The sequence below is a fragment of the Pelophylax lessonae genome, assembly GCF_965119305.1.
Source record: "Pelophylax lessonae genome assembly, chromosome: 3".
Classification (NCBI taxonomy): Eukaryota; Metazoa; Chordata; class Amphibia; order Anura; family Ranidae; genus Pelophylax; species Pelophylax lessonae.
This window is the reverse complement of record NC_138770.1, coordinates 316842701-316914789: the sequence shown is the minus strand read 5'-3', so window position 1 is coordinate 316914789 and position 72089 is coordinate 316842701. Positions and strand designations below refer to the sequence as shown.

Sequence of the window (72089 nt, the reverse complement as noted above, 5' to 3'; positions counted from 1 at the left end):
TCCTCTTTTGTCTTTGACCTTTCCATGTACATGGTTAGCAACTTGTGTAAGGACCTGAAGTCTTCCTGCTGTGTACTCAGTGACCCCATGTGAACACTCGGAGGGACTGCCCCCAGGTTTTCCTGGAAACTGGATACCACTTGGAGATGGACGTAGTATCACTATTTCTGGTAAAAAGACAAAAAAGGGATCTTTGCAGGAAAGTGCTGCATCTCCAACATCCTTCTGTCTGAAGCAACTGCGGTCAGAGGAACTAGTTTTACCACTGGGAACCGTAATGAAAATTAGGCTATTGAAGCAAAGGATGCCTGTACTAGTGCTTTCAGTTCAGCCTAAATCCCAAGAAGGGAACAAGGATTTTCTTGGTCGTTGTATATGGATTATGGCCTGCATGAAGCATTTGTTCAATGGCTCTTCCACCCAACTGCAGCTTGAAAAAAAGGATAGACAGAGACTTGTACTTTAATTGAGTTGTATGCCAAACTAACCTCAAGGGCGGATTGTAAAAATGTCCAGGATATTGGCTAGAGCTTGGGACACAAGAGAGAAAACTTTGCTGAGCAAACAGAACAAACTTCCTTCATAACCTCTAATATGTAGCGTTCATGGTCTTGTGGTCTTCACGAAGGCCTGAACCACCTCAGATGAGAATCCCTGCACCTCTAGTCCAGTCAATGCAATAGCCAGGCTATTAAGAGTCTCAATAAATCTTCATAATTCAAGGACACTGGAGGAATACAAAACACCAATGGATAAAATCCCATGACACTGTGAATCCACCCATCACTTCACTTTTGTGGTAGATGATACACCTAGGGTGTACTAAGCTGCGCTCACCTGAAAAGTGCAATTGTGCAATAAATAGTAAAATTCTCATATAAAGTGCATAAATGATAAAACTCATCAAATATAAGTAGAACTTATTTTGTGAAAATTGATACACAGAGATAAATATATAAATAGTGACAAAAGTTCCTTAAAAAAGTGCATATAGTAAAGTGCATCAAAAGTCAGTAAATGAATAATTCATGAGTATAGTCCCAAATATCAGCAAATAAATAAACAGATGAAATAGTGCAATCTCCAAGGGATAATTCTTCCTCATAAACACAGGTCTTCAATCCCTTCACCACATAGGCACCCAGTGCACAAATATGCTTACCAGAAAGCACCGACCCCTTAATTACAGGGGGTCAATGCAAGCAGAATGGTTCAATGTGACCAGACTTCAAAGTGAAAGACCAGGCCCTCCAAGGGTATCCACTCCACAAACGCCTGTATACCAAAGAGCTTCACACTCCTCCGCCACCTTACGCTCCTCAGCGATACGTGAATAAAGGAATGGCCAGGATAGTGAAGTACGTTCAAGCAGTTTATTAAAATTAAAGTGGACACACTTACATCAAAGACAGATAAACCGGCATTCAGCTCAGGATCCGAATTAGACACAGGCGGTACCGCTTCCGCGTTAACTGGTCCGTGACAATCGGTCCCGGAAATGGCAGTAATAACAGGGTGATTGCGTTCCAATGCTCCCTGGGCGGCTCTCCGTCCAGCAAAAATTTTGTTACAAAAAGTAACAGAAAAAAAGACAGGACATTTGGTGCCCCCTTGGTGGGCAATGTAGGCTACTCCTGTCTTGTTGTCAATCATCAACTTTACTCTGGCCCCTTGGAGGAAGATCCTGAAAGGCTTGCAATTCTAGCTAAAACTGCCTTACATTTAGGACAGTAAGAGTATCTGCATTCCACTACGCTCCAATGGTCTTGCACTTGTCTCCTCAGACTGGAGGCAGACATCAAAATTATTCCATCTCCTGGGCTAAGAGGCACACCACAAAAGAGGCACACTGGTGTCCAAAACTACAGTTCTTGCTAATCTGTTCAGGCACAAAGACCTGATCTACAGGCAGCCCATCCCATTGACTGAGGAAGGCAAATTGAAAAGCCCTCATGTGCCACCTGGCCCAAAGCAGCACTGGAATGGCCACTGTGAAATGTCCCAATGGGTACAATGCAGTCCCCCACTGACATAATTTTCACATTTTTGTCATTTTTGGAAAATCAGTCAGGCATGAAAAACTACTCCAAGATCCTTCATAGATTAAGAAGGGGTTAACTGCTTTTCCTGTTTGTTCACTAGTTGACTGAACTTGGAAAAGGATTTCTAGGAAAAGGTTGTGATGCTTTGCCAGCTCCTGGCTTACACCTGCAACAATCAAAACGTTGTCCAAGTAGTGGTAGAATTTTATCCCCAATAGAGGAATTTCTGCCATTACTGCCAACAAAATGTTCAAAAAGTTTCTTGGTGCTGTGCCAATTCTAAAAATGGCAAACACCTGAGCTGGAGATGACAGCCAGTCAAATACACATCTCAGATGTCTCTGGTGTTACGCACCAAATGGTACATGGAAGTATACGTCAGCCAGGTCGATTGACTCTAATCGGTCCTCATGCTGAACTACCGCATGACTGTTTGCACGGACTCCATCTTGAACCTTTTGTTTGTATGTACCCATTCAATTTCTTCAAACCCAGACAGTTGGGAAAGCTCCTTATGCATTGGGTACTAAGAAGGATGGGGAGAAACCCCCAGATTTGTTATTTTGGTGGCAGCAGCACTATGGACTTGTTGCAGTATAATGAAAGGATTTGGTGATTGTACTCCAAGCTGTCTTTGATGTTTGTTGTCCAAACCCTCCAAAAAGGAGGCTAAACTGGCTACCACTGGAAGACACTGGTTGGGTCCACCTTCAAAAAGTCATTCTAGATGTCTAGCAGCCTGAAGTGTTCAGGTGCTTTTTTAAATGTGTTTTTCTATATTACAGATGTGTTCCATACAGAAAAAATGCAATATGTTCTCCTTTAGTTAACTGTACTGGAGCACACTGCACTGGTGTGGCGTAGGCCAATGGAATCCATGGTAAACACCGTTCATGCATTTGACTCTGAATAAAAAAAACGCATTGGACTGAATCTTGTGTTAACCAAGTCCACTTTTCAAACCATAGGATCCCTAAAGGTATTGAAAGGCAAAGACACTTACGCACCAGACGCTAGCAGGCCCCATCCACTCCTGGAAGTGCGTGGCTTAAGCATTCGTCAGTCAGCTTCATTGGATAAAGCTTGGAGACCTTTACAGTAATTTGGTCTTATCAGATATTTCCCATTCTTCATCAATGAGCTTTTAACTCTGTCATTATGGGAAAAGAAGGCTCTTCTTTTTGACATTTGAAAATATCTGCACACTTTTCATGATGGTTGGGCCTGCGTCTTTCCTGTGGCATGGATATATGCCGCATATTTTCCGCTAGAGCCTTTAGGCTTTGAAATTTGTGCATCCACTTCCTTATCCATTGCCATTTGAGGCAATCCATGCAAATGAATTTCCCGTCACTGCAGCCTGCATGCAGAACCAACATGCATTCAGGGCTGGCAAGGCATTTTCTACTGCGTTGATTTAAATGCATGTGAGCCACTGCCACATGAGCTGCTTGAAGTACATGAAAGCTGCCCTGTGCGGGAATCCGAGGAATGCAGATTGTCCTGGTCAGGAGATGACCCGTAGCGGGTCTCATGTTTTCTGGGGGATTTGTGTATAGCGCTTCTGCTCCTCAAAAATAATGCAAGACACCATACTTTGCATTTCTTGAGTATTCCTTGAGCACTCTTTAAAAAATATGTCCCCACGCTGCCCCCTCCTACCTCTTGCTAGTCTTCTGTGCCACTGACAGGTGTGGTGAGCTTATGCAAAAAAGAAATATGGAACACAGCACAGCAGGGAAGCAACAAATCTTTACTGCGCAAGAGAAAACTGTCAGGACTGCAGAGAGAGGGAGAGAAACCAGTTCCTCTGCCGGTGTCGTGTCGAGGAATGCCCTCCGTCGGATAATGCCCGGGTCGGACTGCGCATGCTCCGTAAGTGACGTCACCCTGTCAGAACAGCTGGGGTTGGCGCCTGTGCAGTCCGTCGGGGGCACAATCCGACAAGAGACAGAGCGGGAAAGAATCTAATGTCAGATTCTGACTCGCTCTGTAGCGCGTGTGCAGTCCGTTGGGGGCATTTCTCGACGAGAGACAGAGCGGGGAAGAATCTAATGTCAGATTCTAACTCGCTCTGTACGATCAGTACACATGAGATTATTACACATATGAGATTATTACACATATGAGATTCTAACTCGCTCTGTACGATCATTACACATATGAGACTATTACACATATGAGATTATTACACATATGAGATTATAACTCGCTCTGTACGATCATTACACATATGAGATTATAACTCGCTCTGTACGATCATTACACATATGGGATTATAACTCGCTCTGTACGATCATTACACATATGAGATTATAACTCGCTCTGTACGATCATTACACATATGGGATTATAACTCGCTCTGTACGATCATTACACATATGAGATTATAACTCGCTCTGTACGATCATTACACATATGAGATTATAACACGCTCTGTACGATCATTACACATATGGGACACATTAAAGGGGCACTCTGAAATACTACGATCAGTACTCATATGGGACATATTAAAGGGGCACCCTGAAATACTACGATCAGTACTCATATGGGACACATTAAAGGGGCACCCTGAAATACTACGATCAGTACTCATATGGGACACATTAAAGGGGCACTCTGAAATACTAAAGGGGCACTCTGGAGGACTCTAACGGGGACACTGGATGTAAAGGGGGACTCTGACGGGGACACTGATGTAAAGGGGGACTCTGACGGGGACACTGATGTAAAGGGGGACTCTGACGGGGACACTGATGTAAAGGGGAACTCTGACGGGGACACTGGATATAAAGGGGGACTCTGACGGGGACACTGATGTAAAGGGGAACTCTGACGGGGACACTGATGTAAAGGGGGACTCTGACGGGGACACTGATGTAAAGGGGGACTCTGACTGGGACACTGATATAAAGGGGGACTCTGATAGGGAAGCACTAGATGTAAAGGAGCACTCTAATGGGGACACGGATGTAAAGTAGGACTCTGACAGGGACACACTGGATGTAAAGGAGGACTCTAACGGGGACACTGGATGTAAAGGGGGACTCTGACGGGGACACTGATGTAAAGGGGAACTCTGATGGGTCACTGATATAAAGGGGGACTCTGAAAGGGAAGCACTGGATGTAAAGGAGCACTCTAATAGGGACACGGATGTAAAGGAGGACTCTGACAGGGACACACTGGATGTAAAGGAGGACTCTGATGGAGGCACAGACACAGGCCAATTTACGGCGGGGGGACATGAACTGCATGACGGCGGGGACACAGGGTGGAGGACGGCAGGGACAGGGGCTGAATGACGGCGGGGACAGAGGCTGAATGACAGGGGGAAACAGGCTGCATGATGAGGGACACAATGATGAGGCACAAATGAGGAGGCACTCATTGGCATGATTTAGACACAGATGGGCATGAGACACAGGTGGGCATAAATAGGGCAGAGATGGGCATGGATGAGGCAGAGATGGGCATGGATGAGGTAGGGGCGGTGCCCATCGGTGTGTACAGCGTGCGAAGAGAGCTGAACCAGACATGCAGCGTTCTGTTGACAAATGATCGCTCTGTCATTGGATGGAGCGATCACATGGTAAATGGCCCCTGTCGTTGGCCCTTTAACACAATCCGTGGGAAGCGCGATTCGGATGTCTCTGTACGCCCTCCCAGAATAGGCCGACCAAGCTGTAGCCATCATTGGGCTATGCCCTGGTTGACAAGTAGTTAATCCCCATAGTCTTAGCTATCCGATATTACCCGTAAAGCGGGGCTTTGCATTACTTATGTTCTGCAATATTTGGCCAAACTCAATCACCATGCCAGTCTCTGTGAAAATTAGGCGTTGCCCCCAAAAAAATGTGTGTGGCTACTGGAGGTCCTCTAGTATAAGTTTGCCAAGTATGGTGCCCTGAACCCCCATGGTTTGGGCTCTACATTTATAGTAGCTTGGCCTGCTATGTTAATCTATTGCAGAGTCTTAGTCTGGAAATTTGAGGGGCTACAGCTTGGACCCCAAATGAGTCCGGGGGCCATATTTGGCACAGAGGTAGGGGGGTCCTTCCTTTACCACCCCAAACATTTTGGGGTTTGTTAGCTCAAAATTTCCTGATCAACTTTTTCTAGGGCCCCTTGAGAGTATGTGGCCCCCGGGCCATACGGCACAGCAGGGAGTGCTGGATACCGTAGGACTATTCTGCGGTGGTCAGCTAAAGTCTACCCCAATGCAGGTCCCTGTGAAAATAAAGCATTGGCCCCAAACAAATGTATGTGCCAAATTTGGTGCCCCTGAGCACCGTGCTTCGGCTACCACAGGGCCCTACATTTAAGCTAGCCTGGCCCATTATGTTAATCTATGGTGCAGCCGCGATCGGGAATTTGAGGGGCCACAGATCAGGCCCCAAATTAGTCCAGAGGCCCAGAGGTAGGGAAGGTCTTCCTTTACCACCTCTACATTTTTGAGGTCGCTAGCCTGAAGTTTTATGGTCAGCTTTTTAGGGGGCCCCTTGGCAGTGTGTGGCCCTCGGGCACTAATGTGGAGTGGGGATTGGTGAGTACTGCAGGAATCTCTGGACTCTTAGCTATTTAACAATATTTGCAGAGCCTGGCTCTGCAGTTCCTATGTCCTGCGGTGGTTGGGCAAATTCCACCCCCATGAAGGTCCTCGTGAAAATTAAGCATTGGCCCCAAAAAAATGTTGTGGCCCCTGGGGGTCCTCTAGTAACCCTATACCAAGTTTGGTGCCCCTGGGCAACATCGTTCCGCTACCGTGGGGCCCTAGATTTAGGCTAGTTTGGCCTAGCCTATGGTAATTTATGGCGCAGTAGGGAATTTTGGAGGGGCCACAGCGTGGGCCCCAAACATGTTCAGGGAACCTGGACTCTTTCAGGGCCTGGGCTGTGGCCCCTCAAATTCCCACCCCCATCAGAGTCATGGATTAACATAGCGGGCCAATGTACCATAAATTTAGTGCCCTGTGGTACCCAAATCACGGGGGGATATGGTCACCAAACTTGGTACAGGGATACTAGCTGACTCCCAGGGTCACACACATTTTTTTGTGGACGATGCCTAATTTTCACGAGGACTGGCATGGGCGTCAAATTTGCACAAATACTGTAGAACATAGGTACCAGTGAGCCCTGCTCCGCAGGTAACATTGGATAGCTAAGAATATTGAGATTAATATGGTTTCCAGCAGTCCCTTCTCCACGGTACTGCCCCAGGGCCACACACTCCCAAGAGGCCCCTGAAAAAGTTGACCAGAAAATTTCAGGCTAGCTACTCCAACATTTTCAGAGTGGTAAAGGAAGATCTCCCCTACCACTGTGCCAAATATGGTCCCCTGGACTTGTTTGGTGCCCGAGCTGGGGCCCTGCAACTGTGCCCACTCGAAGATTGCCATACTGCACCAAGCTGACCTAAATTATGGGCCTAGTGGTACCTGAACCCTGGTGGATAGGGGCCTCAAACGTGGCAGGGGCCACATGCTTTTTTCAGGACCAATGCTTAATTGTTACAGGGACCTGCATAGGGGTCGATTTGGCTAACCACTATGGAATACAGGAACTGCAGAGCAGCGCTATACAGATACTGCTGAATAGCTATGAGTCCCTCCTCGATCCAGTCCGTCCTCTCTGCGGCGGCGGGAAGGAGAGCGGCTTCTCCCTCGTCCTCCGAGCGGCGGTGACGGTGAGTGACTGACTCACGCACCGGCACCGCCCCCATTGTGACGTCAGGGATCGGATATCCTGGATGATGATTGGTCCAGGCTGGAGACTGGACCAATCACAGCCAGGATATCCGAAAGTGGGGGTGTCCAATCGCAAGGACTTGCGATCGGGTTACGCCCCTCATACAATAAATGTAACCATATTACTACTTGTCTTGCAATGCGCTCTTAAACCAAGTTACTCTCAATCCAAGGTTTTACTGTATACATTCATACTCTGAAACACAACTTAGTATTTATGTGTTTAGCTTACTTTCTTGTAGTTATTATCGTTTTGTTATATTTGTCATATAAATAAATAAAAAAAATAAATGCAGCAGTTCGTGAACACAGGTGTAAATGACATTTGCCTTCCCTGGTTCCTACCTCTCCCCTCATTAACATCACACTAAATTACATTTTTAACCACTTTAGCTCCGGAAGGCTTTACCCCCTTAATGACCAGGACATTTTTTGCGATACGGCACTGCTTTACTTTAACTAACAATTGCGCGGTCGTGTGACGCTGTACCCAAATAAAATTGATGTCCTTTTCCCCCCCCACAAATAGAGCTTTCTTTTGGTGGTGTCAACTCTGCAGTTGTTATTTTTTGTGCTATAAACAAAAAAAAGCGACAATTTTGAAAAAAAAATTAAATAAAAATATTTTTTACTTTTTGCTAAAAAACACAGCCAATAAAAAAAAAAAAAAAAAAAAAAAAAAAAAAAAAAAAATCGAAATTTTTCATCACTCCAGGCCAATATGTATTCTGCTACATAGTTTTGGTAAAACAGAAAAAATCCCAATGAGTGTATATTGATTGGTTTGCGCAAAAGTTATAGCTTCTACAAACGATACAATATATATATATTTTTTTTTTACTAGTAATGGTGGCAATCAGCAATTTTTAGCAGGACTGCGACATTGCGGCAGACAAATTGGACATCTGACACTTTTTGGGGACCAGTGACATTATTACAGTGATCAGTGCTAAAACAAAAAAGTGCTGTCACTGCACTAATGACACTTGCAGGGAACGGGTTGGTTAACATCAGGGGCGATCAAAGGGTTAAGTCTGTCCCTAGGGGGTGCTTGCTAACTGTGGGGGAGAGGGTTGCTCTGACTGGAGGAAGACAGATATCCATGTTCCTCTTAGCAGGAACACAAAATCTCTGTCTTCCTCCCTGTTAGAACGGCGATCTGCCTTGTTTACATAGGCAAATTGCCGTTTTGCCTCTCCCGGAGATGATCGCGGGTGGCCGACAGAGATCGGGTCCACCAGACCCGTAAGGCCATAGGAATTTAGAATATCCAGTGCGTCGCCCAGTCTGGCTGTTGATTGTAGTTCACACAGAACAAAAATAATAAAGAAAAAGTAAAAAATTCCATTAAAAAAGGAACAAAATGCCAGGACCGCAGATCTCTGAGGTCTTTGGATGTAAGGCTATTATTTCCCATTTGACTCTGCTGTAACGAGATGAATATTGAAGAATTTAAAGAATTAGCCCTCCTAGGGCTGGACAGAACAATCAAAGATTTTATATTAGATGAAGGAGACCCCATTTTAAATACGTATTAATGCCTAATGGCTTTTAATCATTTCTTGGCACTTTATTTGACATTTAGATTACTTGCAATTATACACTATTGATTTTACTGCTTTATTCTCTGTGTAGTTAGTTTTTGTTACCTCTACTACTAGAACTTTATGGAGGTTGATTCCTGGTGTGCATACTATAATAATACTTGTTTTCTTTCTGACCTTTATACATATTTTGGTTTCTCTTGTTGTTTTATGGAATACTTACAGTATAAACAATTTCTTCTGTGCTTCTCTCTCGGGTAGAAGCACAGAAGCTCCAAATACTGACGTTTAGTTGGCGTTCCGATTCACAGCAGAATGCGTTGTGGGAAAACCTGCGTCCGGGTGCATCCTCCAGTGTTCAAAACGCACTGCAGTTGCAATCTGCAACAGGTGTGTCAACGTTCAGTCAACGGCACCTCAAACGCAGGTTGCAAATGTACTGCATTTTCCTGCACCGGATCACATGGTATAGAAGTACTATGCGATACAATTGTGCATGCACTACTTTTGGTACGTTCCAACATGATTCAGTCCATTCAAATTGAGGAGGCTCAATTTTCACCACATATGCATCACACAGGAACGTGCAGTGCATTCCTGTGCATAGCCTGGTGTTAACTGATCAGGAATGTTATTTGTGTGGATGCTCATTACCTACAGGTCGTTGTTTCTGGAAATAAGATCTGTTTCGGCCTTTGGATTACTGTATATGATAGCTTCGACACATTTACTCTAATCAGCTTGCAATCAGGTTATTTCTGCAAACCTGTAGAAAGGAGAGTCCACATCTGGTAAAGTCCATGTTTGGCAACTTCAAGCCCCAGCAATTATTCTTGACAGTGGGAACTCATACTTTGCCACATAACTGGCTTTCCAGATTCCAGCAGATCAGCCAGGTATTTCCTAGGTGAACTGTCATTCTGGTGAACATGGCCATCCAGTTGAGCATCACCCTCCATTCAGCATCCAGGCTCCAAAAGAGCTCCTTCTTGAAGAATGGAAAAAGATAGATGGTGCAATATGTCAGCAACTTGCTGTCCTTAAAAATCATGGCGGTCATACAAAATAATGGATGTAGTAGTTTTTGTTGTGGGGTGTATTCATTTTTGCATCAACTAATTTGAGTAAAACTGAAGATTTTGTAATAAAGTTGTATTATTAACCTTACTTTCATGTAATGAGCTAAACAAATGTTTTATAAAACTTAGTTGTGTCAAAGTTTTAGAATGGTTCTTGTGCTCATTGAGATATTGATAAAAATCTTTCTGTTCAAAAGGGGTGTACTTATCTATGCTGAGCACTGTAAATCTATCTCAACTATATATATATATATATATATATATATATATATATATATATATATATATATATATATATATTTATATTATGTCACAGGTCATACACCATGGCAAGACTAAGCACAGCAATAAGACACAAGGTAGTTATACTGCATCAGCAAGGTCTCTCCCAGGCACAAATTTCAAAGCAGATTGGGGTTTTATGATGTGCTGTTCAAGCTCTTTTAACCACTTGCCGACCAGTCACTGGGACTGTACTGCAGCAAAATGGCTCGATTACGTCGCTGGACTCCTCCCCTTGTGGACGGCGCTCGCGCGCCGCCGGAGGCTAGCTCCCGCTGTTTTCAGTCACAGCGGGAGTCGGGCCAGGGGAGGAGCAGCGGCGATCGCCACTGCTTTTCCCCGATTGTCGGGGAATCGAGTTTGGAGATCCACCCGCTTGTGTAAACAAAGCGGGCGGATCTCCTAAGTGACAAACCGTGACAGATTGCAGGGTTCAGCATAGCTCCAGTGGTAAAGTGGTTAAAGAAGCACAAGAAATGGACAACATTGAGGACTGTAGATGCAGTGGTCAGCCAAGGAAAGTTAATGCAGCAGATAAAACATGCATCATACCGTACTTCCTTTACTTATACATTGGAAGATGTCCAGCAGTGCTGTCACCACAGAACTGTTGGAAACCAGTGGGACTCAGGTACACCACTCTACTGTACTGTCTGAAGAAGGCTGACCAGAAGTTATCTTCATGGAAGAATTGCTACCAAAATGCCATACCTTCTACTCGTAAACAAGGCTAAGCGACTCATCTATGTCTGAAAACTTAGGAACTAGGGTGCAGAAAAATCGCAGCAGGTGTTCTGGACTGATGAGTCAAAAGTTTAAATATTTGGATGTAGCAGGAGGCAGTTTGTTGATCGCTAAAGGGCTGGAGAGTGGTATAATAATGAGTGTCTGCAGGCAAGGGTGAAGGCTCCTTGCATTTCTGCAAATGTAGTTGGAGATTTAATCAGGATCAATGGTGAGAAATACAGGAAGCTTATTATCCATCTTGATAAAACACCAGGGAGGCGTGTAATTGGCCCCAAACTTATTCTGCAGCGGGACAAAGACCCCAAACATACAGCCAATGCTATTAAGAACTATCTTCAGTGTAAGTGCCGGTTCACACTAATGCGATCACAGACATCGCATATGATTCGGAGCGCACTACTCCTAAAATCACATGAGATGTCTGTGCGGTGCGAGTTCAGCCATACAGATTATACCCTTTTTTGGTCTGCAGCAGAATCGGATCGCATAGTGGTTCACACCAGTGCGATCCGATTCCTGTGCAAACTGTCAGATTGCACTGCGATCTGACCTGGGGGTGTCGTTAACTTTGAATTGACACCCCCAGCGTATCACATATCGCAGTGTGAACTGCCTGTGCTGCGGATGCGGGAACACAGAATATATTTGCAGTGTTCCCCCATTCCCCCATCGCAATAGTGTGAACCGGCACTAAAGGAGTCCTGGAAGTGATGGTTTGGCCCCCACAGAGTCCTAATCTCATCATTAAGTCCCTCTGGGAATACATGAAGAGACAAAAGAATTTGAGGTAACCTACATCCACAGAAGATCTGTAGTTAGTTCTCAAGCTGTTTAAAACAACCTACCTGCCGAGTTCCTTCAAAAAGTGTAAGTGTACCTAGAAGAACTGATGCTGTTTTGAAGACAAAGTGTATTCACACCAAATATTGATTTGGAGTTCTCTTCACTTTCCTTCCATTTTGTTAATTGATAAAAATAAACTATTGAAGAGGGAACTAAACCACATACCTTTTTCGGTCAAGAAGACTGCCAGCTTACCCTCTGTTTGATCTGCAACTGCCACGATGGGTGCTGCATATGTGATCAGTTATGACACCAGCCATTGGTTTGATAGTTTGGTTGAAAATACAAGCAAATGTGACAGTTCGCATTCCTGGCATGCCGTTAATAAAACTGCTTTTTGAAACCGTTAAATTGATTGTTTACTTCCGCTTTAACACTTCTATTTTTGAAATCATTAATTTATTTTTTTTTTACCTAAAACTTTTGCACAGTAATGTGTATGTAGAAAAAAAAAATATACAGATATATATATCTCACAACCTCACCTTAGTAGCAGGGTTTGGCTTTTCCTCTCAAAGTTTTAAGTCTCCTATTTTCTGTTAATGAATTTCAACCTACAAATGAATTTGAGGATGATAAGCACCTGCTTCGTATAACTGGTCAATCATGAACCTGACTCTAATGCCCCGTACACACGTGCAGATTGTCGGCCGAAAAGATTCGGCCGACGACCGATCGCCCGATTGTAGGCTTGTTAGTATGATGCTTCCGACAGCCGACAGCGCACTTTCGACCGAACAGAATCTGTCGTGCAAGCATTAAAATTTTTCTATGCCGACACCAGAACGGCCGATTGTTCGCCAGTCAGTACAGATTTCGGCCGACAGACAGCAGATTTGCAAGACTGGTCATGCTCAGAAAAGAAAAAACACAGGGAAAGTTAACCATCACATGACATCACTTCTGCAGTCGGCTGTTGTTGGCCGACAAAATTCGTGTGCAGTCTTTTTCACTTTTCAACAGACAGCCCTCGGACAAAAGACGGCCGATCGTTCGGCCGACGATCGGTACGTGTGTACAAGGCATTATCCTAAAAAATCCCTGACTTTGTGCAAGTGTAAGAATTTATGCTGGTTTGAAGCCAAAGGGTAGTCACACCAAATATTGATTTGTTTTATATTTTTCTTCTGTTTGCCCACTTTGCAGTTTGCAAATGTTAAAAACATGTACTTACCTTACAGCATTTCTTCACACTTGCACGGTATACATACACACCGCACGTTTGCATTTTTAAACTCCATTCTGGTTTAGAGCACATAATACAGCACACTTTACAAATGTGAAATCACACACCACCACCTAGCTATAGCTCAAGCAAGTGCAGGAACAGCAGCAATTATTTTCTAGAATAGAGTTTCTCAACCTTTTCCCAGTCATAGAGCTGGGAAAAAGTCTCTATGCGGCCCAGTTTAAGGCCTGGTTCACATTACTGAACACATTCCTGAAATGCAGATATCTTAATGGCACTGCCACACGCTGGCAAAGGCAGTACCTTTTCAGAGCAGTAGATATTTAAAAAAAAAAACACAGGGTTGAGGACATGTTTGCCTTTGTTTCTGCAAGTAGGGAAGCCTATTGAAATGAATAGGCTGCCCTACACGCAGCACATAGCCATAGATGCGAACCATGGGCCCGTTCAGACATGAGGTTGGGGGACATTAAAACCACACTGTTGAGCTGCAGTTTTCAACCCCCCAACTGCTCCCCTTTTAGCTGCAGTGGCAACAGGCAGGGATGTGCACATGCATTGGCTGGAAGTATACCTCCAGGTGAATGCGGCTGCACTGCTACCACCACGCAACCACGTGCAATGTATGGCGATTCTGCATTATAGGGTTACAACAGGCAGTGAGGCAACATATCGCCTCTTCACCAACTGCCTCAGAAAAGTGGTTTAGGGCATGGATCGCTATTCAGAGAAGGGGCAGTCCTTGCTGCTATCATGAGCAAACCCTCAAAAGACATGTATACATACATACACAGCCTTTAAAAACTGCAGTATTGTACCTGCCCTAGCACTTCACTGCTGGTCATGCCCTATAGGAGGAGACGGAGAGCTTGGGACTCAGGAAGTTGTCTCCACCTTCCACTGTCCTGACCGAGCTCATGATACACTGATGTACAGTTTGGCAGAGAAGCTGGGATGATCAGACAGCCTCTCTCTATCCAGATGCTGGGGCACCCCTGACATCGCTTGGTTGAGAATGGCAGGTCTATTCTAGAACAGCCTATATGACCCTTATCAGAGAATTGTTTTCATATGGAACTCCCACCGCCTTTACCTGCATTTAGAGAATTGTTTTTAGAGTTAAAAGAAAATTATGGTCACAGCATACACTTTCATTTTATAACATGAGTATTGTAATACCTATACAAAAAATATACATTGCTCAAAAAAAATTAAAAAACACTTTAAATAAAAACACATCAGATCTCAATGGGGAAAAATATCATGCTGGATATCTATACTGATATGGACTAGGTAATGTGTTAGGAACAAAAGAATGCCACATCATTTGATTGAAATTAAAATAATCAACCTACAGAGTGCTGAATTAATAGATATCCAGACATCCCAACCTGCTGGCCTGGTCACTGGTGCTGGTACTGGCCTGGTCACTGGTGCTGGTACTGGCCTGGTCACTGGTGCTGGTACTGGCCTGGTCACTGGTGCTGGTACTGGCCTGGTCACTGGTGCTGGTAATGGCCTGGTCACTGGTGCTGGCCTCTTCACTGGTGCTGGTACTGGCCTGGTCGCTGGTACTGGCCTGGTCACTGGTGCTGGTACTGACCTGGTCACTGGTGCTGGTACTGGTACTAGCCTGGTCACTGGTGCTGGCCTCTTCACTGGTCACTGGTGCTGGTACTGGCCTGGTCACTGGTGCTGGTACTGGCCTGGTCACTGGTAATGGTGCTGGTACTGGTCACTGGTGCTGGCGTCTTCACTGGTGCTGGTACTGGCCTGGTCACTGGTGCCGGTACTGGCCTGGTCACTGGTGCCGGTACTGGCCTGGTCACTGGTGCCGGTACTGGCCTGGTCACTGGTGCCGGTACTGACCTGATCACTGGTGCCGGTACTGGCCTGATCACTGGTGCCGGTACTGGCCTGATCACTGGTGCCGGTACTGGCCTGATCACTGGTGCTGGCCTGGTCACTGGTGCTGGTACTGGCCTGGTCACTGGTGCTGGTACTGGCCTGGTCAATGGTGCTGGTACTGGTCACTGGTGCTGGTACTGGCCTGGTCACTGGTGCTGGTCACTGGTGCTGGTACTGGTCACTGGTGCTGGTACTGGCCTGGTCACTGGTGCTGGCTCTCTGGTGCTGCTCTCAGGTTAGGTCACGTGTCTGTCACAGAGTGGGGTGTCACGATGATTGGTCCCGGAGTAGACGATGTGGCTGTAGTAGAGAGCAAAGCCGCTGCTTGCTCTCTGCAGCTCCTCCCACAGGCGGAGTGCATGACTCATATCACTCCGCCTGTGAGCCGGATCTACTTCGGCTCCGACATGATTTCAATGTGCAGGCTTGCTGACAGCTGACAGCTGACACACTCTCTGCCTGCATCGATGAGTCATCTCATCTGACTCACTGTGACTCACACACAGCCGGGATATTGCCCTGAGCTTGCGGGTGTCCGTGAGCTCAGGGCGGAAAGCGGGAGTCTCCCGCGACTTGCGGGAGACTTGAGATGTCTGGATATCCCAAAAATCAATGTGAAAAAATGATGCAGCCGGCTAGTCCATTTTACTGAAATTTCATTGCAGCAACTCAAAATGGTACTCAGTAGTTTGTATGGCCCCCACGTGCTTATATGCATACCTGACAACTTTGTAGCATGCTCCTAATGAGACAACGAATGGTGTCCTGGGGTATTTCCTCCCAGATCTGGATCAGGGCATCACTGAGCTCCTGAACAGACTGAGGTGCAACCTGGCAGAATCGGAAACATAATGTCCCAGAGGTGTTCTATTGGATTTAGTTCAGGCGAGCCTGGGGGCCATTCAATGGTATTGATTCCTTCATCCTCCAGGAACTGGCTGCATACTCTTGCCACATGAGGCCGAGCATTGTCGTGCACCAGAACCTACTGCACCAGCTCAGGGTCTGACAATGGGTCAGAGGATTTTCATACAGATACCTAATGGCAGTCAAGTTACATTGTCTAGCCCAGGGATCCTCAAACTACGGCCCTCCAGCTGTTGCCAAACTACACGTCCCATGAGGCATTGTAAAACTCTGACATTCACAGACATGACTAGGCATGATGGGAATTGTAGTTCCTGAACAACTGGAGGACCATAGTTTGAAGACCCCTGGTCTAGCCTGTAGAGGTCTGTATATCCCTCCATGGATATGCCCCCCCAGACCATCACTGATCTACCAACCAAACCGGTAATACTGAACGATGTTACAGGCAGCATAACGTTCTCCATGGCTTCTACAGACCCTTTCACATCTGTCACATATGCTCAGGGTGATCCTGCGTATATAAAACCGCTTGCATATTAGCACTCCCACACTACAAGCCATACACTGAAAACATGATCTTAGAGTGGGCCTTTAAATGTCTGCCCACAAATGGTTGGCGTATTAAAAAAACTGAATTTTTGTAAAATCTTACCTGTAAAATTCCTCTCTGAGTCCTCCGACAGTCGCCGCCACCTCTAAGTCATCACAGTTGGGTATTGACTTCCCATCCGCAGGAGTAGCTAGGCATATAATAGACTTAGTCAAAAGACAAAAGGCATTAGCATATACACACCCATGGGGGCTGTCCCATCTGGTCAATACCCCCCCTGCATCACCACTCCCAACTCAGTTTGGTAGCATAGCAGTAGGTAATAAGAACCCCAAAAGAGGGGCGGGGCGGCGACTGTCGGAGGACTCAGAGAAAGGAATTTTACAGGTAAGATTTTACAAAAATTCCGTTTTCTCTTACGTCCTCCGACAGTCGCCGCCACCTCTAAGTCATCACTGTTGGGATGTCCCAAAGCAGTATAGACATGAGGGGTGGGAGACGCAACCGTAGAAAAGGCAACGCAGTACCCACATCAGAGAAAGGACTCTTACATGCACTGTAAGTGAACCAACTGGGCAACAGAAAAAAACAATGCTCAACAGGAGCAACAGCCCAGGAAAGCAAATGCCAACAGCCAGGGACCCAGAAAAAAACAAGGGTCCATCACGGCACTGCCGCACTGAGAACTTTGCGGCCAAAGGAAGCATCAACCGATGCCCGAACGTCTACTTTGTAGAATTTGGAAAAAGTGTGCACTGACAACCAAGTCGCAGCCTTGCACACCTGGGCCACGAGGCCCGATGCCAATAGGCCCAGGAAGCACTCACAGATCTGGTAGAGTGCGCCTTAACAGGGAAGGGTGGGACCCGTTCCTTCAAGGCGTAAGCCTGTTCAATGGTCTGTCTGATCCATTTGGCAATAGTGGCCGCAGAAGCAGCCATGCCCTTCCGAGGTCCCTCAGGAAGGACAAAGAGGGAATCCGTCTTCCGAAAGGACTCCGTAGGATGACAGGTAAACCCTGATCGCCCTGACAACATCCAAGGAATGCAGAGCAACCTCCTTAGGATGCTTGGGCTTCGTACAAAATGAAGGCAGGACAATGTCCTCATTAATGTGGAACTCAGAGACCACCTTAGGAAGAAAGGAGGGATGCGGACGCAAAACCACCTTATCCCGGTGAATCACCAAGTACGGAGAACGGCAAGATAGCGCTGCCAGTTCAGACACCCTGCGAGCCGAAGTGATCGCCACCAAAAAGGCAACCTTCTTAGACAGCAGAGGCAATATTTCCCGAATGTTTTCAAAGGGAGCACGCTGTAAGACGGACAGAACCAAGTTCAAGTCCCATGGAGGTAAAGGCTCCTTCCTGGGAGGAGCCAAATGTCGCACACCTTGAATGAAGGTGCGAACCAGAGAGTGAGACGCCACAGGGCGTTGAAAAAGAATAGCCAGTGCGGACACCTGGCCTTTGATCGTGGCCAGCGCCAGGCGCTGGTCCACCCCAGACTGGAGGAAGGCCAACACTCTGGACACAGAGTACGAGCGAGGGGAGAACTCCCTGGACTCACACCAGGCAAAATAAGCCTTCCAGGTACGGTAATAGATTTTACCGGAGGAGGTCTTTCTAGCCTTGACAAGGGTAGGGATGACCTCAGAAGAGAGACCCCCGTCCTTCAGGACCTGGGTTTCAACAGCCAGGCAGTTAAAGGCAGCGACTGTAAAGCAGGATGGAAGATCGGACCCTGAGACAGGAGATCTTCCCGCAGAGGCAGACGCCACGGAGGCGCCACTGCCAGGTGAACAACGTCGGCGTACCAGGACCAGCCCAGCGTGGCCAGTCCGGAGCCACCAGAATCACCAGGTGCGGTTCCGAGACCAATCTGCGGAGGAACCGGGCTAGTAACTGAATCAGAGGAAAGGCTTACATCAGACGATACTGATGCCAAGGGGCTACCAACGCATCCGAGGCGTCCGCCAACGGATCGCGCGTTCTTGCCACGAATCTTTCCACCTTTTGATTTAGCCGGGATGCGAACAGATCCACGTCCGGGGATCCCCACTTCGCACACAGCATTTGAAAGACCTCCGGGTGTAGGGACCATTCCCCCCTGGTCCAGGGTCTGGCGGCTCAGATAGTCGGCCTGCCAATTCTCCACACCCGGAATGTGAACTGCCGAGATCGCCGGGACATGAGCCTCGGCCCAAGACAGAATGTCGGTCACCTCCCGGGCCGCCCGAGCACTCCTGGTGCCCCCTTGGTGGTTGATGCCACCGCGGTAGCATTGTCCGTCTGTACCCGGACAGGACGGCCCCGTAGATGGCCCGACCACTGGAAGAGACAGAGTTTTATCGCTCGCAATTCCAGCACATTTATCGGGAGGGAGGATTCTTCCTGCGACCAAGTGCCCTGGGCAGACAGGTTGCCCAGAACTCCACCCCAGCCCGACAGGCTGGCATCCGTGGTAATCACCGTCCACACCAACGGATGGAAGGACTTGCCTTCCGCCACCGACGGAGACTGGAGCCACCATAGAAGAGCCAATCTGGTCTGACGACTCAAGGAGACGCCCAGATCCAGGGACTGAGGCAGTCTGTCCCACCTGGCCAGGACCTCTGCTTGGAGAGCCCGCGTGTGGAACTGAGCAAAGAGTATCGCCTCGAAGGCTGACACCATCAACCCCAGAGACCTCATACAGGTTCTGAGTGACGAGGACGGGTTGTCCCTGAGGTACCTGATCTCGTCCCGCAAAGTCCGGAGCTTGTCCTCCTGCAAGAACACCTTTGCCTGAGCAGAGTCCAGAATCATTCCGAGGTAGGGAAGACGAAGCGATGGAGACAACGTCGATTTCTGAACGTTGATGGTCCATCCGAACTCCTGGAGCGTCTGCACCGTGGTGGACAGATCGCGCACTAGGTCCTGGCTGGCACGTGATCTCAGAAGTAGATCGTCCAGGTAACCCAAGACCGCAATGCCCTGAGCCCTCAGTAGGCCCAGAACCGGCGCCAACACTTTGGTAAACACCCTTGGTGCCGAAGCGAGACCGAAAGGTAACGCCACAAACTGGTAGTGGTCCTCTGCGATAGCAAACCGAAGGTACCGCTGATGACCCTCGAAAATGGGGATGTGCATGTACGCATCCTTCAGATCTATCGAGGCCAGGAATTCCCCTGGACTCAGGGAGGCCACCACCGAACGGAGAGACTCCATACGGAACTTCCAAACACGCACAAAGCGGTTCAGTGCTTTTAGGTCCAGAATAGGACGCACTTTGCCCTCCTTTCTGGGCACAGTGAACAGATTGGAATAAAACCCCCGAAACCTGTCCCGATGAGGCACCGGGACAATCACTCCGCTTGATGCAAGTCCTGCAGACGCCCCGGACCGGCGCAAAAGGATAAAGCAATTTGAACCGACTAGGTACCAGGAATGGACGTTTTAACGTGCGCCACATTTCATTAACAGTGTAATGAAATTCAGCCGGGCAGGGGAAAACCTGCGCAGACTTGCGGGTCCTGTGCATCCCAAATGAGGACACAACGCCTGGAGGACAGGGCTCATCCTCTAAATGCAAAGTTTCCTTAACGGAAACAATTAACTCATCCATGGTCGCCCGTTCTTCAGGTGACCCTGGGGAGGAGGTATCAACCCCCTCCATTTCAGCCTCCCCCTCGGACCCCGGGGGGTCCAGGGATGAGCGGGACCCTGAAAAGGGCACGCTCAAAGCAGCAGCCATATCCCCATCTGAATCAGAAGAGAGAGACAATCTGGGCCTCTTTTTTGCAGCACGTTCAGACATCAGCATTTCCATATTAGACACCAAAGTCGCCACTACAGCAGCTAAATCGGGTCGCAGCGGGGCCACAGGAGAACTGGGGACCCCCACTAAAGCGGGGGGGAACTTGCTTTCCTGAGAATCCATTGCTCAAAGTTCACAGAAAAAAAACAGTGCAATAAATGTGTACTGCCCTTTTAAATCGCTGCGGAATGCGCAGCCCACCGCTACAGTGACAAAGACCCCAAAAGGAGAGAGAAAACTGAGCCAGAAGCGATAATACAGAGGAAAATTGAGAGCGATAACCTGCAGAGCCCGCAGAGTGTTGCCACCGATTCCTGCTGCCTGTGAAAAGGAAGTGCTGCTGAAGTAGGCTGAACTTAAAGACTTTCAGACTCAGGGAAAATGGCTACCCCATAGGATTGCATTGGAGGCTCCAAGAAAATGGCCGCCGAACATGCGGTTGGACCGATCGTTCTACACCCACTAAAATGGCGGCGGATGGCGCCAAAACAGCATGCAGTATCGCCCACAGAGAGGCTGACCATGCTTGCCCAAATCAAAGATGGTGGACCGCGCGAAATCACTCCGCTGTGGTCGCCACACAACGTCTGCACCCCCAACATTGCACCGAAGTGACACAGGGAAGGGAACCCCCACACATACAGAAACTGCACAAGCGATCCCCGCAGGGACCGCATCAGGGAGTCACACAGGCACAGATATGGGGGACACACAGCAACACAGGGCTGCCACCCCAGACAGAGGCCCCACACAAGTACTTACCTGTACCAGATGGCGTGGGGTGCCTCTATGCACGGAAAACCAATGTCCTCACCTGACAGGGAGTGCCGTGAGCCAGGGACATGACACTGGAGCACCGATGTGTCCTGTGAGGTAGCCACCTCACGGCTGCATCCCTGCAGCGAACAGGGATGGGTTGTTCGTAATGCCAGGGCGAACCATAGCGGAACGCTCGATGGCGGGCTGGGGGTCCATCTGACCCTTCTGCCCTGGAGAACCAGGGCGGTCAGTCCGAATCCCAGCACCGCATGATCCATCTTCATCCGAAGAGAAGACTAACACTAGAAGCTGACAAATAAACAGCTAGTAAAGTAAGAGAAAAAAACTGACATTTTCAAAGAAAATCAAATAAAAGATTAGTAAGGCTGAGACTGGAGCCCCAGCACAAGGTAAGCCTGACTACTCCTGACGCTAGGCAGATTAAAACTGAGTTGGGAGTGGTAATGCGGGGGGGGGGGGTATTGACCAGATGGGACAGCCCCCATGGGTGTGTATATGGTAATGCCTTTTGTCTTTTGACTAAGTCTATATGCCTAGCTACTCCTGCGGATGGGAAGTCAATACCCAACAGTGATGACTTAGGAGGTGGCGGCGACTGTCGGAGGACGCAAGAGAAATAAAGATTTTGTGAGTCTGACTCCAAAAAAAGGGGGGGTGTGGTTAAAAGTGAAGATGGTAAACAGGGTGTACCTAGATTTCATTTTGAAAATTATTAATTTTTTTTTTTTTTTAAATATTACATGCTATACTTGCCTCCTCTAAGCAGTTTATTTTGCACAGAGCAGCCCGGATCCTCCTCCCTCGTTCCTGGCTCCTCCCTCCTATTGAGTTGCCCCCACAGCAAGCAGCTTGCTATGGGGACACCTGAGCTGAGCTGCAGCTCCATGTGTCCATTCAGACACGGAGCTGCTATTTCAGCCCTGCCCCCTCTCTTTCTCCTGATTGGTTCAATGACTTTGACAGCCGTGGGAGCCAATGGGTCCGCGGCTGTATCTCTGCCAATCAGGAAGGAGAGTCCCAGGACGGCCAAGGGACTCGCGGACATCGCTGGACAGCGAGGGGGCATAGGTAAGTATTAGGGGTTGTTGGGGGGGGGGGGCCTGTTACACATAGAAAGCTTTTCATCTTAATGCATTTAAACTTTCCTGATTTTTAAACTCCTTTAAACCACTTCCTGCCCGCCCTATAGGCGATTGACAGCGGGAAGGTGGTTGCATTATCCTGGCAGAGCGGCGATGCGGCGTGTCACTCTGACAAACCGCATCTCCGATCTCGGTAAAGAGCCTACTGACGTAGGCTCTTTACCATGTGACCAGCTGTGTCCAATCACAGCTGGTCACATAGTACACAGGAAGAGCCATTGATTGGCTTTCCTTAGTTCATGCCTGACAGGCACGAGTAGAGGAGAGCTGATCTGCGGCTCTCCTGACAGGGAGGGGGTCTGCACTGGTAATCAGAGCATTGATTACCAGTACAGACCCTTGGGGGGGGGGGGGTGCCACTAGAACCACCAGGGATGCCCACCCACGACCCCAGGGATGCCCTCCCCATCAGTGCTGCCCATAAGTACCCATCATTGCCGCCCACCACACCAGTGCCCATTATTGCCCACCAGTGCTGCCTATCAGTGCCCACTATTGCCCACCGATACTGCATATCAGTGCTACCTATCAGTGCCACATATCAGTGCCCAGCAGTGCTGCATCATCAGTGCTCATTAGTGCAGGTAAAAACATATTTAGTTACAAAATTGTTTTTTTTTTTTTTCTTCAAACTTTTCGGTCTTTGTTTAGCAAAAAAGAAAAAACCTTACGGTGATCAAATACCACCAAAAGAAAGCTCAATTTGTGGGAAAAAAAATAACATAAATTTGGTTTAGGTACAGTGTTACCATGACCGCGCAATTGTCATTCAAAATGCAAAAGCACAAAAAGCTGAAAATTGGCCTGGGCAGGAAGGGGGTGAAAGTGCCCAGTATTGAAGTGGTTAAAGTGGTGAGTGCAGTGATCTGATGAATGCAACAGTGTCTCTTAAACTGCTGGTTGGTGGAAGTCAGAATGCCAAATCTTTACTGTATGTGGCAATAAATTCCCCCAACCCTGCTTTCAGTGGTCCCTTTCATTAAAATTAATAGGAGCTCAGTCACAAACATTGGTGTTCAGTGCATTATTTAAACTGTCAATCCCACCATCCTTCTTTCCAGCTATTCCGCATTTTTATTATCACCACCACTAGATTCCTCAAACTCTCCTAATCAATAATAGGAATACCTGACAGAGTAAAACTAACCTATATTTAGCTTGCTTTGCAAAATGATCCACAGTTCCAAGATGACGTAAAATTCTGTCTTATTCATCCACTTAAAAGCAATAGAACCAATAAACATGTCAAACGTTACACGCAGAGAGAGGTTGTAACGCTTTAAAATGCAGGTTTTTCAACAGGGAGTCTGTGAAAGGTCCCCAAAGGTTGCAGTTGATTTCAATGGTGACTTCAGTGTGCGGACATCGGCAGACTGAGCCAGCAGTATGAGATATGGATAGCAGCTCCACTATCCTGGGAACAGAGCCCTTTAGAGCAAAAGCTACGGTGTTCAAATTTTCAAAAGCTTTCAACTGCCGGGAAGTAAAAAGTATTTAGTTCACTCACCTTAATATATTAGAGATGAAAACGTTACAGTAAACAATGATGCACACTTGGACACATACTAAATGTGCGATGCTAACTTTTACTGGTCTTTTTAAAACGTGGCACGCTAGGCCAGACCACTCTGGTGAAAACAGAGCTACTGTTTTTCGGCAGCCTAATATCAAAACAGATTCAAGTACATATATTTAAAAAATGTATTGTTTTCAATATATATAACTGCATTTACTAGTATCTATTGTTTTCAATATATATAACTGCATTTACTAGTATCTCATAACTCTGTCGAGTTCAGCTTTGACATGCCCGTGCTTTTTAAAAAAAAAAAAAAAGTCAAAGTGCCAGGGATATCATATTGATCCTGGTTTAAAAGGGAAGTATATGTGTGATATATATATATATATATATATATATATATATATATATATATATATATATATATATATATAAAACAAAAAGAAAACTCACCTAGGTGGATGCGGCGTTGAGACACAAATCCATCTGGCTCGACAAATATAAAACAAAAAACAGTAAAGAAAACCCAACCATACAATCCCATATACACAATCCTATACTCAAGAGTTGATCCAGAGGAAGGCGCAAAAACCCCAGCAAAGCATGATCCAATTTGCTACAGCAGGGGAAAAAAAATCCTTTCTGATCCCCCGAGAGGTAATCGGATATTCCTTGGATCAACTTTACATATAAATATTAGTACCCGTTTATATTATGTACACCTAGGAAAGAATCCAGGACTTTTTTAAAGCAAGAGCTAGCCAGAACCACCTCTGCGGGAGTGTATTCCACATTTTCACAGCTCTTAATTTGAAGAAACCTTTCCGTATTTGGAGATGAAATCTGTTTTCCTCTAGATGTAAAGAGTGCCCCCTTGTCCTCTGTGTTGACCTTAAAGTGACTAACTCAACACCAAGTTCACTATATGGACCCCTTATGTATTTATACATGTTGATCTCATCTCCCCTTAATCTCCTCTTCTCAAGAGAGAATAAATTCCGTTCCTCATAGCTGAGCTCCTCCATGCCTCTTATCAGTTTGGTTGCCCTTATCTGTACTTTCTCCAGTTCCCTGATATCTTTTTTGAGAACTGGTGCCCAAAACTGAATTGCATATTCCAGATGAGGTCTCGCTAATGATTTGTACGGGGCAAAATTATATCTCTCTCTCTGGAGTCCATGCCTCCAGAGAGGTAAGAAAGGACTTTGCTTGCTTTGGAAACCGCAGCTTGGCATTGCATGCTATTATTCAACTTATAATCTACCAAAACACCCAGATCCTTCTCTGCTATGGATTCCCCCAGTTCTACTCCGCCTAGTATGTATGCTGCATGCATATTTTTAGCCCCCAAGTGCATAACTTTACATTTATCAACATTAAACCTCATTTGCCACATAGTTGCCCAATGAAACAGTGCATTGAGGTCAGCTTGTAAGTTGGAGACATCCTGTAAAGAAGTTATTCCACTGCAAAGCTTGGTGTCATCTGAAAAGACTGAAATGGTACTTTTAATCCCAGACCCTATATCATTTATAAAGATATTAAAAAGTAAGGGTCCCAACACTGAACCTTGGGGCACACCTCTGATAACTTTAGACCATTCGGAGTAAGAATCATTAACCACTACTCTCTGACTTCTATCTTTTCGCCATATTTCTATCCATTTACAAACCGATCTTTCCAAGCCAGTTTACCTTACACATTAGCCGTGTGTGGGGAACTGTCAAACGCTTTTGCAAAATCCCAAGTATAGTACGTCCACAGCCACCCCTCTGTCCAAGGTCTTAACTTACCTCCTCATGAAAAGAAATCAGGTTCGACAATTTCTGTCTTTCATGAATCCATGCTGTCCGTTGCTTAAAATATTTTTTTTTCCAGCAAGAACTCGATGTGGTCTTTTATTAAACTCTCCAGTATCTGTCCCTGCCGCGTCTGCACTGAGAACTGAGCAAACACCGCTCAGTTCTCCCCTCTATTCAGAGCAGAAAGCCATGACTGTCAGTCACTGGCTCTCTGCTCTGCTCCTTCAGTGCTCACTGGAACACAGGGAGAGGAGGGAGCAGCTGGCTCAGTTTCCCAGCAGTGCAGCTTTACAGGCGGACTGGGGCCTTTTGCCCACGGTCGTCTGAAAACAGGTCTGCAGAATGAACTGCACACTACTGTGATCCATATGATTATTAGGTCCAAAAAAAGCTATGGCCTTACTTCAACTACACACACAGATATATATATATATATATATATATATATATCTCAGAGACCCTAGAGAATAAAATTTACATTGTTACAATACTTTAGGTCACACCGTATCTGTGCAGCGGTGTTACAAACGCAATTTTTTGGGGAAAAAAACACACTTTTTTTTAATTTAAAAAAAAAAAAATAAAACAGTGCAGGTTAGCTCCATTTTTTTGTGCAATGTGAAAGATGGTGTTATGCCGAGTAAATAGATACCAAACATGTCATGCTTTAAAATTGCGTAAGCTCGTGGAATGGCGACAAACTTGGGTACTTAAAAATCTCCATAGGCAACGCTTGAAAATTTTTTACAGGTTACCTGTTTAGAGTAACGATTGCAGCAATACCTCATGTGTTGTTTGAACACCGTTTACATACGTGGGTGCGACTTGCATATGCATTCGCTTCTGAGCGCAAGCTAAGAAGGACGGGGGAACTTTACATTTTTTTTTCTAATTTTATTTTTACATTGTCCCTTTTAAAAAAATGTTTTGATCACTTTTATTTCTATTACAAGAAATGTAAACATCTCTTGTAATCGAAATAAGCATGACAGGTCCTCTTTATTGTGAGATCTGGGGTCAAAAAGACCTCAGATCTCACATTTGAACTTAAAAAAGCTAAAAAAAAAAAAAAAAAAAATAATAATTTTACATTTGCCTAGAAAAAAAAATGAGGCAGAAGTGATGTCGTTCTGGTCCTCCAAGGGCATAGTCGAGTGGGGGCCATCTTGCTCTTACTCAACTCCCTGCCCATCACTACAATAGATCGTATAGTGATCTAGATCGGGGTTTGCACCTCTCCCGTTGCCCATAAAAGTGATCCCGTGGGGAATCCGCCACCAGGATCACTTCTCAGATTCCGGCTAGCTGTATATAAAAAAAAAAAAATACCAGGGTTATGGCAGCACCACCGGTATTTAACGTCAATGTACACTGCGGGCGGTCCGGAAGCGGTTAAAGAAACAGACAGTCCCTATATTTCTATCCTCACCTGTTCTATTAAAAGTGGCCCACAGTGAATAAATAAAGCATTTTATTGCATTTTTATCTGTCAATATACTATGTATTTTCAGATAGTAACAGATCATTGTTTAATTTTCACAGCAACAAGATACGCCTGTAAAAAAATTGTTAAAATTTTAACTTTTCTACCATAGAATAAGGCTAGGAAATAAAATCCAACTCCAGCAATAAAATGTATTTTTATAAGTTTATACAGGGTTGAAAACCCCCATTAATAAAAATGTATACCAAAAGAAGGCATAGGTGACAACTCGGATACAGTTGTGAAATTATTTAATAATATTTAGTAACCAAAAAAACAAAAAAAAAAAAACACAACTAGTCCCACCAGCCCACAATATTCCCACCCATATGGTATTTAGATAACAGCACTAGACATCGTAATTGGGATTCTTTCTGAGAATGACAAATCCCTCCAGGATGGGGGTCACGGGAAGATATTCCTCTGTTGCCAGTTCTGCCCGCTCACCATGTGCCAATAACACTGGGGTAGTATGCGTCTGGAAACCAGTGATGGTCTTGGGCTTCCCAGCCTGACCCACAACATCTACAGCCTACAGAAAAAAAAAAAAAAAAAATCATTACATTAAGGTACTGTGACATAGTCTTTGCTGTCTAGCAGGTTTGTGTAAAAGTTCATAGCAACCAAATCATATCTTGCCTTTCTTTTCTAAGCTTCAAAGAAGGAATGACAACTAAAACATGATTTTGTCTGAACATATACTGATATGAAAGAGTGAAGACTCAACAATTATTTTTGAATTCACTGTGGCAACGGGGGGGGGGGCACACATTAGGGGGGTGTCAGGGAGCACCAAGGGTGACACCCAGGGCCGGCCGCCGGACTTACTCCACCGCTCACTGACACAGGAGCGTGGAGGAGGAGGAACTGTTTAAAGCAGAGAATGGGCGAGAGAGAGAGAGACTCACCATCACTCACTATCCCTGAATACACAGCGGGCGCTGCCGGAGTTAACTGTGCTAGTTAATGAGAAGGCGATTGGTTGCTAGGACCGCCTAGCAACCAATCACCTGCTCATTAACTAGCACAGTTAACTTCGGCAGTTCCCGCTGACCTCTGTGTATTCAGGGCTCGTGAGTGACGGTGAGTCTTTCTCTCGCCCATTCCCTGCTTTAAACAGTTCCTCCTCCTCTGCTCTCCTCCAAATAAGGTAGGAGGAGGAGCGCTTGTGTTGTAAAGTGGGGTTCTATTGGGGGGGGGGGGGGTCTGCATTGTACAGGGGTTCTATTGGCGGGGGCTGTGTAATTTAAAGGGGTTCTATTGGGGGGGCTGTATAATGTAAAAGGGTTCTATTGAGGGGGGCTGGGGCTATGTAATGTAAAGGGTTCTATTGGGGGGGCTGTGTAATGTAATGTAACGGGTTCTATTGTGGGGGCTGTGTAATGTAAAGGGTTCCATTGGGGGGGGTTTGCGGAAACTAATGTAAAAGGGTTCTATGGGGGGGGGGGGGGGCACGGACTGTATAATGTAAAGGGTTCCGTGGGGGGGGCGGGGGCTGTGTAATGTAAAGGGTTCCATGGGGGGGGGGGGGGGGGGGGCTGTGTAATGTGAAGGGTTCTATGGGGGCGGGGCTGTATAATGTAAAATGTTCTATGGGGGGCGGGGGCTGTGTAACAAAGGGTTCCATGGGGGGGTGGGTGCTGCGTAATGTAAAGGGTTCCATGGGGGGATGGGGGCTGTGTAATGTAAAGGGGTCCAGGGGCTGTGTAATGTAAAGGAGTTCAGGGGTACGGGGGCTGTGTAATGTAAAGGGGGGTCTTCCTATAGATTTTTTAGGTTGTGCGTTTTTTTTTCTGCATTTTCTGAAAGCGCACCAAAAGTACAGCATGCTGCATCTTTGGCGCCCTTTCAGAAAACAGGAAAATAATGTTTTGGGGGGTGAGTGACACCATGGTTTACTGCACCAGCTAACACCAACCCTGGTGACACCACTGGCAGTATTTCTGTCTGGCGCCTCAGGTCAATCGGCGCCGTTTTTGCAGAGGAGGAGGGGCCTGGTCGTCGGGGGGGGGGGGGGGGATTCTTTAGGGTTCCGGGCTGCAGTGCGTGGAGGTGCTACACGTCAATGTGCGGTTTGTCACCTACACGCCGGGGGTGCCACATATAGGTTCCCCCCGGGTGCCAAATGGTCTAGGTACGCCCCTGCTTGGGTCCTGGAAGTCCAGCTTTCTAATTACTCATTAGTTAAATTGTGAGGTCTCCGTTACTTACTTGACCCACTCGAACAGATACTGGTAAAGGCCGCAACTCCTCATCAAATGTGACCAGCATTCGTGGCTGCATTGCAGCTACTAAACCGTAGAGTACGTAATGAGACTTTCCCAAAATAACTAAAAAAAAAAAAAAAAATTACACAGAGTGAGATACAGTGACTGCCAAAAGACAAAGCAAAAAAATAAATAGTAAGAGGGTCAAAATGGAAAAAAATACATGACTTACTGTTCCTTACATCCAGGAAAGACACAAGTACAGTTAATAACCCAGCCACTGCTACCTGACTCATAAGCTGCCGGTCACTATGATATGGACATAGCGTAAGTGTGCCTTTGCCGAGGTGTGTAAGACCCTGCAAAACATGGATATCCACAGTTACAAGGGTGGCTGTAACAGTTTATTAGGAAAAAAAATAAAAATGTATACTTAAACATACAAATGCTCTACCCTAGCACAAAGTTTAGTCCTTCTCCAGACACATTTATTACAGTGCAGCCACTGATTAAGGGCCCAAAACCATGCCTATGATTATGCCTCCAATAATTAAAAAATGGCATTGTGGCTAGCAAGGCAACCAATCTGCAAATAAGATATGCACAAAATGTTAGAATCAGCACAGTGCAACGCCCATAAGTGACTCTTGGCCTCATTAGAGAACTTAAGAGTACAATCCCATTAAGTCATGCTAACTTCAAGAGGTAGGGTGCTCAAGAAAAACCCGTAGAAGGGTACCCAGGAATGAAAAGGTGTACTGCAACCCAGACAACTGAAAGGGGCACCAGAAGAAAAGAAAAAAAAAGAATAAACAAAAATCTATCCAATTTAGTACCCAGCTCCTCTGGCATCTGGCAGAAGATCTTTCCAGGGCCTGTCCTACCTTGAGCACAGAACATAGTAAGAAGGGCCAAGTGCAAAGGAGAGAAGGGGAGACAAACCTGAGAAGGGGTTCCCCCAACACACCCCTGATGGGGTAAAGGAGAGGAATCCCTGACTGTTGATGAAGGGTCCAACTGCACACAGGGCGCAGACCTTTTTAAAGACTAAACACCTGCGCTATCTAAAAACAAAAATAAATAAATCCAGCTGCTTCTACAAGGTGCCCACAGCACCATAAAGACTAAACAAAGCTCCCACAGGGGGTGTAGCACTGTTCAGCTAACTGTGAAATATGGTGTTAACGATTTATATTCTTATACCAAACAAAAATTATATATCTTAAAGTCCAACTTAATAATATAGTGCAGTCCAATACAATAACGTGCCCAGTACTGTACTTTTCCCATACGTAAATTTGTGGAATTCTCATTTGTGCTGCCTGTGTACAATCCAGGTGAACCCCAGCTTCATCCACACTCACCAGATACGATTGACTCTGCATTTCCAAGTGAGCCAAACAAAGCTCTGAGCTGCTTCCGCAGACCGATTCAACCCTTGTTCCTTGAATGGCAATAAAATACTCAAATCCTGCACAGAAGCTGGAATGAGCAATGCAAAAGAGAAAAAGGGGAAACCTTCTATAGTAAAGTTGCGATAGAAAAAAAAAAAAGCCAATTCACTTAAACATGAAATAACATAGATCGCCTATGTAGAGAAAGCGCCAATGTATCCGTATCCAGTGTGCGCTCCAAAGAGCAGATGTGAAGTCACTGGAATTCCCCATTTTGTCAAGGGTTTAAGCTAAACAGCCTTGTCCGTTGGTTGGCAGGTCAAATGGTGCTGAGTGCAAGGGTCCAAATAGTGTTCTTTTCAGAGGAGTTTGCCCGAGCATCCCACAATGGGGATGGCAGGAAAGGGCACTTGATAAACACAAAGGCGAAACTCCTTGAGAAGTAGAAGCCTTCTAAAAATGTTGAGGGACAGGGGTCCTGGGAGCCCAAGTTCCCAGGGGAAATGGGTCAGGGGAAAGGGGTCCCAGGATGCAGGGACAGAGGACGTTGCATTGTCCAGTGCAGAAGCAAAAGAGAGAGTAGCAACTGAAGGAGGTGCTAGGGATAGGGGCTGAGGAAGAGTCAGGCTCTGAAGGCTGAGGAGAGTACCTATTACCAAATTAGATAAAGAAGTGTAGCATTCCTCTGACGACTCCTCAGACCTCATGTATTGAAGCAGGAGCACACCCTGGCCACCCATGGCATTGGTGTCAATAGCAGGGCTGAATAGAACATTCCTTTGAAGGTTAAGGGAATCAGATACTCATTGGATGCAGCATTAGCAATCCAATCACAGTCAAGTGCTCTGTATGGACGTTAATCCCAAGCGAGGCACAAGGCTCCAAACATTTGATCCATCTCCCCCATGAAAGGAAACTTAACACAAAATTAGTTAGCCTTCAGCAACTGGGTCGCACCTGTAGCTGTGCCATGCTCTGGCCTGAAAAGTACTCTGCGCAAAGCCCTGTGCCTCTGGGTCACATTACAGGGTGAGCTGAAGAAAAGTCGTCCAACCCCGCAATGACACTAGCAAAAAAAAAAAAAAAAAAAAAGAAAGAAGAGGCATGCTGGGTAAATGAGAGGTTATACGCGGGCTGGCTTACAATTATTCTATTTGCCAGTGTCCAAACCTCCTGTAGGTGGCAAAATAACCCAACTGTATCTGAATTCCTGTGTCCCTCAATGGCTTAAAAAAGGAAAAAATGAAATGTCTTGTTGGATCTGCTGGTTTACATCAATGTGATTCTTGCTGTGCATGAAATTAAGGATGTGTTCACCTTTTAAAAAAAAATAAAAATGAATGCACAGCTTTTTGCAGGTAAAAAAACAATTTTTGTAAAATCTTACCTGTAAAATTCCTTTCTCCGAGTCCTCCAACAGTCGCCGCCTCCTCTAAGTCATCACTATTGGGTATTGACTTCCGCTCCGCAGGAGGAGCTAGGCATAAGACTTAGTCAAAAGAACAAAGGCATTTGCATATACACACCCATGGGGGCTGTCCCACTGGTCAATACCCCCTGCAGTGACCACTCCCAACTCAGTTTGGTAGCATAGCAGTAGGTAATAAGAACACAACCCCAAAAAGAGGGGCGGGGGCGGCGACTGTCAGAGGACTCAGAAAATAATTTTACAGGTAAGATTTTACAAAAATTCAGTTTTCTCTTACGTCCGACAGTCACCGCCTCCTCTAAGTCATCACTATTGGGATGTCCCAAAGCAGTGTACCAAAGCAGTGTAGACATGAGGGGTGGGAGACGCAACCGTAGAAAAGGCAACGCAGTACCCACATCAGAGAAAGGAACCTTACCAGCACAGTAAGGGAGCCACCTGGGCAACAGAAAAAAACAAGGCTCAACAGGAGCAACAGCCCAGGAAAGCAAACACCAACAGCCAGGGACCCACAAAAAAACAAACACACTGCCGCACTGAGAACTTTGCGGCCAAAGGAGGCATCAGCTGATGCCAGAACATCTACCTTGTAGAATTTGTAAAAAGTGTGCACCGACGACCAAGTCGCAGCCTTGCACACCTGGGCCACCGAGGCACGATGCTAATAGGCCCAGGACGCACTCACAGATCTGGTAGAGTGCGCCTTAACAGGGAAGGGTGGAACCCGTTCCTTCAAAGCATAAGCCTGTTCAATGGTCTGTCTGATCCATTTGGCAATAGTTGCTGCAGACGCAGCCATGCCATTCCGAGGTCCCTCAGGAAGGACAAAGAGGGAATCCGTCTTCCAAAAAGGACTCCGTAGACGACAGGTAAACCCTGATCGCCCTGACAACATCCAAGGAATGCAAAGCAACCTCCTTGGGATGCTTAGGCTTTGTACAAAGCGAAGGCAGGACAATGTCCTCATTAAGGTGGAACTCAGAGATCACCTTACGAAGAAAAGACGGGCGTGGCCGCAAGACCACCTTATCCTTGTGAATTACCAAGTAAGGAGAGCGGCAAGACAATGCCGCGAGTTCCGATACTCTTCGAGCCGAAGTGATCGCCACTAAAAAGGCAACCTTCTTGGACAGCAGAGGCAACGATATCTCCCAAATGTTCTCAAAAAAGAGCACGCTGTAACACGGACAGAACCAAGTTCAAGTCCCATGGAGGTAAAGGCTCCTTCCGGGGAGGAGCAAAATGTCGCACACCTTGAATGAAGGTGCGAATCAAAGAATGAGATGCCACAGGGCGTTGGAAAAAGACCGCCAGTGCAGACACCTGGCCCTTAATCGTGGCCAGCGGCAGGCGCTGGTCCACTCCAGACTGGAGGAAAGCCAACACTCTCGACACCGAGTAAGAACGAGGGGAGAACCCCCTGGAGTCACACCAGGCAAAATAAGCTTTCCAGGTACGGTAATCGATTTTACCAGATGAGGACTTCCTAGCCTTGATCAGAGTAGAAATGACCTCAGGGGAGAGACCCCTGTCCCTCAAGACCTGGGTCTCAACTGCCAGGCCGTTAAAGCCAGCGACTGTAAAGCAGGATGGAAGATCGGTCCCTGAGACAGTAGATCTTCTCGCATTGGCAGGAGCCACGGAGGCGCCACTGCCAGGTGAACAATGTCGGCGTACCAGGACCGGCGTGGCCAGTCCGGTGCCACCAGAATCACCAGGTGCGGTTCCGAGGCTAACCTGCGGAGGAACCTGGATAACAACTGAATCGGAGGAAAGGCATACATCAGACGATACTGATGCCAAGGGGCCACCAACACATCCGTGGCGTCCGCCAGAGGATCGCGCGTTCTTGCCACGAACCTTTCCACCTTTTGGTTTAACCAAGATGCGAACAGATCCAGGTCCGGGGATCCCCACTTCGCACACAGCATTTGGAAGACCTCCGGGTGCAGGGACCATTCCCACTGGTCCAGGGTCTGGCGGCTCAGATAGTCGGCCTGCCAATTCTCCACATCCAGGAATGTGAACTGCTGAAATTGCCGGAACATGAGTCTCGGCCCAAGACAGAATGTCGGTCACCTCCCGGGCCGCCCGGGCACTTCTGGTGCCCCCTTGGTGGTTGATGTAAGCCACCGCTGTAGCATTGTACATCTGTACCCTAACAGGACAGCCCCGAAGTCGATCCGACCACTGGAAGAGACAGAGCTTGATCGCCCGTAATTCCAGCACATTGATCGGAAGGGAGGATTCCTCCTCCGACCAAGTGCCCTGGGCAGACAGGTTGCCCAAGACTCCACCCCAGCCCGACAGGCTGGCATCCGTGGTAATTACTGTCCACAGTAACGGACGGAAGGACTTGCCTTCCGACACCGCCGGGGACTGGAGCCACCACAGGAGATCCATTCTGATCCGGCGACTCAATGAGACACTCAGATCCAGGGACTGAGGCAGTCTGTCCCACCTGGCCAGAATCTCCACTTGGAGAGACCGTGTGTGAAACTGAGCAAAGGGTATCGCCTCGAAGGGCGAAACCATCAACCCCAGGGACCGCATGCAGGTCCTGAGTGACGAGGACGGATTGTCCCTGAGGGACCTGATCTCGTCCTGCAAGGACCAGAGTTTGTCCTCCGGCAAGAACACCTTTGCCTGAGCAGAATCCAGGATCATTCCCAGATAGGGAAGACGAACCGATGGAGACAACGACGACTTCTGTACGTTGATGGTCCATCCGAACTCCTGAAGCCTCTGTACCGTGGTGGACAGATCGCGTAGTAGGTCCTGGCTGACACTCGACCTTAGTAGGAGATCGTCTACAAACCTGTCAGCATAGCAGGCACGGCTGAGTGCCCTGCAAATGTGAGTGAAATTATCTTTCTCTAATAAAGCTGATTATAATTACCAAACAGAGAGCACTAGATTTTGCCATATTTCTATCCCCACATATGTCCCGGAATCCCCGGAGGTGAATAACAGGGAGGCCCTTTCCTGGAGTCCTATATCCTTGATATATGCGATTGCTGGCCCATTTGGGTCTGGCAGGAAGGTGAGAGGCTAATCCATCAGGTGGAGGGATTCACGTATTGGTGTTCACAATATATGTTATTAATCATCACTGGATTACACCTTTAGTTGAACACTGGGACATTTTGATTATCATTGGATTTGAGCACGAGCACTTATGTGTGCCTTATGAACTTGATGAGTTTATAATTATAAAAATTTTTTTTATCAATTTATCACTTATGAATTGTGTAGGTCTGGCGCATCACGTTTTTGTATGATTATTTGGTTATTGTGATTTGTGAACACAATTGGTGTATGCTGCCGGATAATTTATTTTACACATTTGAGGTTTCACTTTTATGCACTTTTTTACGCACAGTGAATTTGTGTTGAGTTTCACATCTTCTATTTGGTTTGCGCTGATAGTTTTTGGTATATTACCCCAAGACCGCAATGCCCTGTGCCCTTAGCAGGCCCAGAATCGGTGCCAGCACTTTGGTAAAGACCCTTGGAGCTGAAGCGAGACCGAAAGGTAACGCCACAAGCGGATAGTGGCCTCCGCTATTGCGAACCGAAGGTACCTCTGGTGACCCTCAAAAATGGGGATGTGTAGGTACACATCCTTCAGGTCTATAGAGGCCAGGAATTCCCCCGGACTCAGGGAGGCCACCACCGAACGGAGAGATTCCATACGGAACTTCCGAACACGCACAAAGCGGTTCAGTGCTTTCAGGTCCAGAATAGGACGCACTTTGCCCTCCTTTCTGGGCACAGTGAACAGATTGGAATAAAAGCCCCGAAACCTGTCCTGATGAGGCACCGGGACAATTACCCCATGGGCAAGGAGGTCCTGCACTGCCCGATGCAGGTCCTGTAGACGCCCCGGAGGCAAATAAAGATTTGAGGGAAAAAATCTGTCCGCCGGCCGGGAAAGGAATTTGATCTTGTACCCTGATCGAATGATTTCCTGAAACCACCTGTCCGGAATTCGGAGCAGCCAAGGTTGGAGGAAACCGCACATACGTCCCCCACCCCCCTGAAACGGGTGAGGGTGCCCCTTCAGGCAGAGGCGGATTGACCCGCCGAGCCGGCAGTGCCGGCCTTCTGCTTACCTGCCCAGGGCTTCTTCTGGCTACCTTGGCCTTTGAAGGGCTTGCCCTTAGTTTGGTTCCGAAAGGGACGAAAGGACCCCTGAGTGGATCGAGAAGTGGAACCCCGCTTGCCTCGAAAGGACTTGTTTTTCGGGTTCTGGGGCAGCAAGGTGCTCTTGCCCCCCGTGACGCCTTTCACCAAGGTATCCAACGCCAAAAAGACCAGAACCAGCATAGGGAAAATCAGCAACTGTTTTCCGTGACGACTGGTCATCCGACCAGCTCTTCAGCCACATCAGGCGACGGTTAAGCACCGCAACACTAGACAGGCGTGCTACTAAAGGGGCCTCATTTAAGGCCGCATCACACAGATACATGGCTCCTTGGTGAATTTGATCCACCATAGCTAGCCTGTCAGGTGGAACCGAATCAGACACGAGGTTGCACCTAAGCACCTTAGTCCAATCAGCCACCGCCTGAGCCTCCAAGACGGACGCGAAAACAGTTTGAGCAAGGAGCCCACCACCGTGTAGGAATGGCGGGCTAGAGACTCCAACCGTCTGTCCGTGGGATCCCGAAAAACCGGGGTCTCCTCAGTAGGAATCAAGGTAGCCTTGTTTAACACGGCTACAGTGTGATCTACCTGTGGAGGCACACACCATTGCGATTCCGTAGCCGGTGCAAAGGGATAAAGTAATTTAAACAGACTAGGAACCAGGAACGGACGTTTTAAAGTGCGCCACAGTTCATTAACAGTGTAATGAAACTCAGCGGGGCAGGGAAAAACCTGCGCCGACTTGCGGGTCCTGTGAGTACCAAAAGAGGACACAATGCCCGGAGGACTGGGCTCCAAATGTAATGTTTCCTTCACAGAAACAATCAATTCATCCATGGTCGCGCGTTCAGGTAACCCCGGGGGAGAATCATCAGGATGAGCGAGACCCTGAAAAGGTCACGCCCGCAGCAGCCATATCACCATCTGAATCAGAGGAAAGAGATAATCTGGGCCTCTTCCTAGCAGCACGTTCAGCCATCAGCACCTCCATTTTGGACACTAAGGACGCCACTACAGCGGCCAAATCAGGTTTAACAGGGGCCACAGCAGGACTGGGGTCCCCCACCAGGGCTGGAGGGAATTTGTTGTCCTGAGAATCCATTGCCCAAGGTGAAAAAATAACAGTGCAATAAAAATGGGAACTGTCCCTTTAACACCGCGGCGGAGTGCGCAGCCCACTGCTATGTTACAGTGACCAAGACCCCCAAGAGGAGAAGAAAACTGAGCCAGAAATGACAAAAAAGAAGGTTATGGAAGAGACAGTCTGCAGAGCCCACAGAATGTTACCACCTAGGTCGCTGCTTCAGAGGAAAAGGAAGTGAGGTCAGAAGAGGCTGAACTATAAGCTGCAAGGGACTCAGGGAAATGGCTGCCCATAGAACTGAATGGGAGACTTCGGTTCTATGGGCAGAAAATGGCCGCGCGCCGGATGGCGCCAAAACAGCATGTAACACAGCCCACAGTGAAGCCAACATGCTTGCCCAAAGTAAAGATGGCGGACCGTGCGGTTTTTACCCCGCTGCGCCCGCCACACACATCACCTGCACCCCCAGTGAAACACCTAAGTGACACAGGGAAAGGGGCTCCCCTAAACACACAGCACCATCGCAGTGTATGTACAAACAGACCCCACAGGGATCACAAACAGGGAGGCCCACACCGGCACAGACATGGGGGACACACTGCAACACAGGACTGCCACCCCACACAGAGGCCCCACACAGAAGTACTTGCCTGTACCAGATGGCGTGGGGAGCCTCTCAGAACGGAAAGCCGCTGTCCTCATCTGACAGGGAATGCCGTTAGCCAGGGATATTACACTGCAGTATCGCAGATGAGTCCAGTAAGGTAGCCACCTCACGGCTACATACCTGCTGCGAGCAGGGATGGGTCGTTCATAATGCCAGGACAAACCATGGCTGAACGCTCGATGGCGGGCTGGGGGTCCCTCTGACCCTCTGCCCTGGAGAACCAGGGCGGTCAGTCCGAATCCCAGCTCCGCATGAATCCCTCTTCATCCGAAGAATCGACTAAATTAAAGCTGACAAAATAAACAGCTAGTAAATCAAAGAAAAAACTGACATTTTCAAAGAAAATCAAATAAAAAAAGATTAGAAAGGCTGAGACTGGAGCCCCAGCACAGGGAAGCCTAACTACTCCTGAAGCTAGGCAGAAAGAAACTGAGTTGGGAGTGGTCACTGCAGGGGGGTATTGACCAGTGGGACAGCCCCCATGGGTGTGTATATGCAAATGCCTTTGTTCTTTTGACTAAGTCTTATGCCTAGCTACTCCTGCGGAGCGGAAGTCAATACCCAATAGTGATGACTTAGAGGAGGAGGCGACTGTCGGAGGACGTAAGAGAAATATGCATTTATTTACTTCAATTAGGAGCCTGGAAAGCATTGCACCAATGATCAGCAGATCGCGGGTGCAGTCTCGGGCTCCAACCGACCGTCAGTGTAGCTCTCTGCTCATACCTTGTACAGGCAAGCAGTTACAGAATGACAGGAAGATCAATAAACTAAATAGAGTGCACATCAGCACCCTGGTAGTTAATGGAGAACTACAATCTGTCAACCGCAATGGATGATGGTAGTTGTAGTTCCCCCATTCACAGAACTCTGTAAATGAATGATGCAACCAGGTGGGTGGAGCTCTGTACAGCCGTGGTTTTTTAAATTGTAACAGCGAGTGCGGGAAGAAGATCCCCAGCCCACTGTTACAATGGGGACTCACTGCTTCATCACTAAAATGTTACATGTACACCCTGAATATGGGTGTAACATGTTAAGAAAGGTGAACTTATCAGATTGATTCTGGGTAAAGTTTAACCACTAGGCACCAAGCACATGCAAAAATGCGGCCTCAGTGGCCGGGTCTTGGCGCTGAGCGGCCGCATATTTGTGTGCAATAGCGCCAACAGTGCTGTGAGGGCGCTCCCACCTTGCGTGCTCCTGGCAGCTTACGGAAAGTTCCTGATCGCCATTTGCGATCAGGAGTTTTCCAATCATGTGACCGCCATGACAGTGGGCACGTGGCTATAAGCCCTGTCTCCTGGCATAGCAAACCCCTAAAGGGCTGGCACCTAGGTGTTAAGAGATAAAAGTTTTTTTATGAAATTGCTCTTTTAGTAAAGGGCCCAATTTTTCTGAAATTCGCCATTAGTTCTAGTCTCTGTTCTATCACCTTTCTTACTGTAGAATAATACTCTGTACAAGACAGACAGTGACAGCACATCTAGAAGCGCTCTCCCCCCACAGATCTGTACCAGTACTGTCTGCACATCCATCCCAATGCCCACAGTGTACTCTGCTCCTCGCTCCACCTCCATGAGTCCCTCCCACTACCCAGCACAAAGACTGAGTAATTGCATTGAATAGAAACTCCCACTGACAGGGATAGCAACTAATATTTCTGTATATAATCTGCCATGCCAACTATCACACTAATGTCACTTGTTACAAATAAAACAGAGATAAAACATTTAATTAAGAAACACCTCTAGAAGCACTGAATGTTCTCATCAAATGTCCTTTTTTTTAAGTTAATGTAAAATATAATGGGCAGTGCACTCAAATCACATTTCTTTTATACCTGTTTTTTTTATGGAGTTAAACTGACAATCGCACACTTTTTTAGGGCACCCATGGACAAACATTTCTTGAATTACCAATTTCAACAGTGCTTTTTTCTTTACAATAAACACTGCAGTGAAATTCCATGTTAGCATGTACCAGATATCAGAATTATTCCCTTTTCCAACCACTTTTGCTTTAAAAAAAATCTCATCAATCATAAATTTATGACATATAGTACACACACAAAGGAAATTAAAGATCTGTACTTTTCCATTATCTGAGAATCATTGTAGTTATCTGATGGAGAGGGACAAGTCACTCGTGTGGAAATGCGTTGCAACAAGCTCCCGTACTGTGATTGTATAGTATGAAATCTGCCAACGGTGAGTCCTCAACCCTAGAAACAGTAAGGAGGTGGAGGGGCATGGTTTTGATGTCTGAGTCACTCTTGGCCTTCAGTGAGAATGTTCTGCCCTTGGTGTTCAAAAGATCCTCTCGCTGCTCTTACATAACTACAATCTGTACAATCTGACTGCTAAATATTGTTGTCACTTATATGAATAATGCTGCTTTCCATTTCCCATGTCAATATATTTGGAAAATAAAGGTAATGTGCTCCCACAACAGTGGGATACTTCTTCATTTGAGATCCCGACAAATCCCTGACTACTCTCATACCATATAGAACACCAAGAATATTAAATTAGAGTTCACACTATTCGGATTTGTGGAGGGCATACTGCTCCTAAAGCTAAAGGAGAGATGATTCAACCACTTCAAGGTCAATCATAAGCACCACTTCAACCCAGAGACAGGAGTACATACCCAAACTATTGAGACACCAAGGGGCAGTTTGAAATGGAAAAACAAACAAGAACCAGTCACATGGAGGCAAAAAAACAAATATGAAGACATGTTCTCTTATGTACTCTGCACTAAGTTTGGATATATACAACAAATATGTTTCTTTTTTATTTCTCCTGGCGAGTGGCATTTCTCATCACTGAAGACAGAGACTCCTGGATAATGGGAAAGTACCAAGATATCGAATATAAAACATTTCACATGCACAAGATTTCAACAGTCAAATACCCACAGCCACTCTTACTCCATCCATTAACAACCACAAATTTTGTAATAAATATTTTATTTTTCCCTACCTGTGCCAATCGCACCATGAAAAGATTGTTGGGGTCCTTAGCATGATACTGGGCCAACTGCCGTAACATTGCAGCAAGACGGGCATTGTTGGTTCCTAAAGACAGAAGAATGAAACATGGCTTTACTTAATTCCTAGTCCAAAAACACTAAAGTCACAACCCCAGGAGGTGATTAAACTTACCACTTCCCACCATGCCCATGGCAAAGATGGAATTGTAGGAAACTTCAGGGTCTGCATCATGAGAGAATTTGCTCAGAGTATCCAGGATATTCAGCCTTGGGTTGGACACAGAGATGAGAGCAAGAGCCAAAGGAACAGCCCGTCTAAGTGTGGGCTCACCATATCTTAGCTTTTGGAGAAAAATTGAGAAAAAGAGGTAATGTAAAACAGAATATGGGTTTTTGTACTTGCTATGTAATCCTTTTCTTGGAGTCTATTGAGGGACACAGAAACTGTAGCAGGTTGCACAGATGCAGCCAGGCTGTACTGCTGCCTACTTGGGGATTGCACACTGACAAAACAACCGTAAGACAACCCCAGGATATACTCTTCTCTACTCAACAAGTGCCAAAAGCCTAAACATTTCTACTATCTTTCCCATCTTTTGAGGGTTGGTCAAAAGGACTTGAAATGTAGTCAGGACATCCAAAAGCAGTCCAACTGAGAAGTTGGCAACACAGCAACAACTGCTAAGAGGCCCAAAAATAACAGGGGACTACCTACAGCCCAGAAAAATTCAGAAGGACCCAGAAAGCTCACCACCAAAGAAAATTACTCCACACGGAAGGGGAAACAAAAGCTTAACCCACAAGAAGGTGATCAAAAACCCACCAAAAAAAAAAAACATGGAAACTCATAACATTCTCTTCAAGTGGAGAAAGGAAACACAACTTGATGTGGTCAACAAAAAAACATTAACAGCCTCTAGAAGGAACAGGTCCCAAGAAGGAACCTAGAATAAAACTGGTTCAGGTGAGCAAGACCCACCGGTCTAGATGGGAAAAGATAGGGCCCTTACACCCATAATTACTCAGGATCAAGGGGATGTAAACTCCGTGACTAAAGACATTGTCTGGCCAGACAACCAATCTCTCTAGGTGAGACTTCCCAGGAAAAACTTGGCACACAGCCCACAAGGGATGTGAAGGGATTGATCAGATCGCCAGAGAACTCAGGGGGTTCTGACACACACATACACGCACGTGTACAGACACACTGCGTTTACATAGTGGTGATGCAACTAAGCTCAAAGTGCACGGCAAGGTCTCCAGTACTCAATTCCAGGTACTAATGAGGGTTGGATGGATGTAGGCAGCCAGTAGGAACAGACTGAGTTCTAAAGACTGAGACTAAAGTTGATAGCAGAATAATCCAAGGAAAAAAAATAGTGACAAAAGAAAAAACCACTAGTAAAGACTGGTTAGACTTTTTGAAGCAGAGCAGAAGAAAACACATTCTTTCTGCCAGGAAAGGGGCAAAAGGGAAAAAAAAAAAAAAAAACACACAGGCATACTGGGTAGAGGGAGTGGTTATCTTGGGTCTTGCTTATAATATTTTTACATTTGCCAGTGTCTAAGCCTACAGTAGGCAGCAGTAAAACCAGTATCTGAATTCCAGACTATACGAAAAATCGTTCAAACTCATTTTCGAAAAACAAACACTCGGCCGTGAGAGCAAACGATAGTGCCATCATGTATTGACTGATAAATCGTTCAATGGACATAAATTAATCTGCTTTTTGGTTAGTTTTTCACATATACCTAGTGCAAACAGTTTGGACGAGAAACACATTAACCTTTCAATTTATCGTCTGTTCAGCAGAAAATTTTGGCTCAAAAACGTCACAATCGATTAACAATTCGTGCCCATTAACTGGCCGAAAAACGCAAGAACTGTCCAAATGACCCAATTTCGAAAACAATTTTGGTATAATGTATGGCCTGCATAAGTCTCATCTGCAATACAGGTTTTATACCTGCTGTTTGCAATCTTCCTGAAAATTTAAACTGAGCTGCGCATGTGCAGCTTCGTTCACAATATTAGCATATGCCCAGATGGATGAACTCCCAAACATGCACATAAGTTACGTTATCCTGGCAAAATCTCAAACCCAGAAAGATGACCAGGCGAAGATGCTTTAAACATACACAAGTGAAAGGGTAACCCAAGCTATTGCTCATAAAAATTAGTTGAATAGAATCTAAAATATATCCTGACAGAGGAAGAACAATACATTTCGTTTTTAAGAGCATTACCAGATGTCCAAAGGTGCGCAACGCCATCTCGGAACCGATTTCTTCACCCATGGCAATAAGAGCAATACCCAAAACCGCAGCACCCTACACACATACAAAAAAAGATAAAAATAATGATTGCCTTAGCATTAAGCTGCAAATAAATATTTTAACAGGTAAGAAAGCTGTAGATAAATATTAAAACTTAATATTCTGAGTTTTTATATAATGCCCTGTTAATGACATAATATTCAACACAACTTAGAAGAAATGGAATTGTAGCTAAGCTACTGGAAAGAGGTTACCTGGTGAGATCCCATGTCTGCAGCAGTCTCTTTCTTTTCCTTCTTGTCCTTCTTGTCTTCTTCTTTCTCCTTATTATCAAAATGTTCACTGCAGATGTGCAAAAGCTGTTGAACTTTCAAGACATTCCCAGAACCTGTAAAAAAGCAAAACATACTACCATACTCAGATGAAGTATTAATACAGGCTAAATCTCAGATCAAATCTAAAAACAGCTGTGCAAGTTATCAAGATTAAAGCGGTATTAAAGTCAACCAAAAAATGTTATACATTTCACTTATCAATCTTTAGATGTGGTGGATGTATTTTGTTGTTTTAGGCCTGGTTCACCCTAGTGTTACTTCTGATGCAACTTGAGTTGCACAGAATTGCATGACAAGGGTAATCCTATTGTTTTCAATGGTGCCCGTTCTAATCAATACAACTCAGACTGGTGCCATTGTGGGAAAGGTTCCTGCACTAATTTGGTGCATTACCAGTGCAATATGGCCCACAGAATATGCAAAACTGCACCACATAATCGCATTGCAAATCACATCAAAGTCGCATCGTAGTAGTATAAACCAAGCTTTAAGCCCCCCCTTTCACCTGTGACCTGGCCAGTAACACACCTCCTGTATTATAGTGCCTACACTCTGAACGAAGGAGCAACAGAGAAACCTTTGAACAGCAGCATTGTTAATCTGGAGGAGAGTAGTGTTAGATATACTAGCAGATTTACAACCCCAATTACCAAAACAAAGCTGGCAAAGTACGTGGTACCAACAAGAGCGAGCTAGAAGAACATTTTGCAACAGTTCAGTAATATGACTGGGTATAAAAGAGCATCTCAGAGTCAGAGCGTTTCAGGCGTGAATATGAGCAATGTTGACCCACATGAAAAGCCATGTCTAAAAAATGTCGAACAATTTTAGAATAATGTTCCTCAATGTACAATTGCAAAGACTTTAAATATACCATTACCTACAGTACATAATATTAAAAGTTTCAGAGAATTTGCAGAATCTCTGTGCACAAGGGACAACCCTAAACTGCAATATCAGATGCCAGTTATCTTCAGCCCTCAGGCGGCACTGCATTAAAAACAGGCAGGATTCTGTGATGGACATCACTGCATGGGCTCACAAATACTTTCAAAAATCACTGTCTGTGAACACAGTTTGCGGTGCCATGCAAAGACGACAGGTAAAGCTCTATCATACAAAGAAGCCATATATGAACATGATACAGAAACACTGCTGTCTTTTCTGGGACAAAGCTCATTTAAAATGGTCTGATGCAAAGTGGCAAACTGTTCTTTGGTAGGACTAAGGTAAATTTTACATTTTTGGCAATCATGGGAACTGTGCCCTCTGGACTAAAGAGGAGAGGGACCTTCTGGCTTGTTATCAGCGCTCAGTTCAAAAGCCTGCATCTCTGAAGGTATCGAAGTGCATTCCTGTGTATGGAATGGGCAGCTTGTACATCTGAAAAAGCACCATCAATGCTGAAATCTATATCCAGGTTTTAGAGCAGCATATTGCTCCCATCCAGACATCTTTTTTCACCGGTTGCCGACTGCTCACAGTATATTTACTGCGGCAGTCAGCCCCGGCCAGGCAGAGTGACGTAGGTCTACGTCGCTCGCCTGTCACTGCTTTTAGAGCCAATAGCGGGCGAGCGCGCACCCGCTGAGGTGCGCGCCCGCCTCGGCTCGTTTACAGAGGAGAGCGGGCGTGTGACCGGCGGACCCAATGTCTGACGGTCACACTACGATCGCCGGTACAGCGGGAGAAAGGCAGAGCGGCTTATGTAAACAAGCCACCTGTCATTCTCCCCTGTGTAAAAATGAAGATCAGACGGTTCTACTATGTAGAACCGTTGATCTTTGTTTTTACACTAGGAGACCTGTCCCCCTACAGTTAGAATCACGCCCCTAGGACACACTTAACCCCTCCCTGTCCAATACAGTTAACTCCTTCCCTGCCAGTGTCATTTTTGCAGTAACAGTGCATATATAGCACTGATTACTGCAGTAATCTCACTGGTACCCCCAAAAGTGTCAAAAATGTCAGTCAAGGGTCCGATCTGTCCGCCGCAATGTCGCAGTACCGGGGAAAAAAAAAAAAAAAAAAAAATCGCAGATCGCCGCCATTACTCGTTAAAAAAAAAACACCAAAAATGACAAAAATCTTTCCCTTTGTTAGTAAACGCAATAACTTTTGCGCAAACCAATCAAAATACGCTTTTTGCGATTTTTTTTACCAAACATATGTAGCGTAAAACAATTTGGCCGAAAATGTTAAAAAATTTTTACATTTTTTTTGGGGGAATTTCATATAAAAAAAAAAAAAAGTGAAAAATATTGTTATTTTTGCAAAAATTACGCTCTTTGTTTATAGCGCATGATCAAAAAATCATACAGGTGATCAAATACCACCAAAAGAAAGCTCTGTTTATGGGAAAAAAAGGACGTGAAATTCGTTTAGGTACAGCGTCGCACGACCGCGCAATTGTCCGTCAAAGTCACACAGAGGAGAAAAAAAAAAAAAAATCGCAAAAAACCCCCTGGTCAGGAAGGGGGTAAAATCTTCAGGGGCTTAAGTGGTTAAGGAAGGCCTTGCATATTTCAGCAGCGCAATGCTAATTTATGACAACAGCATGGCTTTGTAGTAGAAGCTTGCCTGCAGCCTGGAACGTTCACCAATTGAAAATATTTGGTGCATCTTGAAACGAAAAATACAACAAAGATGACCCAGGACTGTTGAGCTGTTAGAATTGCATATCAGGCAAGAATGGGACAAAATTCCTCTCCCAAACCTCCAGCAATTGGTCTTCTTAGTTCCCAGTCAGGGTCTTTTCACACGGGCGATCCGTAGGTCCGTTTTTCCTCCCATCCGTTTGCGGATGAAAAAACAGACATAATGTAGGTCTATGGGATTGCAGACGTATTTATCTTCTGTTTAAAAAACAGAACGGATGTAAAAACGGATGTCAGCGGGGTCATCAGCTAACGTCCGCAATCCCATAGACATACATTATGTCTGTTTTTCATTCCCAAACGGATGGATGAAAAACAGACATACGGAACGGACCCTACAAAAGTGTCATCCGTGTCCATTTAAAAAAAAAAAAAAAGTTACTGAGTGGAAAAAAACAAAAAAAAAAAAACAAAAAAAAAAAAACGTAGCCGACTGTGTGAAAAGGACCCTTATTTATAGTGTTATAAGAGTGGATGTTACACTGTGGTAAACTGACTGCCATCAGTAATTACCTCTTTTCGTACAATGATACAATTTAAACTTTTGATATGTTTTATATTGTGAATGAAATATGTTCTGGGATTTGCAAATCATTGCATTCTGTTTTATGTAGATTTAACACACTTTTTGGGAATTGGGGTTGTTAAGTACACAAAGTGAAGCCAAAAATCTTTTTAAGCAGTTACATCAAAAGTGGTTTCCTTTTGCTTTAAAGGTTTTTATACAAATAAAAGCTGATCATTGTATAAGCACCCCTGTCAGGGTTACATGGTTTCTCTTAAACGGCTAACTGCTACAACTGCATGACAGCTTGTTCGGTTGAAAAATGGCAAGCTTACTGGTCAGATCACCAGGTGAAAATAATGGAAAGAAAGCCTAAAAAAAAAAAAAAAAAAAAAAAAAAAAAAAAAAAAAACAACAATGCAGCCATCACATCTATGAATTGGGAGGCTGTTCTATATTTAATGTTTGCTTTTAGGTTTAATACCGCTTTAAGTAATAGCAAGTGGAAAATACCATCAGTTATAATAATTTCACGTAAATGCTTTCAAAAGACCAAATAAAGCCAGTAGTGATCAAGAAACCTGAAGCTTGCAACATCCCGGGTAATCGGGTAAATCCAATGAAAAATCAAACAACGATGCCGTTCAGGATTAAGAAAAAGAGAAAACAGTCAAAATGTAGATCATGGTGTAACATGTTTATGAAAAAGTAAGTAACTTGCCAGCATATGCGCAGATATCAACTAAGGTGTTGGCAAAGCTCCGGAATGGCTCAGAAACAACCTCCAGCGCAGCAAGAATAGCCTCAATGGCTTCACCTTTCCCTGTATAAGAAAACCAAGAATAATAAGTTTGCCTGGCATCCAAATTGGGTCAGAAAATCTGCATCCACCATCTGACAACTCTCACCCAGATGGTTCAGTCCCAAGCCAAGAGGAAGCCAGCGAGCAAACGTATCCTTCAACTCCTGCTCTGATTTCTCCATAATTGTTTGAAGTATGGTGGATGTCACATCCCCATTACAGGATCCCACAGCAATCATGCCACAAGCAAGAGCTGTCACTCCAACCACCTGTGTATGATAAACCATAAATATACATGCACCACAAGCAATATACATTGGGAATGTGAATTAGAATGATTATATAGGTTTATAATGTGCCTAATATTGCTTTAGTATGTTTGACAATAATGCCATAGTATGAGTGGATCATAATAAGCAATACCTTCATACCTCTTTTGGACATGATTAAATAGTAATATAAAGTATGAGGCCACGAAGGAACATTTTAAAAGGTTTTTACATTTTTAGTGGTGGAATAAAAGGAAAATGTGTAAATCCAATGTGCTTATATATATATATATATATATATATATATATATATATATATTAGGGATGCACCGAATATTCGTCCGAAAATAGAGAAAATGGCACTTTCGGTGTTCGGCCGAATAAATCAAAAGGCCGAATAATTTTGAGCCGAACAATGTCTCACCTTCCTCATTGCGGCTCCCTTCTCACACGCCGCCGGTGTCCTGTCCGGCCGCGAATAGGGGGTGTGACGTCCCGCCCCCTGCTCCTGACTGGCGGCTCCTTCACACTAGGTCCACGCCCCGCCCCCCTGTTCGCGGCTTTTGGCTCTGGCTGCAGTTGAGGTATGTGATGTGGAGCTGAGCACATTTGGGGGAGAAGAATACGGTAGCTGGCAGCTGCACAAGCATTAGTGTGCAGACTGCCATGCTAATTATATTAGAGTGCCCTATAAAGTGCCCCTTGACATAAAATGTGGCCATCAGCGTGCCCCTTATTTTATGCTAAGGGACATGCTGATGAGCATATTTTATGTTAAGGGGCACTCTGATGGGCATATTTAATTTTAAGGGGCACGCTAATGGGCATATTTTATGTTAAGAGCAATGCTGATTTAAATGTTTTGTTTTGCCCATCAGAGTGCCCCCTAACAAAATGTGCCCATCAGCATGCCCCCTAACATAAAACGTGCCCATCAGTGTGCCCCCCGACATAAAATGTGCCCATCAGAGTGCCCCCTAACATAAAATGTGCCCATCAGCGTGCCCCTTATTTTATGCTAAGGGACATGCTGATGAGCATATTTTATGTTAAGGGGCACTCTGATGGGCATATTTTATGTTAAGGGGCACGCTAATGGGCATATTTTATGTTAAAAAATGCGAAACACCGCGTTCGGTATTCGGCCAAGCATTTCATTATTATTCGGCTTCGGCCAAGAATTTCATTTCGGTGCATCCCTAATATTATATACATACACACACACACACATATATATATATATATATATATATATATATATATATATATATATATATATATATATATATATATATATATATATATATATATACATACACACACACACACACACACACACACACACACACAGTATTGAGCAAACCCTTAAGGCAAGTGTGAAGAAACGCTGTAAAGCAAGGATGCTTTCAAAAGCATATGCTATATTTTTATGCTGTAAATGAAGAATACTTTCAGAAATATAGGTGTCAATAAGTTACGTTTTATCAAATAAAATGGAAAGTAAATGAACATAAGAGAAATCCAAATCAATATTTGGTGTGACCACCCTTTGCATTCAAAACAGCATCAATTCTTCTAGGTACACAGCTTTTAAAGGAACACAGTGTGTAGGTGGCTCCATACATCTTGGAGAACTAACCACAGATCTTTTGTGGATGTAGGCTTCCTCAAATCCTTCTGTCTCCTCGTGTAATCCCAGACAGACTCCATGATGTTGAGATTGGGGCTCTGTGGGGGCCAAACCAATCAATTCCAGGATTCATTGTTCTTTACACTGAAGAAAAGTTCTTAATGACATTTGCTGTGTGTTTGGGGTCGTTGTTCTGCTGCAAAAAAAATTTGGGGCCAACTACACGCCTCCCTGATGGTATGCAATGATGGATAGGTATCTGCCTGTCTTTCTCAGCATCGAGGACACCATTGATCCTTTCCAAATCTCCAACTACAGAAAAGCTGCCTAAAACCCGCATGGACCCTCCACCATGCTTCACTATTGCCTGCAGACACCCAACCCAAATTTGCAGAAATGTAGCCCCAAACCTGCAAGCAAACTTCACCGTGCTTCACGGGCACTCATTTTTCTGCTCTCCAGCCCTTCCTCAAATTTTGACTCATCAGTCCAGGGCCCCTGCTGCCATTTTTCTGCACTCCAGTGCCTATGTTTTCATGCAGGGATTGACAAATCCCAGGAGCCAGGGTGCGACAAGAAATTGTGTCCTGGCACCTGGGCTGCTGTCCGAATGCTTCCACACGCCCCTTCGCTATGTATCCCGGGCACTGCTTGGCCATCTGCGGGCCCAGGACCAGCATATCAGGTGTCGCTGGGTAGCGAGACACACGTCTGCTCTACTCACCTTGTTGCTGACCCAGAAGTGACCAGTATGAAGTCAATTCCGGGTCCCCGTTGAGTTTCCCCAGCCATCAAGGCCAGGAAGGAATGTAATGCATTGCAATACATTCAGTAGAGCACAGAGGAGACTCATTAAAAAGACTTTTTTTTCCCCAATTACCCTCTTTAAATCTTTACCCTCTCTTTTCTATTCTAAGACTCTGATGTCATCTTTTTCGGGTCTTCCCGGTGTTCCTGACTAAACGTGGAAACGATGACCATCCTTAGGGCTGGAGTCACGACACGAGTTGGTATAATATAGTTTTCTTGTTATGTAACGAGATTTTGATGTACCTTATTTTTTTAGGAAAATAAGATTCTACAGTTTGGGAGATAACCCACAAAGTTGGAATGATCCATATAGCTTAAGATTTTTATTATCTTAAAAGCAGAAAATAGGGAGGAAATACAGCTAAAGGAAAAAAGGAAGAGACGAGGCAGACTTCTTTACATAAACTGGTGGGCTTTCAGTCCTTTGATATATGTTGGACACTTGTGGAAAATATGTACTCTTTGTTAGATCATTGTATTTTCTTTGTTATTAAAGAATTTAATAAAAACATTGAAACAGAAAGACTTTGTCCCCTATGATAAATAAAAATTGTAAAAAAAAAAAAAAACAAAAAAAAAAAAAAAAAAAAAAAAACACCCAAGCATAAAATCCCCCTTGTGTCGGGGCACCTACATCAACGTTGATTGCTATACACATTAAAAAAGGCAACCGAGCTCCTTTGTAATGCTAAACTGGTAAACTATAGGGGGCTTTTAAAGTGTCTCCTATGGAAAATATAGGGTACTGAAGTTTGTTGCCATTTCATGGGCGCACACAAATTTAGGGTATTACATGTTGGGTATCTATTTACTCCCTCCAACCTTGGCTTTTATATTTTACCATAAATTGCATTTTTGTGCCCCCTAAAATTAACATTGTGTTTTTTACTGAAATCTGTTTTCTAGACCTTTGCGGTAATATGATGAGACATAAAAAATTGGAACTACCACTATTTTATTCTCTAGGGTATCTGCTTTCAGAAAATATACGTTTTGGCGTTTTTATGTAATCTTCGGGCCTAAAATTATTTTTTAACCACTTGACGACCACCCACCGCAGATTTACTGCAGCAGGCGGCCACTCCTGGGCAAAGCGACGTAGTACTAAGTCGCTCGCTCCCACCGCTCTGGGGCACGCTCCCGTGCGCCCCTGGGCCCTGCCGATGGTCTGATTCGGTTCAGAACCGGTCATCAGGTCTAGGCCAATGATTTTTGGCCTGGACCTGCTGATCGGTCCTGACCAATCACAGACCTAGCTGTGCCTGTGAACTGTAAACTCCCGCCACCCCCATAAAGATTTAACCCCCTGATCACCCCCAGGTAACCCCTTCATTGCCCTGTCAGTGTCACTTTTATAGTGTACAGTTTCTTTTCTGATCACTATTAGCGTCACAGGTGACATTAGTCAGCGTTAGCGTCAGTCTAGGAGAGCACAGATCCCCGACACTTAGTTAGAAATATTAGTTAACCCCTTGATTACCAGTAACACACACATACACCTCCATTACTAGTATAGTATCTGAAAGGATCAATATCTTTGATCTGATCAGAACTATACTAGCGTCCCCAATAGTTTAGGGTTCCCAAAACGCAGCGTTAGCAGGATCGGTCACGACACCTGCCAGCACCTGTGTTTAGCCCCTCCGCCCAGCCCACCCCACCCAGGCAAGTGCAGTAATCTATAGATTGCTATCACTTCCAAAAACACAAAACCGCAGTGTTAGAGTCAGGCCTGATCCCTGCTAACACTAGCAGTTTTTTTGTAGCGTTTGAAATAGTCCTTGCTTTTTTTTACCTGTGAGTCACACTAGTGTACCTGTAAATTTAGTGGCTAAAATGTCCAAACGGTGGTACAGTAGTAAAGAGCCCTACTGCATACTGACCATGTCAGATGAGAGTGATGGGGAAGCCTCACCGGCAGAATCAGGGTCAGTATATGAGCCTGTAGACAGCAGTGGCTCCCTGGCAGCTCCGACGACGGGGGGGTCCCTGCTAAGGTCAGGCGTACCCGACCCCGTTCTGAAGTTGCTGAGGTGCAGGAATTGCAGGGTGCTCGTGGAGCAGAGAGCCAGTACTAGTCCCGCTCACACTTCTGGTGAACTGGCAAGCACCAGCGGCCTAGTACACCCTGGACCTAGACATACCAGCACTGCAGTATCACTTGGTGACGTGGCGACACCCATAAGTGCAGTTGAAGCTGGTGCGGTGGCTAGCACGAGTAGTGGCCCGCAGCCACCGCGTATTCAAAGACAGGCCCGTAGAACCCATAGTGTCCTCCCTGAAGCGCTGGCATATCTTTATTGGCAGCCCACTGATTCTACAGCGCCCGTACTTTTACCATTCACTGCCCAACCCGGAATTCACGTGGAAACAGCCAATTTTACTCCCCTTAATTTTTTTGAGCTGTTTTTCACAGATCTTTTCAGATCTATTGTGGACCAAAGCAATTAATATGCTGGTCAATTCATCACCGCCAACCCATATTCGTCCCTTGCCAGACCATTCGGCTGGAAACTTATAACGGTTTCCGAGTTTAAAGGTTTTCTGGGCCTTTCCATCAACATGGGTATAACTAAAAGGAGTGAGTTGAGGTTTTATTGGTCCACTAACCCAATTCACCATACACCTGTGTACTCTGCTTCCATGTCCAGGGCGAGATACGAGCAAATTCTGCGGTTTGTGCACTTCAATGACAATGAACTCTGTTGTCCTCGGGGAGACCCTGGATATGACAGTCTCCACAAAATTTGGCCCCCCCGTAAACTGCTTCAATCAGCGATTTTCAGCCTTGTTTACCCCCCCAACAAGTTGTCTGCGTTGATGAGTCCCTGATTAAGTTTAGGTGTCTGTTTATTTATTCCAAATGCCTTTGTGTTATACAAAGCGTCAGGACGAACTGAATCCTTCCTAGAATTCCAGGAATAGATCATAAGTGCCTACCTGTATCCAGGAGGTGCTCCTGCCCCACTTTCCCTACCAGATGCAGTGAGCCGGCTGCATGAGAGGCATTTTCCACATGTCCTCCCGAGTACCCCTGTCCAAAGACACCCCCAAAGAAGAAGTCATGTCTGTAGCAGGCGCAGATTTAGGAGTGACACCCACACTTATTGTCCCTTCTGTCCTGACTAACCTGGTCTCTGCATCGGGGAATGTTTCCAACGCCACCACACACTAGTGGAGTATTAGCATAGGGTACAGCAAGGCACAATCTAGGGCACACTAACACAGGGTCTCGAAAGATGTTCGATGGCTATCGACATTTTGAGAGACCCTAAGCTGGAATGTTGCGGTTGAAAAAAAAAAAAAAAAAGTGTAAAAAGAAAAAAAAAATTACAAAAAAAAAAAAAAAAAAATTTAAAAAGGCAAAAATAGTTGTCTGAGTTATTTTTCTGTTCTTACTCTGCTCTTCTACTTCTACTCTTCCTACTTTACCTTTACTGTACTTTGTTACCGTTTTTCATTGGTAACCAATTTTTACATTTCAGGTACCAATGTAATCTTTTATTTCTATTCTATGGTTAACCAGTTTGCCTTGCAGGTACACTCATCAGCTGCCACACTGATTTTATATATTCTGACACAAAAAGCGTTTGCGCTCAGCATATATGGATACCTCTGATGGCAGCACTGTAGGAGGTGATTTCACCACCACAGTTAAAAAAACAATAGGTATACACGGAATTTGTCATGTATACCCATCATTAGAAAGTGGGTTTGGATGTTTTGGGCGGCTAATGATGGGTGTACTACACATTTTCTCGCAGAGATTTGTTAGGTTCTCTTTTTTTCGTTCAGCCCACACAGGCTGCATGAAAAAAAAAAAACACAACTACAATATATGCCAAACAAGGACCAGCAATGTACTGGTACGTGGCTGGAATCTGAGTGGTTATACCAGGATGATGACTGCAGATTTAGGCATCATCTTGGTATCGTTTGTTACAGCCAGCGGTCGGCTTACATGTAAAAGCGATCCTAGGAGATAATTAGCTTCTAGACTGCTTTTACAAGCAGTGGGGGGTTGTGCCGTCTTGGCATTTCATGGCCTCCGAAACTGATAGGTAGTTAGGAGTGAAATCAACAATTTACGCCCTTGGAAAGCCTGAAGGTGGTGATTGGTTTTGGGGGTCCTATACGCAGCTAGACTGCCAAAAAGTCTCACACATGGGGTATCCCCATACTCAGGAGAAGCAGAAGAATATATTTTAGGGTGTCATTTTACATCTACCCATGGCATGTGTGAACAATATATCATTTAGTGACAACTTTGTGTAAAAAAAAAAAAATAAAAAAAAATAAAAAAAAAAAAGAATTTTCCCGAAACACTTAGCAAAATATAAAATATTCCATGGACTCACCATGCCTCTCAGCAAATAGCTTGGAGTGTCTACTTTGCAAAATAGGGTCATTTGGGGGGGGGGGGTTGTGCCATCTTGAAATTTCAGGGGGAAGTGAAATGCACAATTTATGCCTTTAGAAAACCTGAAGGTGGTGATTGGTTTTTGGGGTCCCGTACACAGCTAGGCTCCCAAAAAGTCTCACACATATGGTATCCCTGTACTCAAGAGAAGCCGCAGAATATATTTGAGGGGGGTGGGACCCCCTTCCGCCACCCGCAGAAGTGATCAAGTGGCTAATTAGCCACTCGGATCACTTCTGCAAAGAAGAGAATCACCGGCTGCAAACAATGATACCAGGATGATGCCTGTAGGTGCAGGCATCATCCCGGTATTACCATTAAAACTCAAGGACATATGGGTACTTCCATTTGGGGGAAGTGGTTAAAGCAAATTTGTCAAGCCCTGTTTTTGTACACAATCGTGTCGTTTAGCCTTGTTTTTTGGCAGCAATTCTTTCATGAAAACCACTTCTGTTCAGACTTCTCTGGACAGTAGATCAGTGTACCCGGGTCCCACTGGTTTCCCCCAGTTCTGCACTGATGGCACTGCTTGACATCTTCTGATGTAGAAAGGAAGGAAGCATGATGTGTCTTTCATCTGCTGCATTAAGTTTCCTTGGCCGACCATTGCATCTACAGTTCTCAAACCTGCCCGGTCAATGGTGTCCTCAATACTGAGAAATACAGGCAGATACTTATTCTTCATGCCATACTATCAGGGAGGCATGTGACTGAAAATTATTTTGTAGCAGAGCAACGACCCCAAATTTACAGCCAATATCATTAAGAACTATTTTCAGTGTAGAGAAGAAGAACAAGGAGTCCTGGAAGAGATGGGTTGGCCCCCGGCAGAGCCCTGATCTCAACATAGAGTCTGTCTGGGATTACATAAGGAGACACTATGCACTACTAAAGGCAAGATATTTTACTGTGTGGCACAATTTTGCGCTGTTGTTGTGCTTAATTCCTCTGTCGTGTGGAATTCTCAGGTTCTACTGTATTATCCCTACTGAAGTCGATTGCATTTTATGCAAATGTTTGTATTCTTTATGTGGTGCCGGTGGCTTAATAATAAAACTTTTCCTGATAAAATTATGTGACCAGAGATAATTAGACTGTGCCCGATTCCACCTTAGCAATGCTAATGGCTCACCTCCATACTGGACTTTGAATCCCCCATTACTGGAAGCAACAGTGTAAGAACGTCCTCGCGGTTAGATCCGGCATAAGCAAGTCCAAGCCTACAATCCCCGAAAGATATTATACAACGTAAACCAAAGACAATTTGGTATACTCATTTCACATTCATTTATTGTTTTTATAATTCTTCATTTTTATCTTTTAGTATACCAAAACAGTAGTCATGAGAAAAAGCTGATGTATGAGCACTCTACATTTTGATAACACAGGCGTTCCCTGGGTTACAAACATCCGACTTACAAACGACTCCTACTTATAAACGGAGGGAGACAACAGGAAGTGAGGAGACATCTACCCCTAGGAAAGGAAATTCACTCCTGTAAGAGTTCTTATGGGAAAATGTGTCTCCACTGAAGCTTTATCACCAATCCTTGCTTCCACAACAACCAAAATTCTCAAAATACAGTTGTCATGGGGACAGAAAGTGAGTGGAAATCTTTTAAACAGGGGTACAGACAGCAAAACAAATGGTACAGGGGTGATAACCCTTCTCTATGCTATCAAAAAAAAAAAAACTAAAAATTATTCTTTTGGTTGGAGCTAAACTTTAAAAAAATTTACCTGTCCTGACTTACAAATTCGACTTAAGAACAAACCTACAGTCACTATCTTGTTTGTAACCCGGGGGCCACCTGTACTGAATTGCAAGGAATAGGTGTTCACAAACCTAGATTTCCTTCATATATAGGTGTTAATACAGCTAGCTTGCCTTTGAAAGGATGTCATTTTGCACTACTGGGCTTTCTGTATCTAGGATGTTGGACTTTAAGAGTGAAGGAAAAAAAAAACTCTTATCCAAGAACAGTCCAGAACTTCAATTTAGGTGGTTTACATAGGATTAACTTACTGATATAGCCATTTTAGAGAAAATCATCACAGGAGAAAGCCCTATGAATATAAAGCTTTTGCTTTGTGGTGCTAGGCACAAAGTCTCCTTCTCAGAGAAGAACTGTGTAGTAAGTGATGAAAGGCTAGGATTTCTTTCACTGCTTTGTATTTTTTGTGAAAACACTGCCATTGCTTGATGCTGCATTTGTAACAAAACAGCTCTGTGGATTCTCGCTCCCTCCAAGTACCCACTTCAGCCATCTGCCCCAAAAGTGAAAACAGTGCTACTATATCATTACAGTATCCTAAGATTAGTGACAAAAATGTCCAGCACTCACCCAAAGATGGCACCAAGTCGCATTGTGTTGCTGTTATGTAGAACATAGTCTGACAACAGAGCCAAAGCTGGGTCACATTCATTTCTCACCCCAGAATTCACAATCCCACAGGCTAAGAGAGCTCCAGACTGCAAAGGAAACAATTATACTAAACAAATGTTGAAATATCTTAGCGACTAAAAAGCTAATGGCACTAAAGTAAATGGAAGAACTGAATAAACACTACCACCTATATGTTAAAAGAAGCAAACTGTAAAACTCACCTTGATGTAGTCTTCTGAAGAATATAAATACTTGTCTATCTGAGTCAGGCCACCATCAACATCCCACAGGAGAATCATTCCCAAGGAAGCAGCAGCACTGAGCATTCCTAATGACATAATATATCAGAAAGTCATACTGGAGTAATATGGGCAGGAAATGAAACCAATGGAGGCATAGAGTACAAAATAAAAGCACTGTATTTGCTTACCATGATCCTTGTTTTTATACAGCCATTTGTTTCCATCATCAGTCAGCAGTTTGTCTTGACCAAAGGCAGCATTAACAAATCCATTCACAAATGAGGAGGCTAGATTCATCCGAGCTGAATCTACTTGTGAGCCACTGCCTCCAAATCCTATTAAAGACATTCTAAATATTATAAACATACTGTATTATTACTGGTTTCAAAATTAGACTGGCTGCTCATTACTTACTGTTATTTTCTAGGTGAGTTTTGTAAATGTCATCTGGCACCTTGGGCTCCATAATATCCAGCTAAGGAGGAAAATTGTTAAAAGGAGAATAAATTAAATATTAAAAAAAAAAAAAAAAAAAAAAAACACACAACAACAACATGTAATACAACACTTTTAGGATTTTTACCTCACGAGCCAGAGCCAAGAAGTTGCTGTTTAGCTGAACATTTGACATAATTTCTGTTAAATCCTCATACTCTTCCACATCCTCATTCAGACTAAGATAGACTCCATGGCGGCCTAGCATAAATGCCATCTGTTTCTGTATAACCCTATAAAAAAACAGCCTAGATAAAATATTTCAAATCTTTTCACAAGGATATTTAAAAAAAAAAAGACAAACTAACTTTTAAATAAATGAACATCCATAACATCACAGGTGTACTGCTTGAAGGCTAAATGTATGAGCTGTACAGCCTTAACCACAAAAGATGGTTTTCTACGTACTGTATGGTGTGAAATAAACTACTTCGCAATACCCAAGTCACAAAACATAAAATACCTAAAGATAGTCACTGATATAGGTTAAGCGTTAGGTATCTTAACATTCTAGGTCCTATGCAATAAAGTGGTAAAAAATAAATGTATCCGCGTCAGTTTAATGTAGTCAAAGTATAATTAAAAGGCATTTTGTATAGAGTATGGGATATTTATAAACCCGGTCGTTTCCTCCTCCATCTGTGTCCCATTGGGGAGATTTTCCATCACTTCCTTTCCCAAAGTAATAGCAGGAAATAAAGGGAAATCTGTCTAATATGAAAGAAGTCCCAAATTAAACACCTGTCACCAGAACTAGTGTCTCCATTTAAAGATTTCCCTTCTATTTCTGTTCGGTGGCAACTTAAAGCTTTGAATGTTCTCTAACCTTTAGCCCCAAGGACAGAGATCAGGAGACAAAAATAAATAAATAAGAGCAAAGCCTCGTACACACGCACAGATTGTTGGCCGACCGATCGGCCGTCTTTTGTCCAGTGTTGTTGTGTTGGTTGAAATGTGCTAGACTGCACACAAATTTTGTCGGCCAACAACAACCAACTTCAGAAGTGATGTCATGTTCGGGTTTACTTTTCGTGTGTTTTTTCTTCTCTGAGCATGCCCAGTCTTGCTCATCACATTTTTGTCTGCCGAAATCTGTACTGACTGAAGAACAATCGGCCGTTCTGGTGACGGCCAACAGAAATTTTATAGCATGCACACCAGATTTTGTTCGGCCGAAAAGTCGCAGTCGGTTGTCGGAAGCATCATACTAACAAGCCGACAATCGGCCGAAAATTCACGGCCAACAATCGGTGCGTGTGTACGAGACTTAAATCTACTTTACATCGACACAGACAGCAATAAAAAAGTGTCTTAAATCCCAATTCAAGGTAAGAAAAAAAAAAATATATATGTTTTGCTTTGGTTAACCTTCAAATTACCGTCCTCTTAACCCCTTCATGCCTAAGCCTTTTTCTGACACTTGTTGCTTACAAGTTAAAAATCTGTATTTTTTGCTAGAAAATTACTTGGAACCCCCAAATATTATATATATATATATATATATATATATATATATATATATATATATATAATTTATTTATTTTTTTTTTAGCAGAGACCCTAGAGAATAAAATGGTGATCGATGCAATATTTTATGTCACAACGTATTTGCGCAGCGGTCTTTTAAATGCAATTTTTTTGTAAGAAATACACTTCAATTAATGAAAAAAAAAAAAAAAAAAACACCGTAAAGTTAGCCCAATTTTTTTGTGAAAAGAGGTTGTTACACTGAGTAAATAGATGGACAACATGTCATGCTTTAAAATTGCTCACACTCGCGGAATGGCTACAAACTGGCGACTCCTGTAGAAATTTCTACAGGTTACCTGTTTGGCGTTACAAAGGAGGTCTTGCACTAGAACGCTTGTTCTAACAATGGTGGCGATACCACACATGCGGTTTGAGGACTGTTTACATTTGTGGGCGCGATTTCCGCATGCATTCGCTTTTGCGTGCGAGCACAGAGGGATGGGGCTCTTAAATTTATTTATTTTTTTTCCCTATTTACACTGTCCCTTTACTTTTTTTTATTTTTGATTACTCTTATTGCTGTCAAAAGGATAGCAAACATCCCTTGTGACAGTAACAGGTACTCTTTATGGGGGATCTGGGGTCTATATTTACACGTCTCCTCCTGTTGCTTATAATAACAGCCGAGCAGCTGGTTTGCCTCACATCGGTTATTACAAGAAAGCCAACTATCCGCTCTAAAATGGCACCACCCGTGGAACAACACCTTGAAGTCCAAGGCTGCATATTTGCGTTACGTAGGCATCAAGGGGTTAAAGTAACTGAAGAGCTGAGCGCATTCCTTTTGAGTCTTGGTCTGAATTTGATAGCCGTCATGAACAGCAGATATTCCATACAAATGTGCCCCCAGGCCTCCCACTCACAGTAACACCTAGGGGTAAATTTACTAAAACTAGAGCACTCAGAATCTAGTGCAGTTGTGCATGGTAGCCAATTAGCTTCTAACTTCAGCTTGTTCAATTAAGCTTTGACCATAAAACCTGGAAGCTGATTGGTTACTATACACATCTGTACCAGAATTTTGGACTCTCCAGTTTTAGTAAATCTCCCAACTAGTGTCAGATTACTAGATCATTGAGCAACCAATATACACTCTGTGGCCTACCTGCCGCATGGCACATCATTTGATCACTGAACATGTTTACACCCAATGGCCTGCTTACCACGTGGCTTGCCTTTCAGTCCACCCCATATTGATGAAAAGTATTGCATCTGGTGCATATGGTCCAAACATGGTTAACCCTCCTGTCCCACCGCATAACAGTGAAAAGAACTTCAAGAGGCCCAAAGGGGAAAAAAGTCATTTGCGTTGGCACTGGCTAACCCTAACCTATTAGACACACTTCTTAAAAGTGCTTTTTCTTTTGTGAAGGGATAGGCCTGTGAACAGCTTAGTCCAGTTGAACTTACTGCAAAAGCATGAAAAATGTGACGGCCCTCCTGACACAGCCTCTACTAGGCCTCTAGGCTGCTGCCTAGGTTGCCTTGTGGCTAAACAAGCTCCACTTACGTGACAATCTACAGAAGCAGCAAAGAATGTCAGACCTATGGGTGAAGAAGTCATTTGTGGTTTAGATAACATTAGGTTACCAAAAAAGGTACTGTTACACACATTTTTATCTGTTCACGTAATGATTAGCTATTTGTACACAGAAAATCAATTTTATATATAGATTAGTAAAAAACCTAAAAACATAATAATGAATAACATTTTTTTTTTTACAATGGTCATAATTTAAATAGTACATAAAAAAAAAAAAAAAAAAAAAAACAGTAGTAGAATAGACTTACACATCCTTGCAAGAAGTAAAGATGTCCTCCACTAGTTCCATGTCGTTCAGCATCAGAGCAAGGCGCAGTGCCTCTGGATAACGGTTAAACTTGCGGAAGATAGAAAGTGCGCAGCGTAAGAGAGAAGAGCTCTCTGGCTCTGGGACATAACTCACACAACTGCATGAAAGATAAAAGGCATATTAGCCACAATTCCCCACCAACGACTAAAGCAAAAAAAATGGACTGATGAAAATCAAATACATAATTTGTCAGGTATGCCATGCACAAACTAAGCAAAACAAACATTCACTAGAAATATCAATGTGTAATAGAAAAGATGAACAGCTCTGCAGAAAACAGTATCATGTGCTTGCAGTGAGCCAGAAACAATTGCATAGTCTTACCTGGTCAAATAGAGGCAAACTTTAGCATAGGCATTGTCATCGATGTCTTTTTCCAGCATGTCCATTTGCTCTATTTCCATAAGAAGGTCGCAAGCTTCGTGCTCAGCATTGTGAGCCATATTATATGGGACAATCTCCTTCACCAATGTCAGCAGGGTATCTCGCTGAGATTTATCAGATTCCTCCACTTCTTGCCACTCTTTGGCAACCTCACCAGCCAAGTGTCTATCACACAATACACAGGTCAGTAAGAGTAAATAGGAAACCTAAAGATACATCATCATTGATCTTCACAAATAGCCTGATAATGTAACAAAAGCACAAAACAAAAACATTATGACAACTTGTCCCACTAGTCATCAATTAATTCAAAACAAAGATTTTATTGTTCACAGAAAACCCAATACAGTGCACTATATACACCTGTTTTTCTGGGGAAAAAAAACCTGTATGTGATATGTTAGAGTATTTAAATGCAAGGTTCACTATTTTACCTGACATATTCATGTCCCCACGAGGCCAGCTCTTCTTGTGAGCCAAACAGTCTGTACTTCAGGCATTCTCTTTCTCCACTCATAGTCATAGCAAGAACAGAAATGATATCGGCAGCAAACCGCTGTAAAAGTAGAAGATTCTTGATACAGTATCCCTTAACATCACTGCACAGAACATGACAATACCTCTAAATGCAATACATAGAACATGGACTGCAAAAAATATTTACTAGTTGTAGCAACGCAACTTAAGGTAAGTGTTCTTTACCATTTCTACTTAAGGTAAGTGTTCTTTACCACTTCCCAGGGCCTGTTCAAAGCGCCTGTACACAAAAAACTCGGTTTGAGCTTGCAGGCAGCTGTCAGTTTTCAGCTGCAGTGAGGGGGTGGTGTGAAGCATATTTCAGCACTACACACAGTTTACATGTTTTTTGACAAAAGTGACACTTGATTCAAGGGCCCACATGGCAGCACGAAGCATTGCTCTACTGTGCAGCGACATATGGTGCCCACCTGTGCACTGCGGTAAAATGCTACACGTCTGCATTTTACCACAGCTCATTTGTACTTTACCTCTGGGATGCATAGCAGTGCACACAAGGAACAAAGATAACAATTGTTTTCTATAGACCCGAACGGTGTGTGGCACTTATTCGGTGCAGAAAACCTGCCAGTCACGGCACTGTGTGTGTGTGTGTGTGTGTGTGTGTGTGTGTACACAAGTCCCAAGAAAGCTAACCATTAAATAAAGATCAAGGTTTCAAGAATTAAAAATGACTATGAGTTCAGTGTCAAGTTGTACTCTGAATACATCCAAGATAAACAGTTCTGTTATCCGAACTGGAGACAAAAGTGTAAGGGACTTGCATATTGCTTTTGAAACCACAGCATAAATAGTGTAGACTGCCAACGGGCAAGACATCATGTATAACAAAATTTGGGTACATAATCAAGTGCGTTTCTTTTTTCAGCACGTAGGGGGCATAGATACATTCACAAAATATCTGATGTTATTATCCAGCAGTCATAGTTGAGGGTTACCCATACATGGACAAAACTTTACAAGTAATACCACAGATTCAAACATTGCTTGTAATAACTGAGCCATGTAGAGGTTCCCTAAGGGACAAAAGCAACTGCTTACGAATTCTGAACCTCTCTCTCACCTAATACTTTGATCAGAAAAATTGGATTTTCCCAACTCACCTTATTTTCTCCAGGGGCCATGTTCTCATATATCTCCTTAAGTTTGCCATAGTGTGGTCGAAGGAATTTCAGAGGTTTTGGAACAGAGGTCATGGAGGTAGTGGAGGATCGGATCTGCCTTCGCAACTCCTCCAAAGCTGGCTTATAAAGGGAGGTGTCATTCTCCTAGAGTGGCACAACACACATAAGTAAATCCTTACAAACAAAAGTAGAAAAATGACATCTTTAAATGTGACTTTTTTTGTGCCTGTGTAATTGAGCCCTTATGCAGAATACCACCAATCAAGTAATCTCAGATACACTTCAGAATAACAAATTAAGGTGGTTGTAAGCTTCAGACATGAAATCTAAACAAAGCGCATCCTTCTATTCAATGTACTTTTCTCCATCCAAAGCTCTGAGTGTGATTTCTCTCTGCCACCCTGTCCGTAAGTTAACTGTAGTCATTTCTGGAAGCTTTCACTGACAGAAATGACTACAGTTAAGAGAAAAAAAGATGGCAGAGGAGGAGAGCTCCAGCACACAGCCTGTGATTGACAGCCACATCTTTGCCTGTTCTCTGTGTAGTGTGAGTAGGGGACTGTGTCTCTTCTTTTCAATTAAAGCTCAGAGGACTGGGATCCCAAACACGCCTGAGCCCATCTCTAATGTTACATAAAGTATTTCCTCTATGTGCATTTTGATGTAATAAATACTGCGGGAAAAATTGTGGTCTACAGTGTGTGTGCATATATTATATACAGTATCTCACAAAAGTGAGTACACCCCTCACATTTTTGTAAATATATCTTTTCTTGTGACAACACTGAAGAAATGACGCTTTGCTACAATGTAAAGTAGTGAGTGTACAGCTTGTATAACAGTGTACATTTGCTGTCCTCTCAAAAACAACAACACACAAGCATTAATGTCTAAACTGCTGGCAACAAAAGTGAGTACACCCCTAAGTGAAAATGCCCAAATTGAGCCCAATTAGCCTTGTTCCCTCCCTGATGTCATGTGACTCCTTAGTATTACAAGGTCTCAGGTGTGAATGGGGAGCAGGTGTGTTAAGTTTGGTGTTATCGCTCTCACTCTCTCATAATGGTCACTGGAAGTTCAACGCAGAATTTTTATTGGTTTGCGCAAAAGTTATCGCGTCTACAAACTAGGAGAAAGATTTGTCTTTTTTACTTATTTTTTTAATAGTAATGGCGGCGATCAGCGTTTTTTAGCAGGACTGAGACATTGCGGCAGACAGATCGGACCCCTGACATTTTTTACACTTTTTTTGGGGACCAATGACATTACTACAGTAATCAAGGCTAAAAATATGCACTGTTACTGTAATAATGACATTGGCAGGGAAGGGGTTAACAGTGGGTGATCAAGGGGTTAAATGTAAGCCTAGGGGAGTATTTATAACTGAGGGGGGGGGGGGGGGGGGAAGGGCTTGTAAAATGATCATAGAGACCTGTAATCCTATATAGAAGGATCACAGGTGCTCTGTGATCATTCCAGAAAGCAGAACGGTCAGCTGTGCTTACAATAGCTGACTGTCGTCCTCTCTCAACGGGGAGCAATTGCGGGTGGGCGGCGGCAATCGGAGCCGTCGGCCCAGTGCATCAGAGTCCCCGCTGCCCCGCGACTGACGTAGGGCTACGTCGGTTCACGCAGTCCATTGTTGTTTTTAGCTGGAACTTTGACATTTGCACTTGATGATGGCATCACATGTGGATGGTAATGATGGGAGGGGTTTTAGGGTATATATGTTGTGTTGCTTCACTTGTTTATGGTCCTTAGGAAGAGGAGCTTGTGCTTCGTGGAAATAAAATGCTCACTGTGTGTTCACCTCTCAAGACCCGTGAGTGCCGCTCTTTGTTTTGGGCTATATGTACTACAGACTTTGCTCTGCCCCCGGGCCCATTTTCTCTCTGATGTTTGTGCAGTGGCAACAACAAGATAGATATATATATATATATATATATATATATATATATATATATTCTATGATAAGCTGCAAAGTTTCCTGTTTATGTACTTTGTCTATACATGTACTCAGCATTTCTAGCCAATCTGTGTTTTAAAATGTATTAAGTTTAGATATAGATGGGGTGTGGATAGCACACTTTTTAGGTGTATGTTCTTGTCAACCAGTAAAACTTTGCTAATAATAATAATAATAATAATAAAAAATAAATAAAAAAAAAGCTGCATAAGGTACTGACCCCCAAACGTTCCACAAGCATTTCAAGTTCATCTTGTAGTTGCTTGTCTTCTTCAGACTGTGAAAGATAAACAAAAAGCCTTATCAAGAGTCAATGTATCACATTAGAAGACATAAACCTACTAGACACAAACCAGAAGGCTTCCATTAATGCTCTTGAGTAATTTGATTTAAAAAAAAAAAAATAAAAAAAAGTTATATCATATATTCATGCACAAAATTTGGATCCATTCTCTATGCTCTTAAGTGGAAACATACCTTTAGAGATGAAACATTTAAAATGGTTCTAAAGGCTTTTTTACCCTACTGCATTGATTAAAAACCTGAGTGCAGCACCCCCTCCCACTCGATCCAGCGTTGTGCACAAGAGTAGCGGCTCTCTCCCTCCCCACAGCAGCAGGAGTTGCACTAAACTATTCCACCAGTCTTCGTTCTTTGCTAGTTTTTAACGGTCTAACAGAGATGACGTTAGTTCCGTGCACGTGCGGGAGTAGATTCAACGGCAGATGCCAAAATTGTACATTAGGCTGTGCGTGGAATTTGTAGTTTCTCCACAGCTGGACCTGCAGAGGCTGCCTATCCTGTACTAAACTACTTGTAGTAAATGTTTTTGAATTCTACTTGATGTTCACAAAGTAAATTTAATAAGTCCAGTTAAAATCTTTCATTATGCTCTAATATAAAAAAAATGACTATTTATGAGGCTTATGTTGCCATATGGAGTATGATGCATTGTTATAGTTCTGTTCAATAAGAAAAAAAAAATGAATGTCCCACAAAACGTATAAAAGATCTACAGGTAGAGTTTTGTCTCAGTATACAGTTAGAGCTCATTCAGATGGCAGATTAGTGCCGACCTCTGTGCACAGCCACTAGAAAATGTGTGTACATCCACCTCCGAGCTGCGTGAACTGTATGCATACACAGTGACGGCACAGACGCAATAGAGATGAAAGAAGGCAAGATGGCCTCCACTCATCTCTATGGCCTTGGAGGACTGGAGCGAAGTCACTTCCGCTTCCTCTGGCATGTAAACAATGCTTTTTTTCGATCTCTTGATTTTAAAGGTAGAGGAGAGATTTGGGATCTCTCTCTCTCTCTATAAAGAGGACCTGTCATGCTGTATTGCTATTGCAAGGGATGATTACATTTCTTGTGATAGCAATGTGTTGAAAAAAAAAAAAAGGAAGCCCCCAGTGCAGTGGTGACCGCATACATAGGTCACGCCCACATATGTAAATGGTGTTCAAACATGTGAGGTATTGCCGCGAACGTCAGAGCAAGTGCAATAATTCTAGCACTATATCTTCTCGTAACTTACCATAGCTTGGCGCCATTCCACGAGCGTGTGCAATATTAAAGCAGGACATGTTGGGTATCTATTTACTTGGTGTAACAACTTTCAGGTTGTAAAAAAAATGGGTTATATATTGTTTTGTTTTTTTTAATCCATTAAAGTTTTTTTTTTTTTTTTTTTTACACTGCATTTGAAAAATCACTGCGCATAAACCCTGTGCCATAAAAGAAGTTGCAAAGACAGCTATTTTATTCTCCAAGGCCTCTGCAAAAAAAAAAAATAATATTATATATATATATATATATATATATATATATATATATATATATATATATATATATATATATATATATATATATATATATAAAAATGTTTGGGGGCTCCAAGTAAATTTTATAAAAAAAAAAAAAAAAACACAGATTTTTACATATACGAGAGAAGTGTCAGAATTGGCCAAGAAGGCAAGTGGTTAAGAAGACCCTCCGGACTGTATAGTGTATTAATTGAATACCATAAAGGGGATTCTTTACATTTACCAGAGAGGGGAGCCCCTGCTTTTAGAACACCATAGCTCAACTGAAGAGATCATGCATCACACATCACTTGTGCTGTTTTGCCTTTAGTTACGCTGCAAGGCTGCCCATAATCTATAAAACCTGGATTGCATAACAACTTAAGGACCAGGCCTTTTTCTGAAGCTTTTTGTTTAAAAAATAAATAAATACAGACTTTTGTCTGTAAAGAAAATTACTTAGAACCCCTAAATATATATATATTTTTTTTTTTTTTTTTTTAGCAGAGGCCCTAGAGAAAAAAAATGGTGGGTGTTGCAATTTTTTGTGTCACACAGCGGTTTTTCAAAGGCAATTTTTTTTTTTTTTTTTAATACACTTAAATGAATTGTAATGCACACAAACAATAACTAATCTTTGTGTAAAATATAAAAGATTGCGTTAGGTATGTCACGCGTTAAAATCTTGCGCACTTTGGAATGGTGACAAACTAAAGCCCCGTACACACGATCAGATTATCGAACGATCGGTCGTCTGTTTTTTGTGGCATGCTAGTCTGATGTGGAAAGTGAAGAGGTTATTTTCATACGAATTTTCCCGTACGACAGAATTCTACTTCAGAAGTGATGTCATGTGTTGGATTGGTTTGTATGTGTTCTTTCTTCTCTGAGCATGCCTAGTCTCGCTCTTAAGATTTTTTTCCGTTGAAAACTGTACTAATGAGACGAAAATCGGACGTTGTATTACGGAAGACAAAAATTTTATAGCCTGCACATCAGGATTTTGTCAGCCGAAAAGTCGGAGTTGGCTGTCGAAAGCACCATACTAACAATCCGAAAATCGGCAGATCAGTCTTCGGGACGAATTTTCCCTACAGATTTTCTTATCGTGTGTACGGGCCTTTAGTCACCATAGGCGGTGTTTTAAAAGCCTTTACAGGTTACCAGTTTAGAGTTATAGAGGAGGTCTGGTGCTAGAATTATTGTTCTCACTGTGACGTTTGCTGCAATACCTAACGCATGAGACGATCGATGGTTACATATGCCTGCAGGATGAATGTGTGTGTTATTCTTGTGCACAAGCACGGGGACACTTAACCTCCCTGGCGGTTTGATTATGTCCAGATTTCTGTGCTAAAAGCGGTACATTGTTTTGCACGGAAATCTGTTTTACATTTTAAAACTCACCTTCCCCTGCGATCCCTGGCCGTGTGCATGGCCAATGCTGGCACCTGTCTTTCGCTTCCCTTCCCTGCGAGCGTTGCGACGCAGGGGGGTGGAACCGGCGGGCAATTTAAAAAATGTAAATACACTAAATGACATAATACAAAGTTGTGATCCTAACGGATTACACTGTATCATGCCATTTCACCACAGGATTGCACCTGGTGACTTTTCCAGTGCTTTGTGCCTGGAAAATTGAGAACAACCATGGTGTCCAAAAAGCGTTCTTTTTGCGCAAAAGTGCTTCTAGACGAACTGGAAAACAGCGAAAAAGCGAAACGGAGTTACTTGAAGAACTGAGCGATAGCGATTCGTAGGAAAATTCGTCATCAGGTACGGAAAGTGACGACAGTGACGATTCTGATGTCTCTTTCTGGCACATAGCTCCGTTGGAAATTCTGAAGAATCATTTGATATACTTCCCAAATTCCACAAGCTGTGCCAGAAAAAGAGACATCAGAATCATCGCTGTCGTCACTTTCCATACCTGATGATGAATTTTCCCACGAATCGCTATCCCTCAATTCTACAAGTAACTCAGTTTCGCTGTCGCTGTTTTTCAGTTCATCTAAAAGCGCTTTTGCGCAAAAAGAACACTTTTTGGACGCCATGGTCGTTCAAAATTTTCCAGGCACAAAGCACTGGAAAAGCACAGGCAGGGCAATGGAAAAGTCACCAGGTGCAATCCTGTGGTGAAATGGCATGATACAGTGTAATCCGTTAAGATCACAGCTTTGTATCATGACATTTAGTGTTTTTACACTTTTGAATTTGCCGCCGGTTCCACCCCCTTGCGTCGCAACGCTCGCAGAGAAGGGAACCGGAAGGCAAGTGCCGGCAATCAGCTGTGCACAGAGCAGGGAGAGTGCGAGGACGGCGGGGGATGGCAGGGAATGTGAGTAACATTCTGGGGTAATCCTGAGTGTGGCTCGGGGTTACCGCTTTTGGTACTGAAAGTTAACCCCGAGCCACACTCTGGAATACCGCTAGGGGGTTAAAATGTATTATTCATTTTATTTGTACTTTTAAAAAAATGTTTCTAGGACCAACGTGTGTGTCAGCCATTGTGCACAAGCACAGGGTGCCTAAAATGTATCCATTTTATTTGTACTTTTTTTTTATTATTACTTTTATTGCTGTTACAAGGAATGTAAACCCCCTTGTAACAGCAATAGCCATGTGAAAGGCACCCTTTATGGAGAGTGCTGGTCTTTTTGACCCCAAACCTCTTTTCTGCCCTAAATGCATCTGAGCACACCAAGATCGGTGTGATCAGATGCTTTGCCCATTTAAAAATGGCACTGTTTACATTCAGGAACCCGGAAGTGATGCTGCTTCCAGTTTCCTGTACCACAGAGGTCATCAGGAGCCTTCTAGTGCTCCATCTCTATGGTAAGCCAGTGCAATCCTCTGCATTTATTCCTTTATGGACCTCCCGAAGAGGCACCGGCGGGAGGTGGTCGTCTGTAAAAGCAATCTAGTAGCTAATTAGCCTTTCAGATGGCTTTTACAAAAAAGCCAGCTACCAGCTTTCAAAAACAATACTGAGATGATGACTGTAGCTGCAGACATCGACCCAGTACAACTACTTAAAGCCAAATGAGGTACAGGTGAGTGATTTGACACTAAGTGGATAATCTCCTTTAAAGGTGACCATACACTATACACTAATTGTACAATCTCCTTTAGGTTTACCAAAACAATTGAATATCAGAACACATCTAAACAGTCGATTCACTATGTATCCAACCAGGTCAGCCCTTGCACAACACAGTTGATGGTAGATCTCAGGAATCCTGTACAATTAGAGATTGTACAGCGTACGGTCACCTTACAGATCAGATTGTACAGCGTACGGTCACCTTACAGATCAGATTGTATAGTGTATGGTCACCTTACAGATCAGATTGTATAGTGGATGGACGGTCACCTTACAGATCAGATTGTATAGTGTACGGTCACCTTACAGATCAGATTGTATAGTGTATGGTCATTTGCCCTGACTCCAGTAGGTGCCATCCTCCTGCACACATCCCAGTGACACTATGCTTAGTGCCGGGTAACCAATCATTATCCATCCTAGGTGCAGCCAGTCAGTCCTCTGCCATGTCATTGTTAGTGCCAGCCCCCGGGGGCCTGTGTTGTGTATGGGCCCCAGTGACTCAGCTGTATCCCCCGCATAGCTTATCTCTCTACACAGTATGGCCGGCCTCTCTCCTCGCCGAGTCTCACCAATTCCTGCTCTTCCTTCTTCTCCTTCACCGTGTCGCGCGCCTCTCCTCCGGCCTCCTTGCCTTTACCAGCCGCTGGTGTTTGCTGACTCCGGCTCTGTTCCTCCATGTCTTCCAATGAGTCCCGGTAAAGGCGAACACAGGCCAGCCAATCCGCGCAGGCGCTGGGAGCACGCTGCTGGACGTAACACGTACACGTACAACCCCTGGGTACGCTGCGCAGTGTATCGTCTCAGGAAAGGCTGCTTCCTGGTCACGTGACTATGAGAAGCCACTTTTACTGGAGCGCCATATTACTACTCCGTGATGGTAGCCGTAGTGGTGCTCTCATCGATGCGATTGATACAATTGTAGCGTTCCAGTTGTGGAGAATGTAATCAAGGATGGCATATTCAGGGAGCTTTAGGCCATAATGTGCTAGTATGCACTGTTTATTACCACATTCCTTCCAGTGTTGATGTGTTAGTGCTAAGTCTCAGCTGTCACAGGTGCTTCCATCTTCAACTGATCCTTCTCCCATGTTAAGCCCAGGTTCACACTGCTGCGACTTGTCATGTGACTTTACAGTTCAAAGTTGCATGACATGACAAGAACCATTCCATCGGTGTGACTCAAGTCACTCCGACTTAGAAAAAGGTTCCTACTTTGGGTCGCCTTTAACACGACACGCATTGACTACTGTTAACCCCTTGGAGCTGACCGCATACAAATATGTAACCTCTCAGCGCCTGGTGCTTGGCATAGAGGGGCCAAATCTTTGGTTGGCCAAAAGCGCGTGCGCTGCGCGCTCCTGATGGTTGCCGGTGTTCCGTGAGAAAAACCTACCCCTCGTCACTTCCGGTTCACGGCACTGTATGTAATGCGGCGGTTACATTAAAATAACTGTGCTGCAATACGAGTCATCTCCGCTCCTGTCCCTGTCACTTCCCTGCTCTCGGCAACTAAATATAAAAGCGGCGGCGGGTGTATGAAAAGATAAATCACGGAGCCGCCAGCCGCTTTTATATTTACTAGCCCAGATCAGGGAAGTGACAGGGACACGAGCGGAGATGACTCATAGTGCAGCCCAGCTGTTTTATGTAACCGCGGCGTGAGTAGATTTTCTTCACGGTACACCGACATATTGCC

General features: G+C 44.4%; 1 protein-coding gene across 1 annotated transcript; it reads right to left on the bottom strand.

Annotated features, from left to right (window-relative positions):
• Nucleotides 1-27563: 27563 nt before the first annotated feature.
• PSMD2 (proteasome 26S subunit ubiquitin receptor, non-ATPase 2) lies at nt 27564-71136 on the bottom strand. The gene is made up of 21 exons (XM_082248895.1): nt 70963-71136; nt 65700-65756; nt 63493-63657; nt 62287-62408; nt 61793-62017; nt 61407-61565; nt 58174-58318; nt 58005-58065; nt 57779-57925; nt 57570-57676; nt 57307-57434; nt 56094-56181; nt 47939-48101; nt 47752-47853; nt 43788-43921; nt 43504-43587; nt 41429-41597; nt 41247-41341; nt 29769-29895; nt 29541-29659; nt 27564-27861 (listed from the first exon to the last, which is right to left on the bottom strand). The coding sequence occupies exons 1-21, from the start codon at nt 71068-71070 to the stop codon at nt 27679-27681; spliced, it is 2688 nt and encodes an 895-aa protein (XP_082105021.1). The 5' UTR covers nt 71071-71136; the 3' UTR covers nt 27564-27678.
• Nucleotides 71137-72089: the final 953 nt, after the last annotated feature.

Excerpts from the sequence above, each read along its gene's own strand:
- PSMD2 (XM_082248895.1), bottom strand. The coding sequence starts at position 71,070 with ATGGAGGAACAGAGCCGGAGTCAGCAAACACCAGCGGCTGGTAAAGGC. Across the intron at positions 65,757-70,962 it reads AGAAGGAAGAGCAGGAATTG|TCTGAAGAAGACAAGCAACT; the intron begins GTGAGACTCGGC and ends TATCTTTCACAG. Across the intron at positions 63,658-65,699 it reads TGCTTGTGGAACGTTTGGGG|GAGAATGACACCTCCCTTTA; the intron begins GTCAGTACCTTA and ends GTGCCACTCTAG.